At 47.4% G+C, this 70,577-nt stretch overlaps 3 protein-coding genes across 3 annotated transcripts in view; all 3 read right to left on the bottom strand.

The window, feature by feature from the left end:
- The window catches only part of LOC128403971 (solute carrier family 22 member 6-A-like), a 15,519-nt gene extending 5,788 nt beyond the window's left edge, over nt 1-9,731 (bottom strand). Inside the window, exons 1-5 of the mRNA XM_053369187.1 lie at nt 8,371-9,731; nt 4,902-5,005; nt 2,219-2,373; nt 996-1,164; nt 164-287 (exon numbers count right to left, since the gene is read on the bottom strand). Of these exons, the coding sequence (XP_053225162.1) occupies nt 164-287; nt 996-1,164; nt 2,219-2,373; nt 4,902-5,005; nt 8,371-8,754 (936 nt within the window). The 5' untranslated portion in view covers nt 8,755-9,731. The remainder of the gene's footprint in view (nt 1-163; nt 288-995; nt 1,165-2,218; nt 2,374-4,901; nt 5,006-8,370) is intronic.
- A 4,994-nt stretch (nt 9,732-14,725) lies between these two features.
- LOC128403950 (solute carrier family 22 member 6-A-like) lies at nt 14,726-35,944 on the bottom strand. Its single transcript, XM_053369148.1, has 10 exons — nt 35,068-35,944; nt 31,876-31,979; nt 29,720-29,874; nt 27,356-27,524; nt 26,041-26,164; nt 24,708-24,823; nt 21,957-22,171; nt 20,807-20,915; nt 19,409-19,612; nt 14,726-15,536 (listed from the first exon to the last, which is right to left on the bottom strand). Exons 1-10 carry the CDS (start codon nt 35,467-35,469, stop codon nt 15,449-15,451), a joined length of 1,686 nt encoding a protein of 561 aa, XP_053225123.1. The 5' UTR covers nt 35,470-35,944; the 3' UTR covers nt 14,726-15,448.
- An 8,751-nt stretch (nt 35,945-44,695) lies between these two features.
- Nucleotides 44,696-58,477, bottom strand: OVOL1 (ovo like transcriptional repressor 1). The gene is made up of 4 exons (XM_053369201.1): nt 57,749-58,477; nt 46,898-47,088; nt 46,362-46,548; nt 44,696-45,473 (listed from the first exon to the last, which is right to left on the bottom strand). Exons 1-4 carry the CDS (start codon nt 57,846-57,848, stop codon nt 45,175-45,177), a joined length of 777 nt encoding a protein of 258 aa, XP_053225176.1. The 5' UTR covers nt 57,849-58,477; the 3' UTR covers nt 44,696-45,174.
- Between the last annotated feature and the right edge of the window lie 12,100 nt (nt 58,478-70,577).

Below are 70,577 nucleotides of genomic sequence, written 5' to 3'. Positions count from 1 at the left end.
GGTTATTGTGGGGACAGAATTTTGGAGAGAATTGTGTACACAGCCTTGGTTTCCTTAGAGGAAAGGTTGGCCACAAATGTAATACATGAACAAGTTAGTTGGTGTGTGTGTGTGTGTGTGTGTGTGTGTGTGTGTGTGTGTGTGTCCGTCCTCCCAATTTCACCTCGACATTTAGCTTGTCACTGGCTTCAGGCTTCCCGTTCATCCTGGCTGCCCTCTTCAGCTCCTTCACAGCCTGCTCTGGCTTCCCGGCCAACACCAGCCAGCGGGCTGATTCAGAAAACCACCTGTTGGGTTGGGTGCAAGACAGTGAAGTGAGGGAAATAAAGATGAGGTACACATTCCAGAGTCAACAAGGGCCCCTCCAGACTGAGGGACATTTAGGCGAGGCGTCATGGCTATGGGAAAATGTGCCTTTTAGGTATCAGAGAAATCAGTTAGATTGGAGATATGGACTCTGTCCTAGTTCGAAAATGAGAAGGAGGGTGAAGCTGACAGCTAGCTATAAAAAAAGTGTGAAATTCCTGCTTTCACCTGTGACCACAAACTGCCAGAACAGGAAAGTGCTGCCATATAGACGGTTTATTTTTGAGAACTTGTACCTGCTGCTTCATTTTGAGGAAGTGAACATTATATTTCATATGATGGGACTATGCATTAAAAATCTTTTGAATTCTGCGTGTCGGCAGAGGACTCTCTGGCTCTCATAAGGTCAGAGACCTCTCTCTCTCAGGTACCCGAATAAAGAGCTAAGAAGAATCTGTGCATAGTTGTTTGTTTTTTTAATCAAGATAGGCGTATTTGTATATAATTTTGCCTATGTCAGGAGAAATTCACACTAACATGCTGCGGAATCTTTATTGTAGAGATTGCAGACAGATGTGAACCAAAGACTGGGAGGGGGGGAGGACAATGAGAAACTGAGAGGAACCCAACTTGACAGGTTTGCTCCTTCCCTTCTCCACCCTAAAACCACAGCTACACAAAGACATTACCAGGAGTAGATGAAGAAGAGGAAATAGGGCAAGGAGACAGTCAGCTGCAGCCAGCGCCACTCTGGGATGAGGTAGGCCAACCCTGCCAGGATCATCTGTCCAATCGTGTAGGCCAAGCCGTTGTAGGTTGACAGCAAGGGCCGGGTCCTCGTGGGCGTCCATTCCACACCTGGCGGGGGGAGCAGGGAGAGAAACGGAAGTTGTGGGGGGCAGTCCGCCCCCTCCAGGTAACACCTTACTGGATTGTGGTGTTGCTATTCACTTCATGTACCTCAAGGGAAGAGAATCTCAGTCCCCGGGGGCCAAATGTGGCCCTCCAGGCCTCTCTACCTAGCCCTCGGGACTCACCTCAGACTATTACCTCTGCAGCTGCACTCATTTATCCTGAGTCAGTCCCCCACCCCACTTTTTGGCATGAGGATCACGTTTCCATACCCTCAAATACGACATGGCCAAAATCTGGACACCATCTGGGTCATGTGATGAAAAAATATATGCTTTTTTCAGAGTGAGATCTTGGCTCACAATCACAAGAGAGCAAGGTGCTGCTGCTGCTGCTGCTGCTTCTTCTTCTTCTTCTTCTTCTTCTTCTTCTTCTTCTTCTTCTTCTTCTTATTATTATTATTATTATTAGAATTTATATACCACCCTATACCTGGAGATCTCAGGGTGGCTCACATAATAAAATGGCTGCCATGCTCTCACAGGAAAAAACCCCAGGATGTCCCGGTTTTTCCAGGGCAGTTGACAGGTACGCATTTCCTTCTGGGCAACCTTTCCTATTCTGTGACCCGCCCTGAGATCTTTTGACAAAGGGCGGTATATAAATTTAATAAATAGAAAATGATAAATAATAACCTCCTGGGGCCCACATGCCAGTGGTGAGTGGGGCCAGAAGCAAAAGCAGACACAGCCGGAAAAAGGCAAATCTTACCTTTCTACAGCAGCCTAGCTTCTACCCACATGATTTGCTTCTTTTATACTCGCTCACACCCCTCTCTGTCCTCTATCCAGGCAAGCAAGAAGCCTTTGATAAGGCTTGAGTTCGAGGACATGTTCCAGACAGGCCGAAACACTTACAGAGGGTGGGGGGCGGGCAGGATCAGTGAGGAGCATAGCCTGGGGAGAGTCCTGAGGGCCAGGCAGAGAGAACTGAAGGGCCACATTTCTGGCTTAAAGTGAGGAGTGAGTGTAAACGGGAAGGGGAGGGGAATCCAACTCACACAGAGAGAAGATATTGAGGACAGTGCCAGAGTAGGCCATCCCTGTCAGGAAGCGAAGGGTGCAGTAAGCACTGAAGGTGGGGGAGAAGGCGGAGGCCGTCCCCGTGACAGCCAGTTGCAGGCAGGACCAGATGAGAATCAGCCGCCGTCCAAACCTGCGAGGTAGCAGAAGAAGGGAGAAGAGAGAAAGAAAGAGAGAGACTTTTGAGAAGCAACTCCTGACAGGGACATTGGAAGGTCCCTTAAAGGTAAAGGGGCCCCTGACCGTTCCGTCCAGTCGCGGATGACTCTGGGGTTGCGACGCTCATCTCGCTTTCTTGTCCGAGGGAGCCGGCGTACAGCTTCCGGGTCATGTGGCCAGCATGACTAAGCCGATTCTGGTGAATCAGAGCAGCGCACGGAAACGCCGTTTACCTCTCCGCCAGAGTGGTACCTATTTATCTACTTGCACTGTGTGCTTTTGAACTGCTAGGTTGGCAGGAGCTGGGACTGAACAACAGGAGCTCACCCCATTGCGGGGATTCGAACCGCCGACCTTCTGATCAGCAAGCCCTAGGCTCTGTGGTTTAACCCACAGCACCACCTGTGTCCCTGGAAGGCCCTTAGACAGCCTCAAAGGCTATGTCTGTCTAGCCCTTTTTCAGCTGGAGGGCCACATTTTCCCCAAGGCAACCATCCAGGGGCAACATGTCATTGGGTGTGTGTGTGACCAGAGGCAAAACCGGGAGCAGTAACAGATGCACAGTTGACCTTGGTACTTGTAGGCTCACATGCACACACATATTTCTCTAGACTCTGTCTAGGCAAGCAAAGAGTCGTTATCAGAGTTCAGGCACACATGCCAGCCATCTCATACCACAAACACTCCATTTTATTTTATTTATTTATTTGTCCTGCTTTTTTGTGCTATAGCGTAAAAGTTCGCCTCCAGACAGCAACAGTGTGGCAACTATTGGGGAAAGTGGTAAAGGGACAGCCGAAGGACGAGGAATTTGCAAAAAAAGAGAAATTGATATTAATTAGAGACAAAACTGTGCAGCATGTAAAAATGGATGAATTGGAATATATCTGAGAGAGTGGGAAACTAGTTTTCTTTTGGCGGGATGTATTAAATTAATATTAAATTGGCTTTGATGTGTTATAAATTAATCAGCAAAATTTTTTAAAGCTGATGTGTGGACAGTCACCGCTAATGTGTTGCTATTGTGTCAATTACATCTCACAGAGCACACCCTCCCCCAAAAACCCCAACAGTCTTCTGTATCTGCGGCTGGAGGACATTGTGCCTGGTGCTGTCCAAGGTGCTGCCTTTGCCTTGATTTTGCCTGTGGGCCTCAAGCTCCCCCAGAACTGGGCACACGCAGAGCAAATGCTCCACCTCTGAGCAACCTCACAGCAGGACAGGTTGCTTCTCTGTCTGACCTGGTGTTGTCTGCTCTGGTTGGCAGTAGCTATCCTGGTTCTCTGGGAACTCAGGCAGGAAAGGGTCTTTCCCACTGCCTACTGTTTGAGGACAGTTGCTGCCTGTCAGTGTATACGGTACAGAGCTAGATGGACCAACGGCTTTCTATATTTTCCTTGAACTGTGGGTGCCCAGCATCGAACCTGGAACCTCAGCATGGAATGCATGTGCCCTTCCACAGAGCTATGGCCCTTAAAAAGTGTGTGTGTGTGTGTGTGTGTGTGTGTGTGTGTAAAATGGGGTTTGTATGCATTAAATAAAATATACATTAACATTATCAATAAAATTCGGAGTTTAAAACAAGTTAACTTAAAAAAAGTTTAAAAACACATTATCAAATAAAATTTGATACATGTTAAAATACATGTCAACTTTATGCTATCTGGGTAGGCTTGTCTAAGCAAAAACAATTTCTAGCAGGCATCAAAAGCAGTATGGAATCCTGCAATTTAAGCATCCTTCACAGGTGAGTTTCTAAAACAATCACCAACAGTGGCTGAAATTCTAAAAGTTGGCTTTGAAAATGCTGTCACATTTCAGATGTGTGCAAAATTTAATTATGTGATGATAATGATGATGATTTTACAAAATGTTGAGACCACTAAACATCAATGGCTGTACCTACTCAGAGTAGGCCCATTCAAAGCAACAGCCCTACATTAATCATGCCCTTTAATTTCTGTGAGTCTACTCTGAGCAGCACTAACATTGTATACAACCTTATGATACCCTAGAAGTGCAAAAAGAGAGAGAAATGCATAATATAAAGCCAATAAAACACCATAAAAACAAAATAAAACAAATAGCAGGCATATCTTCAATGCAATACTAGTGTAGCTCTGTGAAGGCATTTATTTATAGTCATTTAAACAATTTATATACTCTCTCTGCATACTACTGCAGTTGCCTCTAAAGTATGTTGTTAACAAGCAAGCTAAGGCTGCTCTGTCAGTTGTAGAACAGCACTTTGTACATGCTCCATAGACATTTCTCAGCATCTCAGAGTCTCTAGACTATTCCAGTAGGCCCAGAATATGGCCTAAGGGCACATCAGGTCATCACTCTGCTGAAGCTGAGCTGGTCTGGATCTGGTGTGTTTGCTTGGGCGAACACCTGGGAAACTTAAACACATCACCTTGGCTTCCATATTGGAAGGAAGGTGGGATAACCATTGAAATAACATAAATGAATGAAAGCAAACAATTTGCTGGCTCTCCTCACCTGTCTGAGAGGCCTCCATAGACTATTCCTCCCACCAGCACGCCAGCCATGTAGAGGGACTGAGCCATCTGCTTCAAAGCTCGCGCAGAGCACACTAGGTCCCACTGCAACAGGGCGGGAGGGGGTGGCATAGAAGAGAAAACAAAATGATTCAGAAAAGGCTGGGTGGTGTTGAAGCTCTTCCCTCCTTAGTTAGACCACAAAGGCTAGTGACTTCAAGCCCTGCTTCTGGGTTTCCTCCAGGAGTCTGGCCACCGTGAGAAGAAAGATGCCAGACTAGACGTGTCTTTCAACTGATCTAGTGCGCTCCTTTGACGCTCTGATGTTGTGGCGTCTATCAGCAACATTGAACTAGGGAAGATGGAGCAAGCTTGTTTTCTCCTGCTCTGGAGGGTAAGGATCTGAACCAATGGATTCAAGTTATAAGAAAGGAGGTTCCGACTCAACATCAGGAGGAGCTTTCTGACAATAAGAGCAGTTTGACAGCGGAACAGACACCCTCAGGAGGTGGTGGGCTCTCCTTCCTTGCAAGGTTTTTAAGCAGAGGTTGGGTGGCCATCTCTCAGAGATTCTTTAGCTGCAATTCCTGCATTGCAGGGGGTTGGACTAGATGGCTCTCAGGGTCCTTTCCAACTCTATGGTTCTATGATTATAGAAATATGATTATAGAAATGGAGTCCCCATGAACAAGAGGTGTCTACCATTAATTACCAAATGTGCAGGGAGGGATCAGGTATTTACCCCAGCAAATTATTTGTCAAAATTACAAATACCTAAATGCAGACGGTCATTTACCCTCGCTAGATTCAACGTGCTGCCATCTGCCTTATTGCAGGGCAGATTTGAGGGTAAATCATACGTGGAACGAGTTTGCCCCTGTGCCTTGATAGAGGTAAAAACTGTCTCTCATGCCTTGCTACGCTGCCATTTCTATGGGGATATACACTCAGTATTTATTACCCCTGCTATGCAAAAATACCCAAATGAATCTGAACTTCAATGTCTAAAATCCCTGGTAGAGGACAAGGATGTCACATAGAGGAGGGAGAAAGGTTGTTTCTGCTGCTCCAGAGAAGCGGACACGGAGCAATGGATCCAAACTACAAGAAAGAAGATTCCACCTAAACATTAGGAAGAACTTCCTGGCAGTAAGAGCTGTTCGACAGTGGAATTTGCTGCCAAGGAGTGTGGTGGAGTCTCCTTCTTTGGAGGTCTTTAAGCAGAGGCTTGACAACCATATGTCAGGAGTGCTCTGATGGTGTTTCCTGCTTGGCAGGGGGTTGGACTTGATGGCCCTTGTGGTCTCTTCCAACTCTATGATTCTATGATTCTATGATCCTGAGATTACATTAAGGGTAGCCAAATTCTGTGTGATTGCCATAAAACTTAGGGAACAAGCTGTACTATCATAATGATTAAGGTTTTAAATGATAATTTTAGGTTATATGCTATTGACCAAGTTTTAATTTATATATATTTTTAACTGTTGCTATATCTGTATTGTCCCTGTTATACCTAATTGCAAATTCAAATGTATCCCTATCGTTTTTTATGACTTCCTTGATATTGTATGTGGACTGGAACTGGTCTGTGACCGAAATAATAAATTCATTCATTCAAAAAGGGAAGGGCTTTTGTCCTCATGCTGTGCTGGAAGCCTCCCAGAGTGGCTGGGGAAACCCAGCCAGATGGTGGGGTATTATAATATTATTATTATTATTATTATTATTATTATTATTATTATTATTATTATTATTATTTCCTTCTGAAGCCTGCTCCGATCCAGTAGGGTTCTCCTTAGACTTGTGACTACACAACATGAGGTGCTTCTAGCTTGCCTGCCATAGGCATAGCGGGTAGACATATGCCTGCCAATTGAGATCTCAAGAAAGCTAAATTCTGCACCTACCCGGGACCCTGCTTTGTGCTGGTGTGTGATGCAAGCTTCAGCAGTCCATGATACACGCAAGCCCTGACCTCAAAATGCCTCTTGGTGTGCTTAGTAAAGGAACAGGCAACCTGCCTAAATTCCTGCAGCCCTTGATCTAAGAACGTAAGAGCACAATAGGAGCTTGAGCTGCTGGATCAGGCCAAAGGGGTCCCATCTAATCCAGTTCTCACAGTGGCTAACTAGCTGCCTCTGGGAAGCCCTGAGAGCAACAGCAACACCCTCTGCTCTTGCAATTTCCGGCAACTGGTAGAATAATAGAATTGTAGAGTTGGAAGGAACCACGCGTGTCATCTAGTCCAACCCCCTGCCGTGCAGGAGTCTTTTGCCCAACGTGGGGCTCAAACCCATGACCCTGAGATTATGAGTCCAACGCTCTATCAGCTGAGCTATCCAGGAGAAGCATACCACCTCTGAGTATGGAGGCAAAGCATAACCATCATAGTTGCTAGCCCCTGACAGCCGTTACCTCCATGAATTTGTCTAAACCTCTTTTCAATCCATCCAAGTTGGTGGCCATCACCAATTCTTGTGGGGGGCGGGGCGGATTCCATAGTTCCAACTATGCACTGTGCGAAGAAGGACTTTCTTTTGTCAGTCCTGAATCTTAAGTGCCAAAAGCCCTCTCTGTGGCTGATTGGAAAGATGGCAAGCACAATCTGTCCCTCTCAGGGCATCCTGCTGGATGGGAGGAAGATACAAAGAGAAGAGGACTTCAGAAAGGGAAAGACGGAAGAGGGGGCCACAGAAAGAGCAGGATGGTAGGAAAAGAGAAGAGGGGATAGAATCCTAGAACTGTAGAGCTGGAAGGGACCACAAGCAAGGCTGGGCGAGATCTGGTTTTCAACATTGTGACATATCACCAGCTAAACATCGTGATATACCGATAGATCACGATGTCTGAAGTAAGCATGGAGCTGTGGAGAGGCATTGGCTGGCTTCATGGTTTTTCCTGAATTGTGCTTTTTGCTGACACCTGCCCTTGTGACTCTCTGCCCCCTGTAGGAGGCAGGTGAGAGCTGAGCCGGCAGAGATAACAGGGGCTGCAGAAATCGAGAAAAGCATTGGCTGACTTCACAGTTTCCCCCACATTGTGATTTTTGCACAGCACACACACATATCATGATATGCGATAAACTGCCAGGTCAAAAATTATGAAGCCGATATCACTTCAAATTGGTTTTGGATGATATAGCAATATATCTCCCAGCCCTTACCACAAGAGTTATCTAGTCCAATCTCCTGCATTGCAGGAATCTTTTGCCCAAGGTGGGAATCGAACCCACAACCTTGAGATTAAGAATCTCATACTCTACCAAATGAGCTGCAGTCTGGTAGCCCCTCCCACTCCTGAATCTGGCCCCACCTCTTTCGGTGGCCTTGCCCATTACCACCATGTGGCCCCAAAGGGATCGCCTCAAAGGAAGCGTGGCCCTTGGATGGAGAAAAGGCTGCTCACCCCTGACTTAGAACAACACCCACCCACGCAGCAGGCTGGCCCTGAGCAACGTTGGTCCTCACCTCGGTGATGATGGTGCTTGGGAAGACCGTCTTGTCGTACACCCACCCATCCTTGCATGTCTCCGTGTCCATCTCGGTCCAGTTCGCTATGGTGGCATTCAGGAGCTGCCCCTGGTGGTGGATGAAGCGGCGACATTGCTCGGGCTGCCCTTTCTCATCCATGGGGATGGAGACCTTGAGGAGATCCTCTGCTTCCAGGCTTTGGTTCCTGGAAGTGCCATTGGGGTGGTGGACCAAGCAGTGGTGGCCTGGGGTACCTGCAGTGAAGTTCTGCAGGATCATGTGACTGGCCATCATGAAAATGGGGAGGGACAACAAGACCACATGGATGATCTGGAAGCGTCCCATGCTGCCAACGTGTTCCAGGAGCTCGGCAAAACCCATTGCGCCTGGCTGGAGAGCACGATGCTGTGGTTTAAGATGCAGTTATCAGTTTATGACAAGTCTACCAATCACCGGCAACCAAAACCGGATGCCTGGCAATCAACACAGCAATGGGACTAGACACCCATTGGCCACTAAGATGGCTCTTGGAGGTTGCCATAAAAGCTTGCCAAGACCGGAGGTTCCTGGCCTCCTTCGGAGGTGCGTTGGAATTTATCTCCTTGGATCACGAGATAAACATCTTTCCGACTCAGGGCAGTGTGGTACATCCCATAGGAGAAGCCTTCTTGATGGTGGCAACCTTTGCTGAGAGCCTCTCAAAGGGGCTGGGCTTTATTTCTGCCCCGTGAGTCTCAACCTCCAACAAACCGGCTGGGGAGGAAGCATCACTTGGGGGCGATATTTAAAGTCCATCATCAATGCCCTGGTTAAAGGATGACAGCGGTTTGGTGGTGGTGGAGGGGGTCAGAGAGTGCTAAAAGGGGGAGAGTTGAGAGGAAACATCTGGGTTGTATTCTAGCACAAAGTGCGCCTGGGGCTCTTTCTGACCCTGATTTCACGAGGCTGAGTGTATGATTCACACGTCAATGTTAGGGATTAACTTTAACTGGGACCGATCCAGGCTGTCCTGAGAGCCACCCCTCAACTTGCCATTCCGGGGTATGGGCTGAAGTGACCCACAGACTTTGCAGCCCTGTAGCGATTAGGCGGCTGCTCTGGAAGTCATACCGTATCTTCAATACCCTCCCCACCAAGGCTCCCTCATTACATGACTCATTACACAACTCTCTCGTTTTGACAGACATTCCAGGCTTTTAATGAGTCATAGAATCACAGAATTGTAGAGTTGGAAATGTTCCCGAGGGTCATCTAGTCCAACCCCCTGCAATGCAGGAATCTCAGCTAAAGCATCCATGACAGATGGCCATCCAACCTCTGCTTAAAAACCTCCAACGAAGGAGAGTCCAGACCTTCCAAGGGAGTCCATTCCACTGCCACTTACCACCAGAAAGTTCTTCCTAACATTTAGTCGGACTCTCCTTTCTTGTAACTTGAATCCTTTTTTTTTTTTTTAATGCTTTTTATTAAGTTTTCTATAACTTGAATCCAATGGTTTGAGTCCTACCCTCCGGAGCAGCAAAAAACAAGCTTTCTTCATCTTCCATGTATTACAAGCATAGGTATTGTGCCACTAGGCTGCATCTTTTCAACTCCTACTCAGAGTAGACCCACTGGCATCAGCAGACATGGCGGATTTAAGTCCATTAATTTTCAGTTCAGTTCAGATTTAAATATGAATCTGCCTAAGAAACCTGCTAAACTGCATATAAATAGGTCCAGGGACTTTTGTTCTAGGCACCTTTCAAGTTGATTCAGGTGTGTGCGAAACTAAAAGGGAATACACTTGCCAGGTATGTTTTCTTCCAGTTACAAGCTTCACCTATCAGTTGCAGCAGAGCTCCCTCTCCTGATCCTGGTGGTTTCCTTAGGCTAAAGACATAAATTTCTATTTTGGAAAGCTGTTCCCTCTCCCCCCACCCCACCCCGCCATCCCTCTTTTTTTTCTTACAAGCTAAGCTAAGAGACTTAATTTCACTTTTAGCAGATGCTTGTCTGCATCATTTTTTTATTACTGGCTCACTGAGATGCCACAAAGGGGCTTCAGAAGCTCCCTCTTTCAACTTGTGCCGCTTCGTACATATCTATTTTCTCTTTATACACACTACAAATCCCTCTGATTTCCCCCTGGCATGGGGATTAAGTGGAGCACTTCACCTGTTGGGTTTCTGCCTGTCAAGCATCTGTGAAGCCCTGCCAGGGAGATGAAGGGCCCCTGCAGCTTCATGACTCCACTTTCCCCATCTACTCTCCCCCTCATCTTGCTTCCTCAGCTTTCCTGAGGGGCTATTGTTTTATTGCTCTTGTCCCTCTCTCCTTTTCCAGAGAGGCAAATTGCTAGACCTCAATCAGAAAAAACTGACCGAGTTGGGGCTGGAGGGAAAAGATGTGGGGAAATGCAGGTGGGGCAAGCTGACCTCCGCCTTGTGATTCTTGACAAATGACCACTGGCTCCCTTCTCATATGCTCCCCTCTCCCTCTTCTCTTTCCTTGCACTTCATAGACAATATGAGAGGAAACTAAGGCAGGCCCAGGCCCTCCCCTTCCCTCCCCTGACAGACATAAAATGGCCGCCTTATCCATTGCTATGGAGATGGGAGATGTAATTACCCGCAGGGAAAGGAGGTTGCAGTTGGGAAGGGGACTTGAGAACTGGTTCCAAATTCTGGAAAAGAGCAACAAGCATTTACTCTGTGTGGGTTTATTATTATTATTACTGTTGCAATCCAACCCAGCAGTCCTGTTATCCTTCCATCCTTCCTTTAGCCACACAGGTGGCGTTGGACACAGGCCTTCAGAGCCGGCCTTTGCAGTGCTTTATGTCAGAATGGAGAAACCAGCTGGACGGTGTGTGTTTTTAAAAAAACAACAGCGCTTCCTTTAAGGAAAAAGACTCCTGCTTTCTGCCAGTATTAACAGAAGCAAACATCTTGGCCAGGCAGCATTTTTTACCCATCAACATTTCACAGATTAAAACAGGGATGTGCTTGTAAGAAAACAAAACAAAAACCCTTATCTTAACCCAAGATTTATTTCTATGGTGCTGCAAGGCCACAGAAGGGGCCTGATTATTGCCACCTACTGGCCAGAATGCTATTTCTCCTGAGTTATAATTGTTTCTAAAGCCTGGTCTCTCGCAAAAACTTCCAAAAGATCTCCAGCACTGGATAAAGGTTTTGGTCCTGAAGGACAAATTTATCATGCCCAATTCACCGCTTTTGAATTCTGAACATTAAGTGGTAAGTAAATACTCAGAATAAAATAACCGATCACTGTGTTTGCAAAGAAGAGGTTCCCTTTCATCTCTGGGGGTGTTTTTTAGACTGTCACTATTTTGCAGGGAAGATTCAAGAGCATATGGGAAATTTATCTTTGCGCAGTCAACGTGGATTAAAGTTGCTCTGTCACCCTATTGCAACAAACTGGCTTTTTAAAAATGAAAAAAATAGACTTTTTGCAGTTATGGAAAGTGACTGGGAAGCACATTGAAAAGTAGGGGATGAACGAATGGTTAACAGGAAGACATGTAAACACCCTGCAAGCAAGTTAGGGTGAACACAGGACAAATGCTTATTGTTGTATTAGTGCCCTGCAAACAAGTCAGAACAAATGCTCACTAAAGACCAGTCTAAGGGCCCCTTCAGACATCCTTTTTATTTTGCATTCATTATCATTTGTGTTCATGATGGTATATCAGGGCAGTTAGACACGTCCAGTAGTTTTGAGGTAGACAAACAGCTTCATCTCCAATCAGTGCATGTCCTGTACCTTCCAGCTGAAATCCTGTAATTTTGTATAACATAAATGCCTAGGCCACTGGTGGGATGTTCCCCACTTTTGTTGAGCTATCATGCAGAAGCGCCTCTCCAGATAGCAGTAACACATTTTCTTGGAAAGAAGGTGAGCAGAGACTGTGGTGTCTTTAGGCTATATGGTTTCATTTACACATAACCTGAGCATTCAATGGAGGGGCTCGCAGCATCCCCGCAAATATTCCTTCTCCCTTAGTCTCAGCTTTGGATTCCATCACAGATCAAGCATCTTTCTTTCTATCAGGCAGTGCTTTGTCCTGGATCTTTTAAAAAAAGCTCAACAATTTTGGGGTGTCCTGCTTTTTACTTATTGAAATATGGCAACCCTAGCTCAACAGATGGCATTAAACTTCTGGCAGTCAAACAATGTATTTTGTGGTGTTATGTCCACCTGCTCTTCTGATGGCAGGGTGTGATCCTGCATAGGGCTGAGTTTGGATTTTCACCCAAACTCAACAGGATCCCTCTTTGTGTCAGCTTGTGTGAAGGGGGATCGATCCTGCTTAGCGCTAGGTCCTCGCTTTGTGCGGTGCTGTTGGTCAGGCTCTTTGGGAGCTACACAAAGCAGCATTGGGCTAGCCCCACCCTTTCGGTCAAGCTCTGCCGTTACTTATGGCTTGCCCCAAATTTCCTCATGGGCCAAATGGGGAAGCCTGGTGGGCCAAGGCTGGCCAATGGGTTGGAGGTTCCCCACTCCTGATCTAGGGATACAAAAATTCACCTCAGGAGCTGAAGGCCTCTTGCCTTGCCTCAGGCAACAATACTACCTCGGTAAAGGTTGAAGGCTGGCCTGAACACAAAGTGTGAATGAATTTTAACATAATGTTTAAAACAAACACCACTAAGACAGAGAATAATGTCCTGATAAGAAATGTAATTGTGCTGAAATAAAATGCAGAATCAGGAACAGTTGCAGAAGTACTTGTGTCAGCTGGTAGCTTTGTTATTGTTGAATTTGAGACTAGGAAATTGAAAAGAAAGCAGTTAGCCAATATGATATTCATTAGTAAGAAATCTTCTTTTTAAAGATGGGGACTTCTGTGACATTCGTCTTCCCTGCAAATGATAAAAATTGGGTGGAAAACAGACAAATCATATGGGTATTGCCATAGCTAAGTGTAAATTGCCACAGGCATTGAAACTTCCCACATGATCTTGATGTTGACCTGCAACTTGTTGAATGCATAGTAAAATGTCACACGCACAAGGTCTTTCTTGGGAGGCATTTATTTGTGGGTGTCTGTCAATGAATTTTCACATTGGTTACATTGGTCACAAGTTATTTGCCAGAAAAGTCCCCCCCCCCCACACACATTTCCCAATTTCCAATATTACCATAAGTTTGACACTTGCCCATGAAACATTAGCTCATTATGTATATTTCCACAGGTGATTTATACCAGAGCTTTCTAAACTATATGTTGCGACACATTAGCGTGTCGGCTGCAGTGTGCAGTTGTGTCACGCGAAGGCTCCCCGTGTTCCTCCCGGAAATGGAAAGGGGTTAGTTTAACCTCCAGTTTGCTAGTAGAACTGAAATACTGTGTTGGGAAACAATGCATGTCTAAAAAGTGTGCCACCAGCATGAAAAGTATGGAAAGCTCTGATTATACTTTTAGAGAAAACACTTATCCAAGTTACAGATAAGATTCTCAAGGTTGCAAAAGTTTTGCATGGGTCACATATTTCAAAACGTAATAAAAAGAAAGCATTGAAACTACCTGTGGCATGTTTCTTGAGTATTACTGTAGGGAAGGTGACGATAGTTAAGAGTTTAATCTTAATTGGAGTTAAATAATATAAGCTAAAACACAAAATACGATATAAAGAAGCTTACAAATGTTACATAGGTCACCACAGAATTCTCTAACTCCTCGAAAGATTCCATCAGTGGTGTCTCCGAAAATTTTTACACATCACTTGGGAAGGCAGGCGAACTAATATCAGTGTACTGGAAGAAGCAAAGATTACCAGTGCTGAAGCAATGATTCTTCAACATCAACTTCGTTGGACTGGTCATGTTGTGTGGATGGCTGATTATCGTCTTCCAAAGCAACTACTCTATTCCGAACTTAAAAATGGAAATGCTGGTGGTCAACAAAAGAGGTTTAAAGACTGTCTCAAGGCAAATCTGAAAAAATGTAGTATAAACACTGACAACTGGGAAACACTGGCCTGCGAGTGCTCTAACTGGAGAACAGCCTTTACCAAAGGTGTCATGGGTTTTGAAGACACTCAAACTCAGGATGCAAGGGAGAAAGGTGCTAAGAGGAAGGCATGCTTGGCAAATCCACACCGTGATCAACTCCCGCCCGGAAACCAATGTCCCCATTGTGGAAGGATGTGTGGTTCCGGAATTGGCCTCCACAGTCATTTATGGACTCATTGTTAAAACAGTGTTTATGGAAAACAATCTTACTCAGCTACAAGTGATCGCCAAAGAAGAAGAAGAAAGAAAAAAGAAAAAGACCTTCCTCCAGATAGCAATAATGTGGTAATATTGGGGAAGCATCACAGAATGGTATGTGGATAGCTCAGAATACCCCTAATGCGCTTTTATTGCATCAGCAACATGCTGCAGAAAACACCCTCAAAAACAACACTAATCTGGATGGAAGCTTAGAAGTGGCTAGTTCTGTGGACTCTCTTAAGTCATGGTGAGTCTACTGGAGTCCAGTCAACCCCTCTTCACAGGGAACTCTGGGAATTGTAGCTCTGTGAGGGGAAATAGGGATCTCCTACAACTTTCAACACCCTTAAAAATACTGGAATTCTTTGGGGAAAGCCATGGCATTGTAGTGCTTTTAATCTATGGTATGAATGTGGCCCTAGAAGGAGCAATGGTAGTTTGTTCCGTTTCTAGGTATGAGATAGGTGTAGGTTGGGACTGCTTTCTAAAATGATAAGTGGGCCCCTTAGAATGAGGAAATGCACTCTGCACGTGTTCAGAGGCACCCTCATCTTTATTGTTATTGCACTGAGTCCTCCCAGCAACTGAAAATGGGAGAGTCCTATTCCCTTTACCCCCCTGGGGTATAAAAGGAAAAAGTAAAGATCAAATTATAAGACGCTAGCGCTCTCTCGCTCTCTCTTTAAAAGTGCCTTAAAAAATGCCCAGAATCTTCCCACACCTTCACGGTTTCTCCATTCATAAAGCATTCCCCAGGATTAGCTCAGAACAAGCAGTCAGCAAAGTATCGTGAAGACTTCTTTTCCCAGAATCAAGCATCAGGGGAAAATGGAAGGTTGGAGGCCTTTGTGGATCAGCAAGCCTCTTTGAACAGGGCCTTGTCTGGGCTCTGGAGCAAAATCTTCTCCTGGGCTATTTCTTCCACTGTCTTCTTTCTGGACCTTTCAGGGGGGAAAGAAAGAAAGATCAGCAATGGGGCTCAGTATCTGGGACACCCAATCATGTTTAGAGCACAGAAATAAATTTGGAAGGTTCCCCTCTATGTTCAGATACAGTATACGTAAACATTGCTATAAGACAGGTCTGGAGAACCCCCAGATATTGGTGGCCTCTGGGTCCTCCAGACCTCTGTTCATTCAGAATTAATCTTGATTTGCTTGAGCAGTCACTTGATTTGCTTCCAGGCAGTCACTGTTATCGGTGTTGTTACGGAAATTACCAGGGGTGGGACATCTTTAAAGTTCTTAAATGTTACAAATATTATGCATAAATGTATGCTTTCGACTTGACAGCTCAGGGAAGCTTTAACAATCATATAAAATCAACTCCTTTGACAGTTTCCTCCATTTCGGCACTATTTCGCCTTTGGAAAAACGACTCCTTTGCCTGCCATAATCCCTCAAGCGTGAGGACACGATACATATACCCCACCCAGGGAAGTGCCCAGGGGTAACAGTTGCTGAGCAGATAGTTTCCAAAAGCCTATCACCGGACTTGCCCCAGGTTATGGATGTACAAAGAGAGCTATATTGTCCTTTAATGATGGGTACTTGAGAGGTGCCTGGACATGTTTTGCCTATGCTAACCTTGTACCAAGGACTTGTCTGGACAAGTTTGCCAAGGTTAAACTAGTGTAACCCCTGTCTACCCCTCCCCTTTTGTGACATGTCAGTGATGTATCAATGATGTATCAATGATGCTGTACAAACTGTATTCTGGGATATGGTGGGAAACATTTAAAAGACATTGTCACCCCATCCTCGGGGTTCAAAATTCCTCTTTGAACCTGTTGCGCAATAAACTTTGCTCTACAGCTGTTTGCTCCGGTTGGTGGCTGGACTCCTTCCTTTATTCTGCAGGGACCCGCGGGCTCTGCCCGACGAGCTGGGTGACTAAGCAGCCTCGCACCTAGATTTTTCCATAATAGTGTGAAATTCAGTCACATAATCTGCAAATTCAGGTTGTACAATTATAGTCGATTTGGAGCTCTTCTGAAGGAAGCCCTGCTGCCCCTTAGATCGACTTTTTGCAAGAAGGGAAATGACAGGGCCATAAAGCAGAAAGTGTGGGATGAGAATTTCACTTTCTCTCCATTTATCATTTTTCTAATCTTACTTTCAGCCCTCCACATTTCCACACCAGTGGGTGGGTGGTTTTTGTTGCCCTCGTGACAATTCATCAGCATCTCAGTGCAAATTTCTCCTAATATTCTCACTTTTGTATGCAATTATACACCTTTCTGCAAAGCAATTTTTTAATGCATTAGTGCATTTTGCACTGATATATGCATTCTTATGCACACTTTACCCTAACATGGGGGTTGGACTAGATGACCCTTGGGATCCCTTCCAATTCTAAAATTCTATGATGCTATTTGCATTTTTGCTCACATTGCTTGGCTGGAGACCTGCATAGCAAGAGCCAAAAAAGTGTGAATTCTACAGGACGGCTGTGCTTCAATTCTTATGGTCTTCTGGAATGTGTAAATTAGGTAAGTTCACCTTTAAATATGAACCAAATCTGAGTTCTCCCTAACTTCAAACCCTCTGCTCCTATGATTTCAAGCCCAAGCATGAAAACTGAGCTCTGGAGTTCAGCTCCACCTTCTCTCCTCCCAGAAGGGCCAGTGTTTTGAAATCAAAAGTTGATGATTCAACACTTCCCCCTAAACCACAAAATGTCGTGCTTTTTCTTCCCTCTGTTCCACAGGCTCAGCAAAAATCAATTTTGCAAGGAATGCAGCAGGACTGATGGGCATTTGATTAACATGCATTTAATCTGGCGCCCTTCATTGTGAAAATTCCAAGGATGGGATACACAAATAATTTGTTCTGAATTATCCTATTCAAAAGTATACAAGCTGTTAGCAGCAGCTAAGGGTTCCTTATGTGGAAAAGTGGAGGTAATCTACTATATAGTCTGTCCAAGACTGGAATGATGAACAGTGGGAATTGGCCACAAAAATGCTAAGTTAACGCGCTGTTTGAGAAGTAGATAGATGGGTAAATGTTATTTCTTATTATAACAGGAAGAGATAGTTGCCTGATACAGGCTATGGACTGACAGTGCTTTGACACATTCAGATGACTTGTGGAACCATTATGGTAAAGTTATAAAAGAACATGAAACAATGTGATCCATCAGGATGCATGAGGTAGAACACTTCGTTGTATTGAGGCGTATATGATATAAAATGCTCTTGTCCTGTTCTGTTGAGCTGTTTGAGGTTTATGGATTACTTCGAAACCACTGAGTGGGGTCATCCAGAGTTTTGGAATATGTTATCAGCAATCCTAGAGCTGAAGGGATCCTGAGGGTGATTTAATCCAACCCTCTGCAATGCAGGAATGTGTAAGTGGTTCATACGGGGATCAAACCCACAACCTTGGCATTATCAGCACCATGCTCTAACCAACTGAGGCAACTGGTATGTTTAATGGCACACAGCTCTACTTCTCTTTTACATCTGCAGGTGAGGCAGTGGATGTGCTGGACTGATGTATTGCCTTATAATGGATGAGAGCCAACAAACTGAAGCTCAATCCAGATAAGACTGAGGGACTATTAGCGGGCAGTTCTCTAGACTGGATGGATGGGATGCTGCCTGCTCTTGATGGGGCTACACCCCCTCCAAAGGAGCAGGTGAGCAGCTTGGGGGTTCTCCTGAATCCATTGCTGTTGCTTGAGGCTCAAGTGGCGTGGAGGCATTCCACCATCTTGGGCTGGTGGTCCAGCTGTGCCCATATCTGGACAGGGACAGATTAATTTCTGTTGTCTATGCTATGATATGGGACGCGGGTGGCACTGTGGGTTAAGCCACAGAGCCAAGGGCTTGCTGATCAGAAAGTCACTGGTTCGAATCCCCGCTACAGGGTGAGCTCCCGTTGCTTGGTCCCTGCTCCTGCCAACCTAGCAGTTCGAAAGCACATCAAAGTGCAAGTAGATAAATAGGTACCACTCCGACGGGAAGGCAAACGGCATTTCCGTGCGCTGCTCTGGTTTGCCAGAAGCTGCTTCGTCATGCTGGCCACATGACCCGGAAGCTGTACGCCGGCTCCCTCTACCAATAAAGCGAGATGAGCGCCGCAACCCCAGAGTCGGCCACGACTGGACGTAATGGTCACGGGTCCCTTTACCTTTACTCTCTGATAACCTCTAGGTTACAGTATTACAATATGTTATACGTGGAGCTGCCTCTGAAGATCATGTAGAAAATTCAGCTGGGGCAGAATTCAGTGGCTAGGTTGCTCACCGGGGCAAGACAGTTTGAACATATTACACTGATCCTGGCCCAACTGCACTGGCTGCCAATTGGTTTCCAGACTCAATTCAGAGTGCTAGTTTTGACCTTTAAAGCCTTAAACACTTCAAGGACCATGTTTCTCCTATTAACCAACCTGGACCCTGCAATCACTATCCGAGGCCTTTCTTCATGTGCCCCCTTCACAAGAAATTGGGAGGGTGGCAACACGCAAACGGGCATTTTCTGTGGTGGCTCCCCATTTATGGAATACTCTCCCCAGGGAAGATATTGCATATCTTTAGGCACCAGGCCAAAATGTTTCTTTATAACCAGGCATTTGGCTGATTAAAGAATACACAGCCTTTTAAAAGTGTGTGGGAGGGGAGGTTATGGCTCTTGGGGGTTTTTTGTATATATTTTGTATTTTTATGTTGTAAACCACCCACAACATTCAGACAAAGGGCAGTATATAAATGTAATTAAATACTTTGCAACAAATAATATCTGTATGAATATTAGTACAATGAAATAAATAAAAGTGTATTTGCCACAAATAACAGAGTCACTTACCTGTTCTCTACTTCTTCAATGGTATCTGGAAGGGGGACATTAAGGGTTTCGGGCAGAAAGCAAGCGATGATGCCAGAAAGGATGGGAGCTGCTCCGTACATGATTGGCGGCAGGGCGGCAGAGTAGTCCTCCATCATCTTGGCCAATGGGGCGATGATGCCTCCCACCCGGGCCATGGTGCTGCCAAAACCGAGCCCCGTCTGCCTAGGATGGGGGGGGCAGGGTAGGAAGAGCAGGCAAGAGATACGGCTGGGTCAAGGGATCTCTGGCAAACCTCAAGAAAAGGGCACCTGCCGTGCGATAGCCGCCAATGGCTGTACAGCAGCTGTGGCACACCTCTAAGCCATCTAGAGTCTGCCATCCTGTGGCTACCACCTATCCATGCCCCATGGACAGGCCAGCTCTGCTGAGGGGGCATGTTCCTTCTAGGAAGAGCAAACCCAGCCTCTTGTGCATTCAGGCTTTTTGTCAGTTTGCATTTCTTAGTGCAGAAAGCATTGAGCTGATGTGTAGAGATCTTTCCTATTCTACTTAATTCAAGAGGGTTCTGGAAGCTTCTCTGTGTGAAAGAAAAAAGCAGGAGGATCCTGATGTTTGGGTTATTCCTTCTGAGAAGCTGAGTACAGCCGGCTTAAACTGGTTTTGTTATCTCTTCAGTCAAGGTCATGCTGACTATAATAGGAGGATCCTGGGTTTCATTCTCTCTCTCTCTCTCTCTCTCTCTCTCTCTCTCTCTCTCTCTCTCTTTCTTATTATAAGTTATTGTAAATTTAAGTTAAGTCTGCTGCAACTGGATTTCTTATGGACAGGGCCAATCCTGAATGTATTGGATTTGTGACCATTATGCTCGTTTGCCTTCAGTAGCAGTAAAGCTCTGCTGGATGAAATGCCTCTGGTCTATTTTTTTTTAATCCTGCAATATGTTTAAGTTTTTACTCTGTTAACTATACATTGCAGTCTGCTCTGGATCAATATTTTTTTTTTAAAAAAAACTTTTTATTAAAATTTCAAAAATTATATAGAGACATAACAAAACAAAAGTACAAAAATACAAAAATAGAAACAGACAAGAATAATAATAAAAAAAACAGGTATACTTTCTATCCCTTATTTTCTTGTAACTTACTTCCCCGACTTCCTCATACCTCCCCTTTCTGTATTCCAATTTCTAATTTATTGATTCAGCAAATCCTTTCCCTTGGATCAATATTGAGTATAATTTCAATGACAGGTATTTATTGAGATCGTTCAAGGGCACCCTAGGAGGTAGCGAGGGGCTCACCTTAGTGCCCACAGGTCCCAGGTTGGAGACCCCTGCTTTAAAGCCACCTCCATTTCCACAGGAGCCCCAGAAGCGGGTAAACAAGGGGGAAATGGTGTTGAAAAGCAGCTCCTCACCTGACAGGTGTGGGGTAGAGTTCCGTCGTGAAAAGGAAGGTGCAGTTGAAGGCCGCTGCCAAGCACCCCTTGCCAATGACGGCCAGCGTTGTCCGGATTGTCTGCAAATCTTTGGGGGAAAGGGTCAGAGAGTGTGTGGCATGAACAAAGTGCGCAGCTGAGGAACTCCCTCCCCCTCCCCGCTTTCTATAGGGTTGATGTGCAGATTTGTCAAGAATAATTAACAGACTAACACATTGGTTTCTCATTTTTTTTCCAGTCTTAAACTCGGCTCTCCACATTTCTGCAGCAATTTGCGATTTTAATGTTTATCCTCACAGAAATTCTCCTACATTTTAGTGCTGATTTCTCCTAATGAATTGGCCCACCCACCCGTGTCCTCCACCCATGCAAGTAAGAAGCATTATCAGAGCTCAAGGACACATTTCCAGCCAAAACACTCAAGGAAGATGTGGCTGGGGAGGAACTGTAGCCCAGAAAGAGTTCCAGAGGGCCAGATAGGGAGGTCTTGAGGGCCGCATTCAGCCCCTTGGTCTGAGGTTCCTTATACCTGTTCGAAAAGATTGTGCTTCGGTTACACAGACAACGCTTGTTGGTTTTGAAGAGACTCTGTGAAATAGTAAGAAATACTGCAAAAAAGAGAGTAAGAGGAAAAGGAGTGGGGAAAGGCAATATCATGTTTAGAAATGTGTCAATAAATAGAAATTTTTCGAAAGATTGACAGAGAAACTGAGGGAAGTCAAAAATTGAAGCATGAGTGTAAAATAATTTGTTGACTGTATAAAACTTGTTTGGAAAATTAATAAAAATTATTTAAAAAAAAGAAAAGAAAAGATTGTGCTTTGGGTCTATAAACTTGCTGTGACTGTAATATTGATGCAGAGGCACCGCCACTCAATGGCTGCAGTGCTGATAATAAATCGGAATCACAGAATTGTAGAGTTGGAAGGGACCCCGTGCTTTGTGAGAGTGACAACAACATTTAGCTTTGTGGAGATCTCGGAAATGAAGGAGATCAGAGGCGCAGCATATCTGTGGGAGATGGTACTCTTTGGGCTTTCAGCCTGTGCCAAAATGTCTCCAGCTGGACACCTTGCAGTGTATCTGAAGGTGAAAGGTGAGGCCTGGCGGAAAGTGAGCCAACACTCACCTGTGGGCACAAAGATGTTGATGATGATGATGATGCCGGCCAGGATGAGGAAGGATGCGAGGCTGATCCTCCTCCCAATGTAGCTCATGGTAATGGTCACAATCACCTTGGCTGGGAAGTCAACGGCCCCAAAGATGACCTGGATGAGGTAGATGCTGACACCAAAATTCTGGAGGTCCATGGCCAGCCCGTAGTAGGAGAAGCTGACTGAGAACCTGACGTGAAGATAGAGACAAGGCAAGACTCAAGAAGGTGTGAGAAGAGGCTCCTCCTGCTCTCAACTGTCACCTGACAGCAGCCATTTCCTCAGGCTGCAGCGAAGCAGGGCTACTTCATCAATTCTTGAGTGACCAACTCCATTGAGTTCCTCTCCCTGGACTGTTTCATTCCAGTGGGTCATTACGTTATGCAACTTTAGGAACTGGAGCCCGAACTTGCTTGCCTTCCCTTTCCCTCCTCATCACTTTTTTGCTTTTGTCATGTTTCTTAGACTATAAGTGTTAAGTTGTGGGTGAACATATCAGACGACACAGCGATTCTTCAAACAGCTCTTGTTTATTCACAGGCCAGAACAGAACTGAACTGAAGGGTTCAGTCAGCCTGCTTATATATAGAGCTCCAGTACAATGTAACTGTAACAATTTTCTAAAACTATCCAATCACTGAACGTCACTTTCAATCCCTTATTTGCATAACTATCTACAGTATCCCCCTGCTGGCCCAGGGTGAGAACTTCAATACATAACAGTAAGCCTACAGGCAGCAAAGGCCTTATTTTTACAGAGCGTACGTAAGCTACTCTTGGGACCTCCTTGGCTGAATAAATAAATAAATGAATTGATACTTTATGGGATGCTTTTGGAAAAGTCTTCCTAACAGAAAACATTAACTATTTTAACGAGTCTTTAACAAATCAATCTCTACACTGTAGCTTCCCATTTATGGCGCCTGCCCTGTGGAACACCCTGCCATTAGATGTCAAACAAATAATTACACAACTTTCCGAAGACATCTGAAAGCAGCCCTGTATCGGGAAGTTTTTAACGTTTTATGTCTCATGGTGTTTTTATATTCTGCTGGAAGCCACCCAAAGTGGCCAGGGCAACCCAGTTGGGTGGGTGGGCTTTAAGTAATAAATTAATAATACTAATACTAATAAATTAAATGAAAGGGGAGCATTTATTCCAGAAAATCTTGGTTTTCTGTCTCTTAAATAATCAAACAAATTCTGTAACCTTTGACATTTCCATGAACCTTCACGTTTTCCTTCCACGGAGGAGAAAGGGGTCTGTGCTCCTTTCCCCAACCAGTGGGGACTTCCGGTAGCTTCAGTGAACCAGTGAACCAACTAGCTTCAGTGACTATATTCCAAAGCAGCTCCTTGTTTTGCAAATCTTAGACCTTCAGCTGGCCTTTCAAGACCTGAGCTGCTAGTTCAAAGGAGAAATCTTTATAAGGCTCGTCCTGAGCAATTTTAACGCACATAAAGATTGCTCAGTCAGAGCTATTACACAGCTCAGATCTAAGGTACAGCAAGTGGATTTTGCTGGAGATGTAATAGTTCAGAGAGAGCCAGTATGGTGTAGTGGTTAAGAGCGGTAGTCTAGTAATCTGGGGAACCGGGTTCGTGTCTCCGCTCCTCCACATGCAGCTGCTGGGTGACCTTGGGCCAGTCACACTTCTCTCAGCCCCACTCACCCCACAGAGTGTTTGTTGTGGGGGAGGAAGGGAAAGGAGAATGTTAGCCGCTTTGAGACTCCTTAAAGGGAGTGAAAGGCGGGATATCAAATCCAAACTCTTCTTCTTCTATGAACAAGAGTTGAACCAAACAATATAGTTTTCTGTTATGATGTCCAGCCCTAAGACCTGTGGTATACATAGGGAAGTATATAAAGGCCAGTATACAAATTTTAATAATAATAATAATAATAATAATAATAATAATAATAATAATAATAGCAGCTTTCCACACAACTTTCTGGGGTCCATGTACCAGTGATGCACAGGGTCATAGGCAAGGGTGGGCAGAGAAATGAAGGAAAATGTTGCCTTTGTTTAGTAGACTAGTTTCTGCATGTTATGTACTAAGCATGGATCCTAGAATAGGCAAGTAGGATCCTAGAATGCAACAACTGATTGGCTTGCAGCAGCAGCCCAATCAAACCCCAGGAGGAAGCTAATCAGCCTATTAGGCTGGTAGGATCATAGAATGCAACAACTGATTGGCCCTGAGTAGCGGTCCAATCAGGCTCCAGGAGAGAAGCAGAATCAGCCAATCAGATGGGACTCGTTGTGTAAAGAATGTATATAAAAGCCTGAGGTTTGGGGGGTGGGATTCATCACTGTTTTACAAGCTGCAATAAAGAGCATGAAATCACTGCAGGACTCTGAGTATATTTCATTGCACATGCTCAATCATCCTGCTGCATCCTCCATCCAGGCAAGCAAGAAGCAAGGACATGTTTCCAAGCCAGGCCAAAACACTCTAAGAGGGTGCAAAACCAGGCTGGTAAGAGGTGTGGTTCAGGAGGGAGACTCTTAAGGGCCAGATAGAAAGATTTGTAGGGTCACATCTGACCCCAGGGCTTGATGTCCCCCATCCCTATTTTACAGCAATAAGTATTGCTGTCTTTGCTTTGATAATGGGCCACATTGTCAGGCAGTGCCTAAACCTCCGTTTCCTCCAGTTCCCAAAGTTGGAATGGAACTCTCTCCTTCCTGAGTCTGCTCAGATGAAACAAGTTCTCTCACCACACTATGGAGAGGCAGCAGAAAATGCGCCGGATGGCTGGTGTGCGCACCAGGTCAGAGATGGTGTAAGAGGCCTTGGCTGTGGACAGTTCTTTCTCCATGTTGGAAAGCAGAACCTGTGGGGAGAGGAGAGGCAGGAGGTGGCTGTGTAAAAACAGGTGGCTGAGCTCCAGTGATGTCCCTAAGCATGGGCGTAGCCAGGATTTATTTTAGAGGGGGGGTAGGCATTATGTTGGGAAAGCAGAACAGACATAACTGGTGATGTAATTGGTCAGTTAGTTAAGTATTTTTATTTATTTGCTTTATTTAGGGAGGAGAGCAGCTGCCCCTCTGTCCCCCAGCTACGCCCATGTCCTTAAACACCCTTTCCGAGCCTGAGACCTTGAGACATCATTGGACTACAACTCCAATGAGCCTCTGCCAGTCAGGGATGATGGGAGTTGTAGTCCAACAACATGAGGAGGGCACAAGGCTGGGGAAGGCTGACAGCATCAGCTGCTGCTCTTCCTCCTAAAAAGCACAATCAATACACAGCACAAAACTAGATTTTGGTGAGAATGGATCGTGTGATTTACCCCAGGGAAATTTGGGTTAACATTAGGAGACAGGAAGTTCTAGGGCCTGTTTTACACAGGCAGCTTCCCTTCAGTGAAAGCGGGAATTTCCAGATAGTCTGTTTATTGAGCATTTATCCTAATTCTCCCCACCCACAAAGTTCGACTATTGAGAATTTACACTGATTTGCCTGCAGGGAACTTGGTTGCTATTGTGTCAAGCAAATGTGATCCCACACCTTCCATTCTGCATTTCCTCACTGTATTCCTCATATCTCAAATAAAGTCCAAATTTGTGAGGGAAGTGAGTGTGTTGGTAAAGAGCTTCCGTGACATTACTGTGTTATGGCTGTCTGGAGGGACACATGTGCAGAATAACACAACTAAAGCTGGGCAACTCTCCCCCCCCCATACACACCTGGAAGATTTGTTACAGGATTTCAGCAGCAACTTGCAGGTCAGTATGACTTGCCCCAAAAGTTTTGCAGGAGCAAATACAAGTTGAACCGCACATAATTGCCACGATTCTATCAACAGGACCAAATCATCATGAATGCACAATAAAAAGGATGTCTAGAGGAGCCCATAATCTAACTTCTGTGTAAGCTTTGTGCAAGCAAATCAGTGTAAATGCTGCATATCAAGTTCACCAGCAGGCACCCTGATTCTAGCAGGCTTTGCTCTCCAGAAGTTCCCAAGACTTCTGTTTTCTACAAAGAGTCAGCTGGATTTACAGCCACCCGGATATGGAGAGCCACCTCCCTCCACCGGCTTCATACCTCTGTGGTGATGCTGGCTCCAGCTTCCTCCTTGCCATTGACCCGGGCAACCCTCTGGAGGACCTTGACAGCTGTGCTTGCCTTCCCCGAAAGAAGCAGCCAGCGAGCTGACTCTGCAAACCACCTGTGCCAAAGAAGCCAAGACTCGTCATCTCGGCCAACAGTAAAATCCATCCACAAACCTTCAGGTGGTAAAACGGAACTGAATCCTTTTGTTGTTGTTTTCTCGAGGGAGAATTCGATTAAAGAAAATGAAGAAAAGAATCCTAACTTGAATTTGCTTGCAAACATTTGAATTGATCCTGTTTTCTCATTCTAATCCAGTTCTCTGTCTGTGGTCATTTTTTGTCTTTTTTAAAAATGTTTTTATTCATTTTTCATGGTACAGAAAACACCTTTTGCGGAAACAATTGTTACAAAAGTAAACAACAAATGACTTGTCCTGATAAAATTACAGACTTTTGTCATGCTGTGTAATAAAATTTCGTTTGATCACTCTAAAAGATCACGCCACATTTTCTCCATGAGCGTAGGGTGTATTCCTGCCACAGTCCGAACAATTTATGCATTCGGTAAACATTTGCCATATGTTATAAAAGGAATAGGGATCCTGCTTGCCCTTTGCTGCTCTGACTTGACACGTCGATTGCTCAGCCAGTTCTATTGACCATACACTGGTGTACCACAAATCGATATTAAGCCCAGTGCCAGTTTTTCAACATCTGGCTATCTCCATATGGGCAGCTGTCAATAGAAAGACCAAGAGGTCATCATTGGGGTAATCTTGAGCAGGTGAGAGCGTAAGGCCAAGGGCAGGATACATTTCAATTGTTTTGTTATATAAGGTAAAGGTAAAGGGACCCCTGACCATTAGGTCCAGTCGTGACCGACTCTGGGGTTGCGGCGCTCATCTCGCTTTACTGGCCGAGGGAGCCGGCGTACAGCTTCCGGGTCATGTGGCAAGCATGGCTAAGCCGCTTCTGGTGAACCAGAGCAGCGCATGGAAACGTCATTTACCTTCCCGCCGGAGTGGTACCTATTTATCTACTTGCACTTTGACGTGCTTTTGAACTGCTAGGTTGGCACGAGCAGGGACTGAGCAATGGGAGCTCACCCCATCATGGGGATTCGAACCACCGACCTTCTGATTGGCAAGTCCTAGGCTCTGTGATTTCACCCACAGCGCCACCTGCGTCCCGGTTTTGTTATATATATCAAGCTTATTTATTTGAAAAACAGCATTCCAGCATCTCTTCATATCACAACACAGCACCCCAAGGAGGACGAGGGGTCCCACCTGAGCAGCACAACATACCAAGAGTAGAGGAGAAAGACAAAGAAGGGCACCGAGAAAGTCAGCTGCAGCCATTGCCAGTCCGGGATGCCGTAGGCCAAGCCAGCCAGCAGGATCTGGCCCAGCGTGTACACGAAGCCAGTGACCGCAATGGTGATGGTGCGGTACTTGGTGGGAATCCACTCCACAACTGGAAGGGAAAGGAAAACACTTTCAGGTTTTTGCCTTGCTACTCACACCCGACAGATCATCCGTCTGGGCCTTCTGGTATGAAATTTAGACCCTGCATCGGGAGTTGCCGACCTTTCTCGGGCAAGTGGTAGATTTGGAATTCTGAGAAAGTGTCGTGGGTGCCTTTGACAAAATAGCTGCCATGAGGCCAGGCGTGGAGAAGAAACCAAGTCAGTGCAAACTGAGAAACAGCAGGAAGAGAAAACAGTCTCTGCAAACTGCAGGTTTTTAAAAGGATATTCATTGAGATATTTCATGGGCAAGATAGGAGGTACTGGTGGGCACACTGGTGCCCATGGTCACCAGGCTGGCAACCCCTGTAATACTTGCCTACCATTTTGTACTGAACTTTTCCCACTACTGCATCAGAAGATTGGCTCATCTAGGACAACATTGCCATAAGGACATAGGAAGAGAGGAGAGTCTATGAGCTTCCGAGGTAGTCTGTTCCAGTGTTGAACAGCTCTTGCCATCAGGAAGTTCTCCCTAATGTTTAATTTCAAACACAGTCGCTAACTGCATTATGATAGTCACAGGTTGGTTTTCAGTTCCTTCCATAATGATCCCTAGCATGGGATTTGCCTTTATCACAGTGGCCACACACTGGGTCAACAACTTCATTGAGCTATCCACTAGGACCTCTACGGTTCCAGTCCTGGTCAGTCACTGCCAGTTCAGACCCCATAAGAATGTATGTGAAATTAATAATTTTTTTACCTTGACATGCATCACTTTACACTTGTATACACTGAATTGCATTTGCCATTTTATTGCCCATTCACTCAACTTGGGGAGGTTCTTTTGGAACTCTTCACAATCTCTCTTTCTTTTAATGACCCTGAATAATATCGTCTCACCAGCAAGCCAGACCACCTCACTGTTCCCCCCTAACTATAGATCATTTATGGACAAGCAAAAAAAGCACAGGTTCCAATAATCAGCCTTGGGAGACCCCACTTTCTGCATCTCTCCATCCATTTGGAGAACTTTCCATTTATTCCTGATCCACAAAAGGGCCTCTCCTTTTATTCCATGCTGCTATGCTTTCTCAGGAGTTTTTGGTGCGGTACCTTGTCAAAAGCTTTTTGAAAGTCTAAGAACACTGTGTCAACTGGATCACATCTATCTATATGCTTGTTGACACACTCAAAGAGTGCCAGTGAGACAGGACTTGTCCTTGCAGAAGCCATGCTGACTCTGCTTCAGCAAGGCTTGTTCCTCTGTATGTTTGGCTATTTTATCTTTAACCAAAATTTCCACCAGTTATCCTAGGACCAACATTAAATGAACTGGCCCGTCATTTCCAGGTTCCCTCCTGAATCCCTTTATAAAAATTGATGTTGCCTTAGCTACTTCTCAAATCCTCTGGTGGATCTGAGGCACCAGTTACATATTTCTGTTTAAAATATCAGCAATCTCACATTTGAGTTCTTTGAGAACTGTTGGGTGGATGCCATCCAAACCTAGCAATTTGTCAGTTTTCATTTTGTGTATTAGGGCTAGAGCTTCAGCTATTGTCACCGCTATCTGCCTCAGTTCCACCAACTCCCTAGTCCAAGGTAGCCAACAAAATACCATCTAGGCCAGGCTTCCTCAAACTCGGCCCTCCAGATATTTTGAGACTACAATTCCCATCAACCCTAACCACTGGTCCTGCTAGCTAGGGATCATGGGAGTTGTAGGCCATAAACATCTGGAGGGCTGAGTTTGAGGAAGCCTGATTTAGGCCAAATGAAGAGTGTCCTGTGGCCAAACTCCTCTGTTTACTGTGGTACCTCAGGTTAAGTACTTAATTTGTTCCGGAGGTCCGTAATTAACCTGAAACTGTTCTTAACCTGAAGCACCACTTAGTTAATGGGGCCTCCTGCTGCCACCGCGCCGCCAGAGCACGATTTCTGTTCTCATCCTGAAGCAAAGTTCTTAAACTGAAGCACTATTTCTGGGTTAGCGGAGTCTGTAACCTGAAGCGTATGTAACCTGAGGTATCACTGTACTTTGAGAAGTGTCCACACAACTGGCTGGCCTTGGTCTAGGCTGCTTTGCTACTAATTATTGACAGACATATCCTCCATTAATGCATCGAATACAGAATGTTCATATAAATCCCTACATTGCACAAAAGTTCCCAGCCAGCACCACTAGCTCCGCTCTTACCCAAACAGGCAATGCTAAGGCCAAATCCAGAGAGCGCCATGCCACTCAGGAACCGGAAGATGCAGTAGGAGATAAAGTTGGGCGAAAAGGCCGCACAGGTCCCCATCACTGCCATTTGCATAAACGACCAAATGAGGAGAGGCTTGCGGCCGTACCTGCAGGCACAGAGAAGCAAAAACAGCTGGAATACCAAGGCATTGGTGGTGTTGGGGTGGGTGTGGCCACAGGTGGAAGTGGGTGGAGCAAAGAATGCTACCTTTGTAGAGTAGGCTGATTTCTACACACACTTGCAGACACCCCTCTCCATTCTCCCTCCAGGACAACTGAATTGAATTGAACCCCCATCTCTGCCTCCTATTCATGGGGGTGAGTTTTTATTGAGGTTGCCCAACAGATTCCTCTGATCGTGCCGGTTTTTAGACTGTTTCAAGTGGTACTTGCTGTGCTGGTTCAAAACTGTTGACATTGTATGGGGGAGAAGATGGCTGCTTTACATTTTATGCCATCTCACCGTGGCAAAACGGTTTGAGCATATTACACAAACCCTGATCCAATCGCACTGGCTACCCATTAATTTCTGGGCCCAATTCAAAGTGCTGGTTTTGACCTATAAATTCATAAATGACTCAGGACCATAGTACCTCAAAGACTGCCTCTCCCCATATAAACCGACCTGGACTCTGTGGTCATCACCTGAGGCCCTTCGTCTTGTGCCTCCTCTCCAAGAGGTCCTGAGGGTAGCAACACGAGAACAGGCCTTTTTGTGGTGGCTCCCCATTTATGGAATGCTCTCCCCATGGAGGCACGCCTGGCACCTTCATTATATATCTTCTCCCAGGCCTTTGGCATTTAACTATCTTTGGCCGTTTAGAAATGGGCAAGATGTTTTTAATGTATTTTTTTCCCTTCCCCCCTTGGTTTTAATGTATCCATATGGGGTGCGTGTGTGTGTGTGTGTGTGTGGCTGGTTGGTTGGTTGGTTGCAAGTCACTTTGGGTAGCCTGGGGCAAAATACACTACCAGATTTACTAAATAAATAAAATGAACATCTTTTAAAACTGTAAACTGCTTGAGGGCAGGGACTGCCTTATTACTAGTCATTTAAGCAGCTCCAGTTAAAGAGCGGGATAAAAATTGCTCCTCATAAGATATGCAAACATTTAGTTGATTAATTGACTAAGATTCCTTGGGACATCCTAAAGCTAATTAATAACGTGGATGATATTATTTGGATTCCCCGGAACTCCATCTTGTCTCCAGCTTTCTCTCCCAACAGTGCCAACCCACAAGCAGGCTGTACCACCCAACTTGTTAGTATTTGTATTGTATTGTATTTGCCTTATATTGTATTATAATATAAGAATAAGTGGTATCGGAGAAATGAGGTGGCAGTTGGCAGTTGGTTGGTTATTCTTTGACTGAGACTGTGGGAATGTGGTGACTTCAAGCTGACGCCTGGGTGTTGTGACCTGGGACCCAGGTGAATGTTGTGGCCCAGGAAGTATGCCAGAACCCAGAGCACACACAAACCTATGCTTATATCCTCTGTCTCTTTTCCCTCGTTTAACTGTCTGCTTGCTAATTAAAACCTTGAAACTAAAACCAGATGCAGGTGTGTTAGTTAGTTGGGAAACGTTTATATATCTGTTTTCCACACTTAATGCAACGAGTGTTCATTTTAAGAATTGAAAAATCCGTTTTCTTGTGTCCCTGCACCCCCAGTTAGTGAGCAGAAGATGCATTTCTGCTATGCAAAGCAGCGCCCTTTCACTCATTACCTGGCAGGAAGTTGTCGACCTTCCAAAGCAGAAACTTCCAAGTCAAGAGGACAATAAATTCTCCTGACCCAGACAAGTCTTCATGTGGCAGATAGCAGAAAAGCAACATTTTGTATGAGACAGAAGGGTAGTGAATTGATAAACTCTGTTCAGAACTATCGGTTGCCCTGGTGCAGCTAGTAGATAGGAGCATGCTTTTTGTAAACCAATTAGAAGTGAACATACGTTTTGAAAGAAAAAGGACTAAACCCTCTCTTGGGCTCAAGGGTAGTTCAACCGTTGCCAAGATTTACTTATCTCCAACTGTTGCCAAGATTTCTTTACCTTCAAGTCTTGTTTAAGGTGTCTGTTTTATCACAAAAAGCGAATTTGGCTTACCTATCGGATAACCCCCCAAGGACCACTGCTCCAACCAGCACGCCAGCCATGTAGATCGATTGGGCCATATCCCGAAGCTTCCGTCGCTCACAGACCAGATCCCACTGTTGTAGGAGAAGGAGATTGGGTCAGGGGACAGAAGCTTGAGGGGAGCATCCTGGGCCACAGAGCCGTGAGTTTGGGAGGGGCTAAGCTTGCAATTGCACCCAGGATTGTTGCAGTTGCACCCTCGACAGGCAATGGGACCCTTTGCTTCTTCTTCTTTTTCTCTTTTTTTATTAAAGATTTTCTCGATTTACGAAAGTGTTTGCAATGTCTCTCGTATTTTTTCCCCCATGTAACATTTTTACAAATCAGTTTCGTTTGTTGAGACATTAGGAAGAAAAGGGAGAAAGAGGTGGAGGGGGGAAGATGGGTGGGGGTGGGGTCGGGTGGCGATGTTTCTATTTTACTTACTATATGTAGGGTTTGGTGTCAGCATTGCTTGTGCAGGTTCTTTGCTTGTGTGCTTTTGATTTCTGTACAGAACAAACTTTGGTGTGCAAAGCTACCCAGATACAAGGCTGAATGAATGCTGAGTCTGGCTGGATTGCCTGCACATCTATCTGTTTTTATAAGAAGGCCTGGCAGAGCACAGAATCGCCTCCAGCACCCACCTTCCCACCCCTGTGGCTTGTTATAACACGACAAGGATGAAGGGGGAGCTGAAGGACTAGAATGTAGGACAAAATTTTTTGCTGTCTCCTGAAAAACCAGCTGCTCCCTTGGCTCAAGATCACTGCCAGCAGCAGTGCCTGCTGGTTTTGAATTATTCTCTTCCCAGCAGGGCTGTCAATTACCACCCTGTTTATCCACCGGACGCAAACACCCCATGCGGATCCTGTGGCTGAACCCCTTGTTTGCTGGAAAGTCCCAAAGGCTCACTTTCCCTCTCTCTCCCACCTTCTCCCTCTTCCTTGCGGGGCAGAAGTGGGGTATCAGTGGCCCTCCAGATGTTGCTAAGCTCCCATCGTCCCTGATCATTGGCCATGCCGGCTGGGGCTTATGGGATTTGTAGTCCAATTGGAGGGATACAGGTGCCCCCACCACCACACCTGGAGGGCTCTGAAACAATTGTTCTTCTACGCTCTGGGCTGAAGGAAGCTGAAGCCCACAAAACCCTGTAAGGCACACACACACAGAGATTTCTCATCCACTTACAGAAATGCATGGAGATGGCCAATTACTTATTATGATTATTCAAGATAGAACAGAGCCTCCATGTAGAGGAGCAATGTACCACTGAGTACTGCCTGCCCTGCTTGAGGGCTTTCCAAACGATCAAGAACACAGGTTGATGGACTGGATTTCATCAGATCCAGCAGTGGAGGCTCTCGGCTATCACCTGCTCCGTAGTGGTGCAGTAGTGAGAGATATGGGCTGGGGCTTGGGAGACCTCGCTCAGACATGAATGGCTTTGGGCCAGGCGCATGTCTTTCAGCCCAGCCTTCCTCACAGGGCTGATGTGCAGATAAAAATGGGGAGGGGGGGAACCAGGACCACCACCTTGAGCTCCTTGGAAGATGGGATATAAATGGAGTAATAAATAAAATAACATTTGGCTCTCTGGACAGATTATATTGGGCTTGGCTCCAGATTTAAATCCTACCATTCTCATTTCTGATGCACAAATCTATCTACCTATCTATTCCCACCTCACCCCATCTTTCTTCCCCGCCTCAGTTTCCTATTTGTAAAATGAGAACAACTTCTTTCTTAATTACATTTACATCCCATCATTCCTCCAAGGAGCTCAAGGCACCCCATTTTAACCTTGCAACAACCTTGTGAGGTAGGTCGGGCTGACAAACAGCGACTGGCCCAAGGCCACCCAGTGAACATTGGCGCTGACTGAGAGAAGGGTCGGAGCATGTGCAGACTGCCCCAAATTCAATCGCCAACATAGCTGGAAAAGACCACTCCTCCAGCCCCAATCCCACACTGGCTCCTGTTTAGCCCTTAAACAAGACGGGAAGGGACCACCCGAAAAGTTTACATCAAGAGGAGAGGAGGGGAATAGCAAAGTTATCACCTTAGGGGGAGTTGAACAATGGTTAAAGCAAAGCTACACAGCGACAAGTGAGGAAACAGCGAGGCTTTCAAAAGGCATTTAAAAATAATGTGATGTACTTTATGGACAGTCTCAAACCTAGAAGGCCTCTCCAAAGGAGCTCAGCAATTGACACAGAGGTGGCCTTCAGACTATTCCTCTAGACTACAACACCCATCATTCCTGACCATTGGCCATTCTGAAGAACCATGAAGACCTTACCCTTTTCTTTAAAAAAAGGGGGGGAGAAGCGCTGTAGCTCAGTGGTAAAGCATCTGCTTTGCATGCAAAAGGTCCTGGGTTCAAATAACGTCTCTGGGGAAAGCTTGGGAAGTTCCTTGCCTGAAACCCTGGAGAGCCACAGCCAATCAGTGTGGTCCAACTGTGCATAAGACACCTACATTGCTATGCTGTTATTATTGCTTTCCAAACTCCAACTAAGGATGTAAGGAGGCAGACATTTCCGTCCCATTCCATATTCCTCGCAATCAGCAGTGTTTCTGTCCTGCTGCAGCTCGGCTTCTGCTGAAACCAGTGCTATTTGTCTCACTATCTGCTGCGGCCGAAACCAACATAATTAATTGCGTAAATGGCTATATAACGAACTTCCATGCATTTCAGCGGAAGGGGGATGTCAGAAACAATGCAGAAAACAATGTAATTATTTATGTAACATTTGTGGACCGAATAAACCCAACAGTAGCAATTTGCTTACATGATTTCCCTTCCTGACCTCGAGCGCACATGCGAAGGGTGGTGATTTCTGCTCCCATTCCCATTTCTGGTGCAGTTATCTGAAACCCTCAGATGCAGCAGTGGAAACCACTCCAGAACTGCTCAGACTAAATCCCTGCATCAGTGTTTCTCAAACTTAGGTCTGTAGCTGTTGTTGGACTACAGCTCCCATCATTCCTGACCACTGGTTCTGCTAGCTAAGGGTGATGGGAGTTGTAGTCCAACAACAGCTGAGGAACCCAAGTTTGAGCAACATTGCCCTCCATCAATATGCATTCATTTGGCATATAATATGCTCCCTTACGTCCCTGCTCCCTTTCAGACTTTTCCATTCCTCCAAGCTAGCCTTTCCCCTCTTCCCCTCTCACCTTGCTGACAATGGTGGAAGTGTATGTGGTCGTATCATACACCCATCCATCAGCACACAGCTCAGTTTCCGCCTCAGTCAGGTTTGCCTTGGTGGAATTGGCGTCAAGGAGATGCCACTGGGGATGGACAAAACGCCAACACTTTTCCGGCTCCTCTTTGCTGTTCATGGGGATACTAACTCTGAGCAGGTCGCTGGCTTCCAGAGGCCAAGTGGTGTTGGGGTACCCACTGCTGTTGGTGGAGATGTGGATCTGGCAGCGATGTCCTGGGATGGCAGCGGTGAAGTTCTGGAGAAGGTTGTGACCTGCCATCAGCACAATGGGGATGGACAGAAGCATGGTGTGGATAAACTGGAAGCGGCCCATGCCTCCGACTTGGTCCAGGAACTCTGCAAAAGTCATGGCGTTCTGAGAGATTCCTTGCTTTGGGGAGTTGCAGGCGGCTTGTGTAGATCGATGGAGCGATGGACAGGCAGATAGACCTTGCGAGCCCAAAAAGCAAATTCTCTCGGCGTTAAGGCAAGATTCAAAACCCTGTCGTGGGAAAATTAAGGCAGATCAGCTTAGCAAATCCGCCGCAGCTGGAAAGATTTGGTTTAATATGAGCCTGGTTGTGACCGCAGGACCTTTGGAGGCGATGGCTCTCTCGCTTGTGGAGGAGACAAACAAAATCGTCTCGCTAAAGGGAGTGTCTTAATTTACCTAACAAACAGCTTTCAACAGGACGGCGGGATCGTTTTGGATCAAAAATGGCTCAAATTATCTCTCCGGGAAGCTGTGGGTCTTCTGCCAGTCTGGGAATGGAGCCACACACTTGCTAGAAGTCTGTGCGTCTTCTCTCTCACAGTCACCATGTACTACTCAGGCTTCTTTTGGTGTTTATTCTTCAATCCTGCAAGAGGAATCCACTCTTTGGTGAAGGAGGAAAACTTCAGAAGCAGCCACAGGTCAAATAATGTTCTCTTCTCACTTTTGCCAGGGAATCTTACTGGCTCTCCCCTTTACCAGGTCTTTGAGTGGATTATTTATGTAAAACAGTAAGCAGCTCACTCCGTTAAAGTTTTACTCTTGTTTTAAGGGATTAACTAAAAGTTTTAGAAAGCGAGTGGAGAGCCAGAGAGATGTGGAAGAAAGTGCAGCAGCAGCCGGCAGAGATTTGTAACTGTTCTCATTTAGGGTTGGGAATGTGTCAATCATGTGCCACGACCACCCCCCTCATTCTCTGCCCCGCCCCCCAAAAAGCTTGCTGGTCACTGGTCACCCAAACAGTGTAGATTGAAGATTTTCCTAACCAGGGTGTTCTTTAGCGGAACAGTTGATGCTCCGCAGTGCTGTGGATCTGGTGGTTGTGTGGCACAAAAGTTCAAAGTTGTAAGTGCCGTCCCATTGCTTATGTGGTATGACGGTGCATAGAAGAGGTCGGGGTACATGCAAGTTTCTGGAGGAGAAGTGAGTCAGCAGAAAAGAAAGAGCAAGAGAGGGCCCAGGTATGCATAACTTCCCCATATGTTCATAGATATGCATGGATTTAAATGAAGGGTGAGGAACCTCAGGCCAGGGGGAGGGTGCAGCGCCCCTCCCCAGGCCTCTTGATATGGCCCTCTATCAGACCCTCCAAGTATCCCTATTTTCCAGGGACAGTCCCAGATTTACAGATGCTGTCCCAGTTTCTGATTTGATCCCAGAATGTCCCACTTTTCCTTAGGACGTCCCTATTTTCATCGGAGAAATATTGGAGGGCATGGAGTTGCGCGAACCCTGAGATAAGTAACTATGCAACCTTTAGAAGACACCTGAAGGCAGCCCTGCATAGGGAAGTTTTTAAACATTTACAGTGGTACCTCTGGATGCGAATGGGATCCGTTCCGGAGCCCCGTTCGCATCCTGAAGCGAACGCAACCCGCTTCTGCCCGTGCGCGGGTCGCAATTCGCCTCTTCTGCACGTGTGTGACGTCATTTTAAGCGCCTGCGCATGCGCGAGTGGTGAAACCCAGAAGTAAAGTGTTCCGTTACTTCTGGGTCGCTGCAGAGCGCAACCCAAAAAGACTCAACCTGAAGCGTATTCAACCCGAGGTATTACTGTAATGCTTTACATATGTTGGAAGCTGCCCAGAGTGGCTGGGGCAACCCAGTCATATGGGCGGGATATAAAAAAATAACATTATTATTATTATTGCGGAATAGGATGTCCCTTTTCCCATGGGAGAAATGTTGGAGGCTGTGCTCTATGGCTTCTCCATATGCCTCTGTGTTCTTTCCAGGACATGTCTCCATCCTCAGACTAGGCCTCTCAAATGCCCTGCTTTTTCTTGCTTTTTTGTAAGGCTGGGGTGTGTCCTTGAACTCCGACACTGCCTCTTGCTTACCTGATTGGAGGATGGAGAAATGTACAAGGGATCCGTGCATGTAGAAGCCAGCCCTGTTGCTCCACCCACTTTGACTCCGCCCACTGCTGGATGGAAGGTAGAGAGAAGCGTTTGAGTACACTGGGATTTGTTGCTTCTCCTTGCACCCTTCCCCCCCCCCCCCAAGGGCATGTGGCACCTGGAAGTGGAATATGGCCTTTGAGCTGAGAAAGGTCCCCCTCCCCTCCCCTCCCCTCCCCTCCTCTCCCCAATTTCATCATAGTGGAAGCAAGATATTGACCAGGTAACCTCATACCCTTCAACCGTCCTGATTTGAATGGGACATCCTGGAATTACAGAAGCCATCTTGGCTTCTGATTGGATCCATCTTTTGGTCTGGTATTTTGGCACGAGTTAGCAGACTCCCACTAGAGCACCAGACCAAAGGACGCTCATTTTTGGGGTCTCTCTCATGAGTCAGCTGGTTCCCGCAAGAGCTCAGGACCAAAATCGAGCATCCTGATTTTGATTGGTGGGATGTTGGAGTCTGCCTGCTCAATACCTGCTCCCCATCCCTGTTATCCTTCCTGAAGGTTCTTTTGCTACTTAAAACAGATTTGGAGCAGGCATCCCAAACAAACAGAGGAACTGATGCCCTTTCAAATATAAGACCCTCCTCCATAAATTCGGCCAGGTGGCCCCTAGCAGAAGGCAAGAAAGGCACGAGCAGAGCCAACAGCTCCACCTGCTGTGAAAGGGCCGTAGTGCATGCAGAAGGCCCTGTGGCCAATCCATGAGGACTCCCGATTTGGCTGGGAAAAGCTCTTGTCTTAAACCTTGGAGAGCCATTGACCCAGGTGGGAAACCTTAAGCCCAGGGACCAAATGTGGCCTCCTAGGGCTCTCTATTTGACCCTCAGAATTATCCCTCAGGCCACACCCCCTCTCTGCAGGCCACGCCCCTCGCTGGCCTTGCTATGCATCCCAAACGTTCTTGCCTGGCTGAACTCTGATCATGCCTCTCACTTGTCTAGATCAGGGTTTCCCAAACTTGTTTTTGGACTACAATTCCCATGATGCCTGAACGCTGGTCCTGCTAGCTAAGGATGATAGGAGTTGTAGTACAACAGCAGCTGGAGAACCAAGTTTGGAGAACCCTGGTCTAGGTGGATGATAGGCAGGTGTGTGGCGGTTGTGTAGACATCATTGTGTAGAAATTTGTATCAGTAGTTCCACCCTCTTTTGCCTCTGGCCACGCCCCCACTGGAGTGTGGCCCCTGGGAAGTTGCGTAGAAGTGAATGTGGCCCTTGGGTTACAAGCTTTTCCCAACCCCTGCTTTAATGCTATGCCTGATGAAAGACAAGCATCTCCTTCTGAGCTGCTTTCAAGGGTTTCAATTAAGAACAACAACAACAACGACAATTTATTTATTATTATTCAACACTTTTGTGATTTAAAAGCAAGAGTCCGAGTGCTTGTGCTGACTTGTGTGCAACATCTCCAGAGTTCTGGTGTCTGCACAGCTCAAGCAAGAAATCCTCAGGTCAGCAACAGCACTCAGTGGTTCCACCGAAGGCATCTTGAGAGCCAAACATAAAATGTTCCAATTCCAATTAAGTGCCAAAATGTTGCAACTACATCCTCATTACTTGTGCATGCTCCCATTACAAGGGACATATGACTTAGTTGTCTGCATCGTTGACCAGTGTTTGGACTCTGCTCTTCGTCAGTGGAATAAGAATTTAAGTACCCAATGAAGGGACAGACATCAAGTTCGGGGAAACCACGCAGGCAGGGGGGAAACCTTCACCCAAATCCTGGAGTTTAAATCGGGTCACTAGTTCCTCGATGCCCATGGTCAAAGTTGAGAGGAAAGATGGGGAGCACTTTCAGCCCAAAGGAGCACTGGAAACTGTTGTATTGTCTACTGCTGTATTGTCTACACGGACTGGCAGCAACTCTCAAGGCTACACGAGTGTTCCGCTCACAACGAAGAGGCAACATTTATAGATTCCCTAAATGACTGTGCTTTTGAACAGCTGGTTCAGAAACCAACCATAGGGAAGGCAACCCTGGACTTCATATTAAGTGGCACCCAGGAGCTGGTGTGAGATATCAGTGGGATTTCTCCAAACCCTTCTTGGTGATGCCACTGGGGACTGAGCCCAGGGCTTCTGCCTGCTCTGACAATGAGCCACTGTCCTCCCACAAGGGCTGCGTTGCCTCTTTGCACCAACATCATGCCAGAGGTGGACAGGGGGCCAAAGACAAATAGTACATGAAGCAATGGTGTCTTCCAGCCACCCAACTGTCAAAGCTTTCTACACGCATGCCTCCATCCACTTTGAGGACACATTCCAGTCTGGCAAAAACACTTGGGGAGCAGAGCTGCTGAGGGGTGTGGCCTGCTGAGGGGCGTGGCATTGGGAGAGTTCCAGGGGCCAGGCAGAGAGGTCTGGAGGGCCACATTCAGCCCTGAAGCTGAGGTTCCCCATCCCTGACATTCCCCATGCCTGATCTATGGGTTGAATTTGCACAGGAGTAGGGACGCAGGTGGTGCTGTGGGTTAAACCACAGAGCCTAGAACTTGCCAATCAGAAGGTCGGTGGTTCAAATCCCCACGACAGGGTGAGCTCTCGTTGCTCAGACTCCTGCCAACCTAGCAGTTCGAAAGCACATCAAAGTGCAAGTAGATAAATAGGTACCACTCTGACGGGAAGGCAAACGGCATTTCCGTGCGCTGCTCTGGTTTGCCAGAAGCTGCTTCGTCATGCTGGCCACATGACCCGGAAGCTGTACGCCGGCTCCCTCAGCCAATAAAGCAAGATGAGCGCCGCAACCCCAGAGTCGGTCACAACTGGACCTAATGGTCAGGGGTCCCTTTACCTAAAAGCAATATTTCTGAAGCCTGAAATGCTATTTTCTTTGTTTTCAGATGCTCCAGATATCTGCTGCCGCCAGTGTCATCTTAGAACATACCATTTCAATTGGCGTGTGAGAGAAAATTTGCAGTTGGTGTGTGGCATTTGTAGTTGTTCTAAGTGCTTGTCTTATAAAGTAATCTTCAAAATCCACTGCATGTGTGTAATATCTGTGCACCCTCTGCTGGCCACAGCAAGTATTCCATGTGCAGGTTTTAATGCCAAAATAGTAGTTGAGGAATGCAAAGCTACCTACTAAAAAAAAAAAAAATCACCAGTTTGTTTCTTGGCAAATAGAATTGGTCTTGGGAAGGGTTAAAAGCAACATGCCAACCAAAACTCAAATGGTCTTCAAAAATTCACACTTCTCCAAATTTTGTGGTGAAACTCTCCAACAAAATCATGTTCTCCAAGCCGCTTTTAAAAAGCAAGGATTAGAAGAGGTTTCCGCCTGTCAATATCATTCATTTCAGATCCTCAGACAAAATAGATTATATATATATATATATAATCTCTACACTTGTCCTTCTCTCCTCTGCTCCATAAACTGTTTAACCAGAAGGGGATGTTTAGCTAAGTGTAAGGAACAGTTTCTGACTGGCTGTGTGTGTATTTACAACTTGGATTGTTCTTTGCAGGTCCAGACAGAAGAGGATGCAAACCCAGTTTACAGTATAATGTGCCCTCATTTTAAAGAAGAAAAGAGCACGTGCCTCTTGGGCAAGCTGTCTTCTCCACCTCCATTTTCCTGGCAAAGCCGATTTCATTCTCGCCGCCGATAACCCCAAAATCTACTCTCCTTCACTGTTTCTCTGTCCTCAGATTTATTTTTATTCTCCCCCACTCCTCTCAAGGCTTCTGTCTCCCCAACACCCTAACCCTGTCAAAAGGAGGTTGCTTAGTTAACTTTGCATAACATAACTGGTCTTCCCTCTCACTGCTCCCCTAGTTAAAAAAAAACCAAAAAACACCTCAACAAGAATTTTTATTCATCCAAGAAACAAGAAGCACCAGGACTAGACTCCATGGGGTGGTTTTAGAGTAAATCTCCTTGGGCTCACACTGATTTGTAAGCTTCACTGTTGATAAACTTTCTTGTGAAGAAAGCTGCTATCCACCCAGGCCTTAAAGGTGATATGTCAATTCATTCAATAACTAAATAAGAGTAACAAAACAGGCAGAAATGTGTGAAGGAGGGCCAGGCTGGGCCACTCATGGGGCAAGGTGAGGCAACCACCTTAGGATCCACAGGGATGGCAGGATCCGGCCTCCAAGAAACACATCACCTGCTGCCGCTGCCGCTGCCGCTTCCCCCCACCCCTTGCTTCTGATGTAAATCTTCACTCCCAGCTTCTTCCCTGGTGGGAGGGCGCCATTTTGTGGTTTGCCTCAGGTGCCAAAATGTATTGGGGTGGCCTTGAGGAGGGCTTTCCTGCTCACCCTCTTTCAGTAACTGTAAATCAAAGGGGCAAGTCCAAACCCAACTCTCTCTCTCTCTCTCTCTCTCTCTCTCTCACACACACACACACACACACACACAGTCACACCCGCACATGAAAGCCTTTTCTGCCTCTGAATATGATCCCATGTGAGCCCCCTTCCAGTAACCCCAAGGGACTACTCAGGCCTTCCATCCAAGCTTCCCAGACTGGGCATCTGATCGGCCACTGTGGAAGAGGAAGTTGGACTAGGTGAGCCACTGGCCTTTGGTCCAGCAGGGTCCCTCTTCTTACGTAGACGGCTGAGGTTTTCATGAGATGCCTTGGGTGCCTATAGCTGAAAGGGATTGCAGAAACCTTCCTGCATTAGCAACATTTTTTTCCTCTTCCCTACAAACCAAACTGGGCAGAAACCTTCTTATTCTTTGGAGGCCAAATTCAGCTTGTGGGCCTCAGTTTGGATCCAGAGCGAGACCCTTTGGGCCCAGCAAATGTAGTTGCAGCATTCAGCCCTAGAGTTTTGCAGCCTGCACCAACCTGATGCCCTCCAGATGTTGGGGGTCTACAACTCCCATCTATTGGAGGTACCAGGATGCTGAAGGCTGCTTTGTTGGAATCCAAAAACACAATGCACCCTACAGACTCGCAAAATATTCAGTTCCTTTATTTTCATTCATGAGAGGAAGAATCCTTGATTATGAATAATAATAATAATAATAATAATATAATAACATTAAAAATTCACAGGCCTGGCTCCGTTCCCAGCAGATCCGAGAAAGAAGACCAATATGTAAACAAAACTCACACCCTCGTATAATTTACTTTATGCCCCGGTCCCATTAAGATGCTGACATTCCCACTGTTCCATCACACCTGCGTGGCAACAACGCACCAGGCTAGTCCAGTTACTTTTGGCACCTAAGGCAGAATATCCCACAAGTGCCTCTCCCCCCCCCCGCAATAAAAAAAAAATACAATTTACATTATTAACTTAAATAACTTTCACAATTTGCTGCCGTTTCATGACGCCCCAAATCAGCCAACCTCCCCAACGATAGGGCCGGCCCTATAGTAGCTTAGCACAGAGATGTGACAGGACAGTTAACTCCACCGCTGCTTTCCAAAGGAAAGCAGCTATGGGATGCAATCAAAGCCATGGCACAAAGGCAAAACAGGATTTGCAGCTCTGGGTAGAGGCTGGTTGGCAGGCCAGAATGGGGACTCATACAGAGGCAGCCTCATGTTTAACATTCATTTCTTACAGTACACAAAGAGGGAAATCCATGTCTTAGAGGCTGCATCTGGTTCACAGAATCAGGAAAATGTGCAGCCACCCAAACCTCTGGATTCAACAGCTACATGTCTGTGGAAGGGACAGAGGCTGGACTGCCTCCTGTCAGGAATGCTGTAGCAGCACTTTTTCTGCATGGGCGGGGGGCTGAGCTAGAAGACCTCTGAGGTCCCTTCCATGATTATATGACCATTGTGCAAAGAAAGAAGCCCTTTCCTGCACTATCTACTTCTCTACTAAGGGTATGTGTCAGGTGCTCAGGAGCAGAAGCACAGGGGAGAGAGCAAATAGAGAGCGAAGGAGAGGAATCCGAGGGGAGCGTAGGGGAGTATGACAGTGACCCGAGAGATTCCATGAGCTTCTCCAGCGAATCAGAAGATTCCCAGAAGGGGGCGCCGATGGTAAGGGCAAGGGGGGTCCCAGGGGGGACGCACCAGAAGCAAGGGGCCAGCGGGGACTCCCAAGGCAGCAGCGGAGGATCAGGACCAGCTCCCCCACCAGAGCGCAGTGGGGGGGAAGAGTCACATGTGTCAGGACCAGCCTCTCCTCCAGCGGGGAGAGAAGATGAGTCAGGGCTGACCACGCCCCCATCGGAAAGTGGGGAAACGGAGGGGAGGTCAGGTCCAGCTAGCCTCCCCGAAGGAGGGAGCAGTGACAGCAGTGTAACGGTCAGAAGGAAAGTGGGAGACTGGGCGCGCGCGCCAAGTTCAAATGTGCAGGCGCGCGGGACAGCAGAAAACCCGGATTGGGAGCCAGGTCCTAAAGCCCGAAGGAGGGAGGGGGAAGAGTCAGGGGACTCAGCGTCAGAAGAGTCTAGGAAGGGCGAGACCCCGACGGGCAGGCGGACCCAGAGGAGGAAGGAACAGAGGAAGAGGTGGAGCAAGGCTAGAGTCTTAAACTGGTGTCAGGGGGGAGGAGATTCAGACGGAGCTTCGGCGGTCTAAAGTTTGAGACGTAGTGCTGCACGCTGCGGCTGTGGAAGTGAACTGAACTTCAATAAAGACTTTTATACTAAACAACGAAGCAGCGTTGGTCTTATGTGAGCTGGGACCTCGGGCAGCGCTGACAGTATGCTTTTTCATTTTTACAAAACCCATGAGATCACAGGGATGAGGAATCTGCAGCACCCCAAAAGTTGCTGGACTCCCTGACTTCTGAACTCAGTGACCTGGGGCTGATGGGAGTTGGGGTCCACCAACATCTCAAGGACCCCCCCCCCAGCTTCCCCAACCCTGTCTTAAGAGGGGTTTTCTTAAGGCACTCTTAGTATCACTCTGAAGAACAATGCAAAGTCCTAGGGCTGAGGCGTACACATTGGCATAGAGTGTGTGTGTGTGTGTGTGTGTGTGTGTGTGTGTGTGTGTGTGTGTACACCACTGGGGCGGTTGCCCCGGGTGCAAAATTGTTAGGGGCACAAAATTTCAACACCCAGTGCTGCCTCAATACAGCTTTGCACTTCTGTTGTTGGGCTCCGTTGAAAACAGCTTCTCCATGCAAACCAGGAAGTGACCTCTCCAGACAACACTCTTAAAAAATCTCTGCAGCTGCGATTTCCTGGGTGACGTGGACACCATTAGGTAGTTGAATGCGCATGCGTACTCCATCTATTTCCCTCCCACCCACCCACTCCCTCCACGTGGTCCTGGGCGCTAGCAACCCACGCTACACCACTGCCCACACAGCCAACCTCCCCCTTCCATTCCCTCCAAATAGCTGGGTTTTTGGAGGGCAGATCCTTGGAGGAATTGAAGGCAGCAACTGGAAAAGTCTCGTTCCTGGGCCTGAAAACCACTTTGAGTTCATGCTCTGGGTTTCGCTTTCCGGCTCCTTCCTCCCAGAGGCAAAAAAGGACATTTGACTTCATACTTCCAACATAGTCTCTTCTCCTTTTCCCTCTCGCTCTGTGCCGTGATTCAAAATAAAAATGTCAGCCCTGTCTCCCACGTGGAGAGACACCAGCATAAGAAGTTTTGAGAATCCCTGAGCTAGGAAGAGGGTTGTACTTGCCAGAGGGGGTGGGGGCACAGAGGGCAGAAGAGGGGTGCCAGAGGGTCGCGGGACAGGGACAGGCACTTCCTCCCCACCCACATGAGAACACTCAGGCACACATTTCAGAGGCAAGGCCCCCCCTGCAGCAGAGTGGGTGCCGCACCGGCGTGGACAGCAGCAGCCGTCTTGCGTGTGGCCTTGCGCAGCAGCGGGCTGTCAGGGTGGCGTTCCTGGAGGTGGCGCAAGTGGCTTTCCTGGCTGTCGGCAGTGGAGCCGCACTCCTCGCAGACGTACAGCTTGGCACGGCGCTCTTTGTAGGCGTAGCTCTGCTGCACCCCGTGGATCTTCTTCAGGTGAGACTCCAGCGAGCAGCGCTGGGTGAAAGCCTTGTCGCAGAGGTCACATTTGTAAGGGCGGACGCCTGCAAGGAGTGGGAGACAAAACTCTTTTTTTTAGTGCACTGGTGGACACAAAACACAGAGGCATTTGGGCGGGAGAAAGAGTGCAGTCGGAAAGCTTGAATGTGTTGTTTGAAACAACTAGATTATCAAAAAAAGAGTTAAATGCTTTTTTAAAAAAAAAAAAGTTAATTAAAATCAATGACAAGCTAAAAACCAGATGGAAACACATGACAGCTCATACATGCCCGGACAGGCTTGCATATACAAAAACAATTTTAGCAGGCGCAGAAAAGGGCACAGGGAAGGCGCCTGCCTGATATCAATAGGCGGGGAGTTCCAAAGTACAGGTGCCGGAACACTGAAAGACCTGTTTCCTACAACAGCAGAATGTGCTCCATTTCAACTTTCCAAATGGTATTAAAGCACCTTCTTCTTGGGCTGGCACCCCCTCTCATTCATCTTTGGGCAGGCAGATCAGTAACTGCTGCAAGAAGCAGAGCACTTTTATGTGTACTCAGAAGGGTGTGGTACTTTTGCAGCTGCTACTGAACTAGGGCAGATCCATAAATGAATCACTGCTGCATAGTAGAGAAGAGTAAGGAACTCCATGGGGGCAAGACCTAGCGGAGCAGCTCTCTCCAGATAGGTCTTGCCCCTATGAGGCAGTTGCTGAGACTAAAGGTCCCTTCCTTCCTGCAGCTGCCTAAGTCTATGCCTCTCCAGAGTTTTCCCCGAGCAATCTGAGACTACGCCAGCATGCCTGACTTTGCTCCTCCCGTTTCACACCTCTCCTGGTCCTAGGAGACCAGTGGGGAGAGGAGCTTGTCGCAGCAGGAGGGGGAGACACCCGTGCTTCTTCACCAGCCTGCCTCAACTCTGCTCTCAAGTAAGAGAGGACCGCAGCTCACCTGTGTGCGTCCGGACATGGCGCTTGAGGTCAAAGGTGTCGTTGAAGCCCTTGTTGCAGTAGGGGCAGAGATGGCGCTTCACCTGACTGTGGCATTTCAAGTGGCGGTTCAGCATGCGCTGGTAGGAGAAGCCCTTCTTGCAGTAGGGGCAGGAGAACTGCTCCCCGGGGCCGTCGCCTTGTGTCACCTGCAGAGAAAAGATGGTGGAAGAGGCTTCATGAGACTCACTTGCACACATGGAGCCAGAGGGGGGCACGGGAAGCTGCCCTCAAATTGTGCAGATAAAACAGAATTCTACAGGATGGGGTATTAGTGTGTGAAAACAGTCAAGATCCAAGGATCCCCACACATACTCCTCCAGATGGTGATGTCAGGTGCCTTCCTGGAGCCCAGGAATCTTCACTTGGTCGCAAATGGCCAGAAGCCAGGTGCAAAATGCGCCTGGCGCCTGGCTAATTTCTAACAGGCCCTTCCCACTAGCAGCTACCTGAAATCCCTTCAGAAGTAGGAGATCTCCCCCTCTTATCAGGTCATACCTTGATCTTGGGGTGCAAGAACCCCGGCTCTTCATCCTGATGCACCCCACTTGGGACCTGGGCTGTGCAATGGGGCTGGGCGGCCGTGTAGGTGGAGCTCCGTATCGTCATGTCCAAGGGCATCGGGTACGACGGCGGCTCGGCCACCGAAGGCTCCAGATCCTTCCACAGGGCATAGCCGCCCAAGGAGACTGTGGGGTGGGAAAGGGAGTGGTCACTTCCACTGGTACAAGAACATAGAAACAGTCACGCTGCATCCAGCCCAGCATTCACAGCAGATGCCCCAATAGGAAGCTTGCAGGCAGGTCCTGGGTGCAACAGCCCCTCTCTCTGCTTGCCCTTTCCAGCTGCTGGCCTTCAGAGGGACAACCCTGCCTCCGACAAAGGAACGTCTCACATTCAGCCGAAATCTCCTGTCCTGTAATTCAGTTAGACCTGCCCTCTGGGACAGCAACAGGGAGCAAGTCTTTGACTCCACAGATGTGACACACCAGCAGTGGGGAACTTGTGGCACTCCAAATGTTCCTGGACCACAACTCGCCCCAGCAAGTAGGGCTAAGGAGTAGGGATGATGGAAGTTGTTGTGGTCCAAGAATCTCTGGAAGGGAAGACGTTCCTCACTGCTGCAATAGGCCTTCAAGGATCTGAGAAGTGCCATCTTGTCCCCCCTGCTCAAGGTTTCCCAAACTTGGGTCTCCATGGATTAAGGCAAAGGTTTTTAAACTGTGGTCACCAACCTGGTGCCCATAAATCTCCAGCAATTGGACCCACACCAGTAGCAAAATGCACCTGGCGCCTGGCTAATTTCTAACACGGCCCAAGGGTCATCAAGTCCAACCTCCTGCAATGCAGGGATCTCAACTAGAGCATCCATGGCATGTTGCTGGACCATTGGCCAGGCTGGCTGGGACTGAAAAGGCTGCAGGTTCCCCACTCCTTAGTTCCATTGAATTCCGTGGGGATTATTCCCAGGTAAGGGGGTACAGGATTACAATATGTGTTCACTTAATCCTTAAACCAGAGATGGGGAACCTGTGGCCCATGCCACCACAACGACAACTCCCATTATCCCCAATTAATATTCTAAAGTATTTTAAATGTGTTTGTGGGAAGGAGGGTTACTGTTTTGTTGCTTCTGTTTTGACTATTTATTTATTTGTGTGTTTTCTTGTGTTTTTATTTTGTGAACCGTCCTGAGATCTTTCGATTAAGGGTGGTATATATAAATCTAATAAAAATAAATAAAAATAATAAAAAATGGACATTGGCCATGCTGGCTGGGGCCAATGCGAGCTGGACTCTGAGAACATGCGAAAGGCTTCCTCAACCCTGCCCTAAAACTAAGGCCATGTACACACTATATCTTTAAAACACACTTGAAGTACATCCTTTCCCTCAAAGAATTCTGGGTACTGTAGTTCCCCCTGCCACACACACAGTTACAATTCCCAGCCTCCCTTAACAAACTACAGTGGCCAGTGTTCTCTGAGGGGAATTAATCTGCTCTGAATGTGCTTTAAAGGTGTACATAGCCTAACTTTTAATTAAGTGGCTAATTAAGGAGTGGAGTAAGTGGATACAACACTGAAAACACACGGAGACAGGAAGCGTAGAATAACACGTAACACCCATCTCCCCCCCTAAGGCGCTAGTCCTCATTACAGGAACACAACTGAAAATGTATGTCACGGGGTTCCCTTCTCCATCCCACCACCACAACTGACCCCCTTCCCTTCCACGATCATCCTCACTACCCAGGGTCAGCTGTAACAGCAAGTAAACAGCTCAGAACCGGTTAACCGGGATGTTATTGGAAAGTCCAACCCAGCCCAGGTAGTTAATTAAGCGTTTCCGGGCCGGCGCCACAATTCCATCTCCTGTCACCTGCCTGGGGGGGAAGCGGGGTGGGAGGGCACATGTCGCAATCGCCCTCCAACCAACTGGAAGCACATCTTCCCGGCCTTCCCGTTCTTCTCGGCTCCGTTGGAAAGAGAAAGAACACCTCAGCACTAGGCAGCGGCCAAGTGGGAGTCACAAAATGCTCAGGACACAACAAGCCAGGCTCAAAAGGCAACGTGGAGACAAAGGATGTCCCAAGCCCAAGCTCTCCTCTCCGGGTCTGCAGGAAAGGGCTGATCAATGGCCAGCCAAAGGCTGATCAGCAGCCAAAATGGGGCTGATCAATGATAATTATATTAAAAGGGGGGGGGGATTAAGTAAAAGCAAAGTTTCAGATACACCTTGCAGACTGGAGAATCCATTTGTACCAAACTTTTTAAAAAAGAAAAATCTCCGCACATTTTCTTTGAGCCACTTTCTTCGCACGTAAACAGTATTAAGTTTCATTTTGATTTATCCATCAAGGAGCCCGGAGTGAACTGGCAAGCTATTTGAAGCCTGTCAAATTTGTCAGGGTGTTCCTCCTCCCCCCCTCCTTCTTTAATTAAAAAGAGTTTGATGAAACTGTTTTGTTCCAAAGCAGTTGCAATTTGAAAGGAGGGTCTGGAACTTAAATCTCTCTGGAAAGTCACCTCTCTTCCTTCCCACCCACCCCCCTATATTAATTGCAGATATATGTGTCAGGGCTGGCTGCAGTTACTCAGCACCTCTGCACGTGCTCAGAGGCATTGTACCACCTGGCACAGAGCTGAACCAGGGTTCCAACTGAGCCACAATCAAAGCTGCTATTTTTCAAAGTTCCAAAAAAAGGAGAGAAGTGTGGTCATCAATGGAGGGGGGGGGGATGAAGCAAGGCAGAGAGGCCAGAGGGTTAGACTGGGACCTGAGACCAGGGTTCAAATCCCTGCTCAGTCGTGAAACTCACTGGGAGACCTTGAGCCACTCACTGTCTCTCAGCCTAAGCTCCCTCATAGGGTTGTTGTGAGGATAAAACAGAGAGGGGGAGAACTGTGAATGTCATCCAGGGGTGCCAACTTGAATAAAATATTGGGGGGGGGGCAGGTAAGCCCTACGCTGCAGCGATCAGAAGATGCAGCACACACACACCATTTGAACGACAATGCCCATCAACTTGGGGAGGGGCAGCCTCCTCAAATATTTTTCTGGGGGGGGGGCAAAGGGACCTCAGCTCAACGCCACATTGAGCTCTTTGGAGAAAAGGTGGGATATAAGAAGAATAGTAAAATAAAATAACCATCCTCTCCAGATCCTCCGCTTTCTTTCCTTTTTTTTAAAAAAAAGTACCCAATTTCTTAGTGTCTCTGAGCAGGTACAGAGTGCTTTTTTTGCAGAACCCCCAATATGCACAACTAGAACAATTAGTTATAGCATCTCGCTGCTGTGACTAGCAAAGTACCCAGTGTTATGAAAAGGGGACTGTGTGACTGGGACACGTTGGTCTCCCCTGTGGGAACACCAGCAGGAAGGGCCAAGGCACCCAATGCCAGCGGCGGAAGGTAGTTTTTAACCTCATCGTCACAGCGTCCTCCCTGACAGCTCATTAGTTTAGCACCCTTTCCCCAACTTGATGCCCCTCCAGGTGTTTTGGGCTCCTGACACTCATCACGCTTTCCCCCAGGCAGCATGCCTGCTCTATTCAGTGGCCCACCAGATCTTGCCAGGACTACAGCTCCCATCATTCCTGGCCACTGGCTATGCTGGCTGGGGCTGATGGGCATTGGAGTCCAGCCACATCTGGCAGGCCAGAGGGTCTCCAGCCTGGCACTGTAGGGGGGGAAATGGAACAGGGCCTTCTTGGTAGTGGCACCGACCCCGTGGAATGCCCTCCCAGCAGATGTCAGGGAGATAACTATATAACCTTAAGAAGACATCTGAAGGCAGCCCTGTATAGGAAAGCTTTTTAACGTGTAATGTTTTACAGACCCACCAAGTGCCCCTATTTTCCAGGGACGTCCCTGATTTAGAGAACACATCCCGGTTTCTTATTTGATCCCGGAATGTTCCACTTTTCCTCAGGATGCCCCTATTTTCATTAGAGAAATGTTGGAGGGTATGGAGTTATCCGACCACTGAGCCATCTGAAGGCAATCATATATAGGGAATTTAAAAAAATGTTTAATGTTTTATTATGTTTTTATACAGTGCTTTTTTCTGGGGGGACGCAGGGGTACGCATACCCCTAAACATTTTGTGAATCTAAGTTTGGCCTCACTGGGGAACAATATTTCAATATGAGTGGGAAATTGAGAGTACCCTTAAATATGTTGTTGGTTGTTTTTTTAGGAAAAAAGCACTGTTTTTATTTATGTTGGAAGCTGCCCAGAGTGGCTGGGCCAGCCCAGTAAGATGTGTGGGTTTATAAATGGTAAAATTATAATTATAGAATAGGACGTCCCTATTTTCATCAGAGAAATGTTGGAGGGTATGGTTTGATTATGTTTTTATATATATTGGAAGCCGCCCAGAGTGGTTGGGGTAACCCAGTCCGATCGGCGGGGTATAAATACTAAATTAATAATAATAATAATAATAATAATAATAATAATTATTATTATTATTATTATTATTATCATTAGCTGTAATTGGGGAGGGGGCTAGATCAAATATCCTCATCACTGGTGGCCCAGTAACTTTCCCCAGCCCTAGACCTTAATCTGCATAGTTCCGCCCCAGGTTCACTTTCTTGGACACACTAGTATGTGACACAATTACAGGAGAGTGGGATGGAGCGTCAGAATGTGGGACTTAGAGAAGGCACAGTGTGGCTGTTTGTAGAGTAGCAGAGGCACAAACACAGGCCTCTGCCCCAGAGAGCTTGCAATCGAGATCAGGAAGGAGGAAACTGAACAACCTGCGGCTGTGGTGAGATTCGAACTCCGCTACGGCTGATAGTGGTTGTTCTCCAACAACCTCTGAAGGAAGGCTACAGACCACCCTCAAGAGAGGGAGTGACCCCACCCAAGCTACCTCAAAAGAGGTAGTGGGAGGAGAGGCAGCATGGCCTAGTGGTTAGAGTGTCAGACTAGGACCCTAAAGATTGGGTTCCAGTGCCTACTTAGCCATGAAGCACACAACTTCCTCTCAGCCTCACAGGGAGAGGTGGATATGGTATTTTATTTTCATGGTGGAGTGCATGGTTGTCCCCCAGTTTATTCACACAACAACCCTGTGAGGTAGGTTAGGCTGAAAGACAGCAACTGGCCCAAGGTCACCTCAGCAAGTGTCGTGGCTGAGTCCTGGCCCCAGCTCTATTCAACATCTACATCAACGATATGGTTAACTGTTTGTCATCTCCGGACTTCCACGCCCCCAAACTGGCTGACAAAGCAATATCAGTGCTTTTGTACGCTGACGATGCGATACTCCTATCCCAAACAAGAATAGGCTTAAATAGGCTCATAGGTGAATTCTCAGCATACTGTAGGAGAGAGCAACTTGCAATAAACTATCAGAAAACCAAAACTATGGTTTTTGCAAGGAAACACAGACAGTATAGCTGGAGGATGGATAACCAGACAATTGAACAAGTCAAAGCCTTCAAATATCTGGGTATCGTTTTCCAGTCGACTGGGTCCTGGGATGTCCATCAAAAATGTGCCAAAGAAAAAGCAGCTCAAAGTATCAAGATGCTGTCCCGCTTCTTCTACACGAAGGGGGGCAGATACATCCCAGCAGCCCTTGAAGTTTATCAAGCAAAACCTCTGGCGCAGTTACTGTATGGGGCCCAAATCTGGACGGGGAACCACTGCTCCAGTCTTGAGTCTGTCCAGTCTAAATTTCTAAGGCAGATTCTCGGTGTCCCCCCCTGTGTTCCCAACGCAGCATTAAGACTCGAGGCCTGCCTTCCATCTGTGGAAACTCGGACTTGGCAGAGAACATTCAACTATTGGCTTCGTCTTAATCTGAATCCACCTGGTCTACTGCCTTTAGTAATGCAAGACTCTCACAAAAGTAAGTGGTTCAAAACCGTGCATCAAAAACTCCTTACATGCGGTCTGCACTCACAGTCCCTATTATCAATGGGCCTCATCAAAGCAAAGAGTCTAATAGGCCAGCGCCTGAAAGACATCGAACGACAAAACAACCTGACCATCTTAAAGAAACTGTGCCCATGGTATACCTACTTTCCCCCTTCTCATTTTGACTCTCCAGCTTCATACTTGTCTAAACTAACCATCCCGAAATACAGACGTGCCTTTACATTGGCTAGATGGGATGTTCTTCCCTCTGCTGTACTCGAAGGTCGTTACCAAAAGACTCCATTTGAAAAACGACTCTGCCCATGTGGAGATGGTAACACGGAAACAGTGTCTCACGTCCTTCTTTCTTGCCCCCTCTACAAAGACCTAAGGAATGAGATTATTACTCCACTCATTCTCTCCAACCCCGGCCGTTCATCAGACATTACACTGTATTTTCTATTATCTGATACGGAAAGTCAGATAACAGAGAAGGTCGCGAGGTACATCGAGAGAGCTGCGAAATTGAGGGCCACCATCTGAGTGACAGACTTGTTCATCCGACGGACCATCTTTTGCCTGTTCTTTTCCTCCTTTTATCTCTATTTTTACTTTTAACTCTTGTACAGCTGTGGCCTGTTGGCTTTGCTAATAAAGTTTTGTTGTTGTTGTCGTGGCTGAGTGGGGATTTGAACCCTGGTCTCTCAGGTCCTAGGGCAACACTCTAATCACACACCCCCATACTACATCATGTGCACTACTTTGAGCTCCTTGTAGAGTAGACAGGATATTCAGGATATAGCAAAGTAATTGTGTGTCTCACACACACAGCCTCAATTTCCCTCCTGTTATCTTTAACCCAGACTCCCCGCAGAAACACTTTGCTAGTGAACTAATACAGCTTACAGACAGATGAAAGGCAGGCTGTTTTCCTTTTGGTCCTCAGCAGAGGGCCAGCAGGAACCAGTGGAATTCTTTTCCCCATGTCAGCACATTGGAATCTATTGAGGAAACCAGGAGCAGGCTTCCAGCGTGATTAATTAAAAGCTAATTACAGACTCTCAAGTCAGGCCCTGTGATGCTTGCCAAGACAGACAGGGAGGTTTACGAGCAGAGCGCCAGGCGTCCGCCTAATTCCTTTGGGCTCCCCCTCCATCACCAAGCCAGGTGCCACCACCACCACCCCGCTCTCTTCATGACCACCCTGCTGCTCTCTGTGGCCTCGTAGCCCCGATAGCCAAATGGAACCTCCAAAGTCAGGGGCAGTCTATCACTGAATACCAGTCACCGGGGGCTGGCCACTGGAGGCTGGGCTGGATGGGCTTTTGGCTTGATCCAGCAGCAGTCAGGCTCTTCTTATGTTCCGTTGGTAGAGCACGAGACTCTTAATCTCAAGGTTGTGGGTTCGAGCCCCACACTGGACGAAAGATTCCTGCATTGCAGGGGTTGGACAAGATGACCCTCGCCATCCCTGCCAATGCTATGATTCTGTCTCTTACACACCTCAAGATTCTCCCACTACCCCATACAGTGTACAGTGGTACCTTGGGTTACATACGTTTCAGGTTACATACGCTTCAGGTTACACATTCCGCTAGCCCAGAAATAGTACCTCGGGTTAAGAACTTTGCTTCAGGATGAGAACAGAAATCATGCTCCAGCGGCGCGGCGGCAGCAGGAGGCCCCATTAGCTAAAGTGGCGCTTCAGGTTAAGAACAGTTTCAGGTTAAGAACAGACCTCCGGAATGAATTAAGTACTTAACCCGAGGTACCACTGTATATGCACCTGCCAATAGAGGATTATGCAGCATGCATCTCATCAAAGCAAAGTGTGAGTTGCAAAACCTACGCCATAAGTAGTGCCATTAGGGGGAGAAGCCCAGGTCCCCACTCGGTGGAATGACCAGGAATGCCCCCCCAAAAAACGCCACACAGAAGGGCTGGCTTGCCACATTCCAAAGTCAGTCAAGGAACACACATTACTGTCTTAAGATGGGGCACCCTCCCCATGTAACCAGACTGTAAAATTACTTAACCACACCACTGTATTGCTGTAATAAATGTGCTTGTTTTTGAAGATGTCACAAGACTGCTGCTACCACAGACTAAAGCTGTGCACACTCCATATGCTTAAAGCACACGTACTGCAAAGACTCATGGGAACTGTAGTTCCCCCCCCACAAAACTACAGTTCCCAGTAGCCTTAACAAGCTAGCGTTCCCAGGATATGCTTTATAAATATATGGTGTGTACCCAGTCTGGCAGAGCTACCCTTACAGAAATGATCTCATACAGTAATGTGGTTGCGTCAAGTTCAGGGTTCTTCTATTAACTTACAAACTTGTCCAGGATAACCTCAGGACCGCCTGATCCCTTAGCCTCCTGCCCAATCAATGAGATATTCTTGTGGTGTTTCTGTTTGTGGTCTCAGATGAGAAGCTCATCGTATCCACCAGGAACGGAGCATTCAGTTCTGTGGACCCAGTTCTGTGGAATTCCCTCCCTCCTGAGATGTGCTTGACTAAGACCTTTCCACTTCAAAGACCATTTCAAGCAAGTTGTACTACGCCTGTTTATGATTCCCCCGCCCCCACAATCTTGTCTGTAGTTTTCGTTTTCAACACAGCATTACCTGATCAATTGTTTTATTGGTGGTGACACACTATGATGAAAAGTGGCCTATACTTATTGGAAGTAAAATGAAGTGACAAACATGTAGCAGCGTTCTTTAACCTTGGGTGCAACCTGGATGTTGCCGGACTACAACTCCCACCATCCCTAACCGTTGGCTAAGCTGGCTGTGGTTGATGGGAGTTGTAGTCCAACAGAAACTGGGGGACCAAGGCCGAAAAACACTGGTCTAGGGCACAAGTGCAGAGTAATTAGAGGGGAAAGTCAAGATGCAGTTTCTTCCTCTCTGTTGCTTGCTCCCTGAAGGGAAGTGACACCCAGTAGTTACTGCACTAACTATTGTTCTGGACCCTGTATTAAGGAAAGGAGTAGGGCCTAGCAGTTAGGGCAAGAGGCTGTAATCCAGAACTCACTCGCAGGGTTTTATTCTGTTGCAGAATGGTGAGCGGTGGAGATGCTATGAAACAGGAGTTAGGCAAAGGTTTCTGGTGTGTGTTAGTGGGAGGACTATCATGGGCATAGCCAGGGGTGAACGGGGGTGTGGGGGGGGTTTCAGCTTCCCTCACCCCAAATCCAGTAAATAAAAATGTATTTACCGTAACTAACAGCCCTCCCCCAACATAAAGTCATAAATCCCAGCTACACCCATGAGAGTTACTGATTTATTAAAATATGTTATACTTTTGCATACCACTTCAAACTCCTGCAGTCTCTCTCTCTCTCTCTTTAAAGCAAGGGCTGTATTCAAATAAGTCCTATTCGGAATAGGCCCATAGAAATCAATGGCCATGACCACAGTACCTTAAAATCCATTGGTTTCAGTGGGTTTACTCCAAGCAGGACCCAGTTCAGGGCCGGATTTAGGTTTGATGAGGCCCTAAGCTACTGAAGGTAATGGGACCCTTTATATGTCCAGCTGTCCTTTGTCAACAACAAATTGTCACTGTTTTATTGTGTTGAATATATGCTATATGGTAATTTATGGACCTAACAGGTATCTAAAGCCATTTGCACATAACAAAATATGTATTTTATCAAAGTAATTGTTGCACTGAAATACAATTAAGAAGAAGTATATTAATAGTGAAATAATTATGAAGCTCTAACATTAAATGATTGGGGGCCCATTACTTACAACATAGGAGCCTACACAACACAAAACACTGTTGCTGTATGTAGGTTTTATTTTATTTGTCTTTTTTATCTTATATTTTGGATTTTTTTCTTTTTGGAAAGGGTTTTTTTCTTTAATTTTTTTTGTGGGCCCCCAAGTGAGTGGGTCCCTAATCTATAGCTTGTTTACGGTAGTTTATACGTAAATCCGGCACTTGACTCAGCTGGATACAGCCCTAGGCTGCCAAATTAGTCGTCTATGTTTTTTTAAAAAAAATTAATATATTATTATTATTATTATTATTATTATTATTATTATTATTATTATTATTATTAAAATATTGCAGAAACTCAAATGTTTATGCCTTTTAAAAAATTCAGATCGTTTAACCCCAAATCAGCACAAACTCCTCCGGACGGTGCTGGCAGAAACACTGACACCTCAATCCGTAGCACGTAGCAAGGCTTTAACTAACTTCTAAATTTGCTTGTTTGCATTTGTTTAATTAGCGTGGGAGCAGCAAGAGCGGCGTCCGGAGCGCCCAATCCCATCCTAGAAAAGGCGCCGCCGCCGCCGCCCTTTGCGCCTCGATCTTCCCGACCAACCAACCAGCCCCTTCGCCGGCGTGTTTAAACGCCGCACGCTCTGATCGAGCGGAGCCTTGTCGCGCATAACTGCCCTTTCCCAGCATTCTCAGGCGAGCGGCCGGTCTGGATGGCCCGGCGCGCCGCGCAGGTGCGATCCGCTCCGAGAAAAGGTCTGTGTGGGAGTTGCCATGAGTAAGGCAGCGATTCCCTTGTTTTGCCTGGAGGTGATTCATGGGGAACGGAGTTATGATCTCCTCCTGCTCCTCCTCCTCCCCCTCACCCACCGCGCTCCCCCTTCCTCCCAGTTTCCCCTCAGACACCCCCCCTCCTTCCTCCAGGAAACGAAGTGGGTGGGGATCCGAGCCTCTCCGGAATGCACCGGAGCCCCGAAGGAGCCCGTAAGTTTGCCCTCCAACGATGGTGGCCGTTATGCGCCACCTGGTTCCGTCCTCTCTCTTTCCTCCCCCCCCACCCCGGAGGCATTTTCATCTCTAAACCAATTTTCTTTTTTTAAAAAAATATCAAATAGTAAATAAATAAATAAAATTTAAAACTCGCTCGAAAGCAAAGGTTTTTTAATTCTAAAGCCGCGGCGGCCGTTGTTTCGCCGCACTCCAAATCCCTCTCCTCCAAGACTCACCTGGGACGTAAATCTCGCCTCTTTCTTCATCGGGAAGTTCGCTCCAATTCCTCTTGCCGGTAGAAACGCAAGTTTTCTTCACGAGGAAAGCTCTGGGCATCTTTAAATTGTTTTGGTGAGCGCTTAAATTTTTTTAAAAAATAAATAAACCCCCGCTACTCCCAAAAAAATGGCCTCTTTTCCTTACTCCTGGCCCACTTCCTCTTCCCCCGCTACTTCAAGACAAAACAAAGCAAAAAAAAAAAAAACCCTATTATTTTTCGTTATTAACGGGCGCCCATGGAACGTTCAGACAAAAAAGTTTCCCGACGTTCTGCGGATGGAACGTTCAGAAAGACAAAAAAAGTTTCCCGGCGTTCTACGGATGGAACGCCTGCGCGCCGAACGTTCCAAAGCCGCTCGGTTTCGCCCGTCCCCGCGAGCCGGTTCGTCTTTGGCGCGCCGGGCTGAACTCGGAGGGTCAAGGTACAGCGAGCAAGGTGGGAGGGAGCCGGCGAGGCGGGCAGGTTAAGTCCCTCGCACTTCGCCGTCTCTTTTCCACCTCCACCTCGTCTGGGCAGCGGCTAGTTGCGCGCTCGCGGTGGAATTCGCTGTTGTGGGGGGGGAGGAGAGATGCTTTTTCCTCCACCCCAGCGAGACGCGAGTTCGGCTGTTTGCGCCAGGAGAATGAGAGACTCCAGCAAAACTCGTCCCTCTCCTTGCCTCTAATTAGATCAGATGTTTGGGGGTGTGGTGGGGATGGCGCATGCGTTTGGAAATAACGGTGTCCTTACCTTTTGTTACCTGGCTGCCAAACCGGTTTGAGAGGGGGAAGGAGGGGGCGGGTGCTTAAAGCACCCACGATTTTCCAGGATGGCGCCTGGGTTTGGCTGTTGTTCCCCCACGCACACATTTCTTTTCCTTTTTTTGGAGAGTGGGCAATTCGGTTTTTTATGCTCCCCTCGGACTTCTCTTCCTAAATTGGGGGGAGCAATTGCCCCCCTTGCCCCTCCCATGAACCCATATCCTATAATCTAGATATTTTGTATTGTACATTAGTCTAAATGTTATTGTTTTAATTGTTTTTATCTGTTGCACTAAGTCACTTTCAGACTTTTTTTGGTAGCAACCCACTAACTAAACAAACAAACCAACCCAGATTCTCAGTTTTCACCTAAAAAGAAAAAAGGAGTAAGGCCACCATACATTTAAAGCTCTCTGCAGAGAATCCTGAGAGCTGTAGTTTCTTAAGGGCGCTGGGAACTGTAGCTCTGTGAGAGGGTATACTACAGTTCCCATGGTTCTTTGGGGGAAGCCATGTGCCTGCTTTTGGGGGGGGGGCATTTGTGGAACCTGAGATGTAAGATAAAGTGTGCAAGCACTAGTCCCCTAATTTGCTGGAAAACCAGGCTACACCACCACCAGGAAAAAATCTCTGTTCATTTAGGAATAAACGAAAACAAAAGGTGAGGTTTGCTTGTGCGGAGGGGGAAAATCATGCATATGACCAGGCTGTGCTGTCTTATCAATATTCTCCCCTCCAGCCCCACCCAAAGAAAAGAGGAACCAACCAAGGGATTTGGATAAGGGGCCTTGATGGAGAAAAAGGCTGCGAGTGGGGCAGGGCTGCATTCTCCCCAGCCCCCTTTCCTCCCTACCTGGAATGGGAAACTTCAGTAAACACGGAGAACAAAGCTCAGTCAAACAATTGAAGGGGGGTGGGTGGGAGGGAGGGAGGGAGGGAGAGAGTTCAGATGCACTGATCCCAAGCAAAGGCCAGGGGAGGGGTGGAATTTGGGGGGGAATCAAATGAGACTTTTGAAATAATCAAGGACTGAGTCAGTGCTTTCCCATTATGTTATGCCCCCCCATGGATTAAGTGGCACTGTAAGTGTCTGGATCACCCCCCTCCCCATCCTCTTTGTGCCCCCACCTCCTTGGCTGGGCACCAAATAGTTAGGCCACTGGTTTTCAACCAGTGTGCCAGGGCCCCCTGGGGTTCCTTTCTGGGGTGCCTTGGGCAACACTGGCCTCTGCCCCTCTTTCCTTCCCTCCCTCCTCTGATGCCCTCTCACGTCTCTGCCTCCCGAAGGCTTGCACAGCTGTTTGTTGCAGCAGCCCTGGCTACGAGTTCCCCAGGTGAATGGTGCCTCTGGGGCTGGGCAGGGGGTGGGGAGCCCTGGACTCAAAAAGGCTGAAAACCTCTGAGTTAGGCAATCTAGTGCCCTCCAGGCATTCAGGACCAAATCCAATCAGCCCAGCCCAGCTGTGGGAGACGTAATTCAGAGAATCCGGAGGGTGTGAGACTGGGAGAAGGCTGAACAATAGCATCAATGGCAATAACAGGGCCTGAAAAATCATTGCACTCCAGTACATTTGATGGGTTTCTTGTTCTTGGGGTTTTTTGTTTTGGCTACTGCTTTCTCTGAGACTAAACTTTCCCAAGTCCAGTTTGGCAATCTCAAAAAGAAAATCTCCCATCACAGTCCTGTTTGTGCCACGTTAGGAAGTAATTGTGCAAGCCTAACACCATGTCTACTTGGGTGTTGGTCCTATTTAGTCACATTGACACCATACATTCAAAGCGTTCCTATACAGTGGTACCTCGGGTTACATACGCTTCAGGTTACATACGCTTCAGGTTACAGACTCCGCTAACCCAGAAATCGTACCTCGAGTTAAGAACTTTGCTTCAGGATGAGAACAGAAATCGTGCTCTGGTGGCGCGGCAGCAGCAGGAGGCCCCATTAGCTAAAGTGGTGCTTCAGGTTAAGAACAGTTTCAGGTTGAGAACGGACCTCTAGAACGAATTAAGTCCTTAACCCAAGGTACCACTGTACCTTGTTAACAGTCACAATCTCCCCCCAAATAATCCTGGGAACTGTTAACAGTGCTAATAGTTGACCCCCTCACAGAGCTACAATTCCCAGCACCCTTAACAAGCTACAGTTCCCAGAATATATATATATTTGGGGGGAATCTGGCTATTAAAGTGGTGTAAGATTGCTCTAAATATGCAGGTTGGAGGTGACCAAAATGCCTAGGAATCTTCCTTCTAAGCATGCATCGAATCAGGATGCAAGGCTTTCAATGGGTGCATTGCCCCAGGGTGTTGGTTTTTTTGTGTTTTTTCACAGCAAACTGATTACATTGTATGCAATTGTAGGAGGTAACTCTGTATTCCTTGAGACTGGCGTACCTTGGCCATCCTCATTTTGAATAACGTTTCCCCACCTTTTGTCGTTGCTGTTGTTAATTGTTGGACCCCAAATATGCTGCAGCCTTACTGGCAAGTAATAAAAGTCCTGTGACATTGAAACAAGGCTTCTCTTGGAATACTGTGCCGTGTACAGTTCTGGGCGCCTCACCTCCAAAAGGCCCTGGAAAAGCTTTGGAAAAGGGCAACATCAAGGAGGTGGTGGAGAGCAACTCCCCCTGCGAGGAAAAGTTATGATGTTTTGGGCGAAGCAAGTGGGGTGCAGAATGTATCATGGTTTGGGAAAAAGTGGCTAGAGTGCCGTTTTGCCGCCTTACGTAAAACTAGAACTCGGGGCATCCAATGGAGTGGACTGTTGGGAGATTTGGGACAGAGAAAAATGACTTTTTCACACAGGGGACAGGTGAATTGCAGACAGATCCCCCCCCCATATATTCATTCAAAGCACATGACTTCTCCCAAAGAATCCTGGGAACTCATTAAGGGTGCTGGGAATTGTAGTACGGTGGGTGGGAACTACAGTTCCCACAATTCTTTGGGGGGAGTCATGTGCATGGATGTGCTTTAAATGTGTGGTGTGGGTCTACTGGTGGCATTTGCTCACACAGTGATGGCCACTGACTTGGGTGGCATTAAAAGAAGATTGGACAAACTGGTGGGCGATAAAACTGTCGGTGGCTACCAGCCACAGCGGCTAAGTTTGCCCTCCACTGTTGGAGGCTGTTTGCCTCTGTATTCCGAGCCTGAAGATCAGGGGTCAGCAAACTTTTTCAGCAGGGGGCCAGTCCACTGTCCCTCTGACCTTGTGGGGGGCCAGACTATATTGGGGGGGGGATGAACGAATTCCTATGCCCCACAAATAACCCAGAGATGGATTTTAAATAAAAGGGCACATTCTACTCATGTCAAAACACCAGGCAGGCCCCACAAATAACCCAGAGATGGATTTTAAATAAAAGGGCACATTCTACTCATGTAAAAACACGCTGATTTCCAGACTGTCCGCAGGCCGGATTTAGAAGGCGATTGGGCCGGATCCGGCCCCCAGGCCTTAGTTTGCCTACCCGTGCTGAAGATTGTAATCTTTCCTCATAGGGGAGTTGCTTGATAGCAGTTGAGGCAGCCCTAAGTGGGGTACTTCCTGCAGTTGCAACACCTTGACAGATCCCCCACGCAGTCTCCCCTTGATCCTGCTGCATGCAGGCACCTACAGATGTGGTTCTCTGTTGATCTCCCAGCCCCTTACTGTCAGCCTCAGAGGTGGGGTTTGCTTGCCAGGTAAGGCTAGGTTGGGAGTCCTTTGGGCAGTGCCAGCTGTCTGTCACCCTTGGAGCCAAAATTTAATTTCTCAAGGATTCAACACTTTAGAAAGTCTTTCTCTGTGTCCCAGAACCGGTGGTTAGCGCATGATCCTCATAACAACAAGGTCACAGATTCGATTCCCCACAAGGGGCAGCTGCCTATTCCTGCATTGCAAGGGGTTGGACTAGATGATCCTCAGGGTCCCTTCTAAGTCTATGATTCTATGAATCTTAGTGATGGTGACAGAAAAGCACTCTGCCCATGATCTGGGGCATGTTATTCTTTATTAGCATTCTGCATGCTTCAGCACATAAGCCCAGAAGACAGGGTTTGGGAGGTTGTGCTAGTGATTAAAACCCAGCTCTGAGCTGGGAAGTCCTGAGTTCAAATCTTGCCACAGCCGCAACTTTCATGAGATGACCTTATTTATAGATTGCATCTATGTCCTCCAACTTTCCTGCAAGGCAGCTTTATTTATATTTTTCAAGAAATTTATACACTGCCAGATTGTAAGGGGGGGGGACCTCAAAGCTTTTTGCAAAAAGATAAAACAATAAAATCAAGGGAAATTGACAGCCTTAGCTTTATAAGACATAAAGGTAAAGGTACCCCTGCCCATACGGGCCAGTCGTGACCGACTCTAGGGTTGCGCGCTCATCTCGCTCAAGAGGCCGGGAGCCAGTGCCGTCCGAAGACACTTCCGGGTCACGTGGCCAGTGTGACGAAGCTGCAACTGGCGAGCCAGCACCAGTGCCGCACATGGAAACGCCGTTTACCTTCCCGCTATAAAGTGGTACCTATTTATCTACTTGCACTTAGGGGTGCTTTCGAACTGCTAGGTGGGCAGGAGCTGGGACTGAGGAACGGGAGCTCGCCCCGCCGCGGGGATTCGAACCACCGACCATACGATCAGTATGTCCTAGGCACTGAGGTTTTACCCACAGCGCCACCCACGTCCCATTATAAGACATATGAAAGTTAAAATGCTAAAACAGATTAAAATGCAGGATGCATTGTCTAATCTCTTCCACCAGCCATGGTGGGTGGAATTAAAACATCCCTTGAGACAGCTCCATGGATGTTCCATGCTCTTGTCCCAGTGCCTCATGCAGCTGTTTTTGGACTACAATTCCCATCATCCCTGACCATTTAGTCCTGCTGGCTAGGGATGATGGGAGTTGTAGTCCAAAAAAACAGCTGGAGACCCAAGTTTGGGAAACACTGCTTTAGATGGTCATACTTCAAATGATGTCTCCCCACCCCGCTGCAACTTTTAGACATTTGTGTGCATTTATTCATAGAATCACAGAGCTGGAAGGGAGCCCAAGGGTCATCTAGTCCAACCCCTGCAACACACTTCACATCAGTGTGTGGGAAGCTGTCCTTCTCCAGGTTGCCCCCCCCCCTGCATGTCTACCCCAAAGTCCTCTCTGCGGCAGCACCTCTGCTTACTAAGTGCATTATTCCCTCCTTAGGACAGCAACATGCAAGGGGTGGGGAGCGCAGTGGCTGCTTCGCCCTGTCTTTCAGGTAGGGGTGGTTTTTTGGTGCGATTTTGGATGGTGTTCAGCTCACACGTGAGCTTCCCAGAAGCTTCTGGCAGAGCCCCACCAGGGACGATAAACATTGGACTACACGTCCGTTTTGGTCTCGTCCAGCCACTCTTGATGTTCCTTCCAGCTGTTGCGATTTCGCAAGAGAAGGTGACTGGCTGTTCCTGCAGCCTGCTCTGAGCGCTGCTGCTTGTGTTGCTGTTTGCTGAAGTCTTTTGTTATCCATCCCGCTGAAAGAGAGAGAGAGGAGGCCACTGATCTTGCTGGAAGGGGGGGGGACCCAGGGTCAAAACTAGGCTTTATTCCACCCGGGTCAAAGGCCCACACACACAGAGAGACACCCAGTGCACACTTTCCTACACACATACACAGGCTGGGAGCCTCAATGGGAAAAAACCCCATGGCAAAAAAACTCAGCTAGCCCCTTTCCTCCCCCCCCCCAGCTGATGCACTTGGCAAGCTGTGTGTGTGCTTTTTCTTCTCTCTCCCTCTCCCCCACTTCACTCCCAGCCTCCCCACCCATGGGTGTAGCCAGGATTTTAGTGGGGGTAGGACTTTTGTTAGGGGGGTTAGAACCGACGTGACTGGTCAGTTACTTAAGTATTTCTATTGTTTTACTTGATGGGGGGGAGGCAGCTGCCCCCCTTGGCTACGCCCATGTCCCCACCTGCTCCCGAGGTGCGTGCCTGGATTCTTTGAGGTGAGCGTTTGGGCAAGGTCAGGTCCAGGTGTGCCTCGCTGGCCTCCGAAGAAATGACAGGGCGCTTTTGCAAACAACTGCCTCGCAGCGCCCCGGGGAATGGGGCGGGGTGCGGCGGCGGCGGTGGAGGAGAAGCTGCGCTGTTGTTCCTCTCCAGGTTGCGGCACGGAGGATCCTGCTGGAGGCGGGCGGCGGAGCATATTCCAGCGGTAAGTCAGCTGGGCGGGTGGCGTGAGGTGGAAAATCAGGCCCTTCCTGCGTGGGTTTGCAAGTCCTGGTGCCTTTTCAAATCGTGTTTGCTGTCTCCTGAAGAGCCCTGGGTGTGGACTGTGGGGCCCCAGAGGAGGAGAATCTCCCCAAGGGTTATGGAGATCGTTGTGGCTTTTAAGGAGAGAGAGCTGGTTTTAATTCCCCACCTCTGCTACAGACCTTGGTGTGCAACCTTGGTCACGTCACTGTCACTTTCCTCTACAGTTGTTGTTGAATTTATATACCGCGCTATACCCAGGGGTCTCAGGGCAGTTCACAGAATAAAATCGAGATATAAAACCACAATATACTTAATAAAAATAAAACAACAGCCCAATAGCCCCCCCCCCAAAACCCCACATTTTAAAAGGGTATAGGATGTACATCGGATTAGCCAAAGGCCTGGTTGAAAGAGAAATGTTTTAGCCTGGCGCCTAAAGGTGTATAATGAGTTCTGTGTGTTTTGTGAATCAGAGTGGGGGGTATGGATGTGTTTTGTTTCCAAGGATTGCATGCCCTCCAACATTTCTCCTAAGAAAATAGGGACGTCCTGTTCCATAATGATGATCATAATAATTTTATTATTTATACACTGTCCATTAAAAAAAAAAATCCCTATACAGGCCTGCCTTCAGGTGTCTTCTAAAGGTGGTAGATTTACTTATCTCGTTGGCTGGGGGGAGGGGTCGCATAATTCCATACCCTCCAACATTTCTCCAGTGAAAATAGGAACGTCCTAAGGAAAAGCAGGACATTCCGGGATCAGAAACTGGGACGGCTTTTCTAAATCTGGGAAAATAGGGACACTTGCCGGGTCTGGGATTGTTGAAGTGGCAAACACAACGAAGGCTGTGAACCGTTTTGCAAATGGAAAAAAGAACGGAAGGGTTCGATTAGTATCGTATGGATGAAGGGAGGGGGTGGAACTGGGCGTTTCTGGGGCCTGAGTTTCAGATAATTTGGTTTTCGTTTGTGAAAAGGGTGAAGGCTTAATAATGAGATGGGTGAAGTGTTGTTTCCATGCTCGGCTGAACAGCAGTGGTGTGAGGGGCAGTTAATGCAAATTTGGGCATGGATAGTATGAGCAGTGAAGAAGTGAACATTGCAGACCTGGAGTGGATAAAAATAAGTTGTTGGCATCCATCTGTCTCGAGAGACAATGGAGTGCGCCTCTGGGGGTGAAGTCGAACCACTGCATTAACAGCGCCAAAGTGCCCTCCCAGGGGAAAAACCAGGAGGTCCTGGGCTGCCCAGACAACAAGATTTCCCCCTTCCACCTGCCTCACTGCTATGGTCCAAAAGAAAGCAGGGCAATACATTTGGCGCCGGCTTGACTGCAGGAGTTGCCAAAAGGAGGCGCACAACGCACTCCCCAACTGTCTTAGGGACTCCACTCTGGATTTGTGTAGGGTTTACTCCTTAGCCCTCATCGTTCTACCCGGACACTGAGGTCCAGCACTGAGGGCCTTCTGGCGGTTCTCTCACTGCAAGAAGCCAAGGTACAGAGAACCAGGCAGAGGGCCTTCTCGGTAGTGGCGCCCGCCCTGTGGAACGCCCTCCCACCAGATGTCAAAGAGAACAACAACTACCAGACTTTTAGAAGACATCTGAAGGCAGCCCTGTTTAGGGAAGCTTTTAATGTTTGATGTATTATTGTATTTTAATATTTGGTTGGAAGCCGCCCAGAGTGGCTGGGAAAGCCCAGCCAGATGGGCGGGGTATAAATAATAAATTATTATTATTATTATTATTATTATTATTATTATTATTATTATTATTATCCTTCTCTTCTGCTGAATATATCCCTCAAGGCAGCAGAAGTTTAGGAGCAGAGTTTTCCTTCTCCTAGATGGGCTACCTTCCTAGGTGGGTGAGCCCCCATCTGCCCCTCACTTCCCTCTGCAGCATGTTCAGAAACCACCTTCTTGACCATTAGACCCACTGCCGTCGGTCTCGTCTGCTCAATCCACCAGAGCCCATCCTCACTTGCTGGCAGAATTTCTAACTCACCAAGTGTTTTGAGACCAATGGGCTACCTGGTTTAGCCAGCCAGTCAAAGCAATTTCCTGGGGTGTGGCTGCTGTTGCATGCTGACAGCTTCTAGGAGCCACAGGGGAGAGCTGAGTGCAGGGTGAGGACCAACGGTGGACAAACGACCCCATACACTCCACAAAAAGAACGCAACTGTACATATTTCTGGTAGCAGCAGGTGGCTCGAGGGCCACATCTGTCTTCAAATGTACCATCAGCCCCCAGTTGCCAGCTCAGAAGCAAAAGGTAACCTGTTTAAAGAAGCAGTGAGTGATCAGGGGACAAGCTGTGACCCTCTTCCAGAGGAGCCCCTTCTGAAAGCAAACCCTTTCATTTCACTCAAAAGGATGGTAGCCAGGCACCAGGACTCCTGGGTCCTCTTTGTAGTTCTGGCAGAGCAGGTTGGAGGGCTTGCGGTTGTGGTGCTCAGTGGTGGTTGAATGAGGGGAGCGCGTCTTCCAGGGTTCAAGTTCCCAGTTCTTTGAGGGGAGGGGGGGACAGCAAAGCTGGGGGAGGGTCTCCAATCATTCATTTGTAATGCTATCTGTACGCCACTTTTCCACACAAAAAAACACCAGTCACGCTCAAAGCATGTTACAACAAAGATCACAGGAACGCATCGGAAAATTTAGACGTGCAAAAAACAGTTTCATAATAAAAACAACACAATAGCATAATACAACGAGGCACCCAAAAAAACATTTCAGCACTGTAAATAGAACATGATTACATTAGCAACATCCAAACCCGAAGAGCAAAAATAACAAGGGAGCTTTCACCTTGGTCCTAGAAGCACCTCTCCCATGAGGTGTGGGGGAGGGCAACCTGGTGCTCTAGTACCACGAGGCCCTGGATGTCAAAAGGGTGTGAGGCCTAATGGCTAGAGCCAAGTGCAACTCTTTGTGGCACAAGGACAGGAGTGGGGGAACATGAGAGGAGCTTTGCTGGAACAGGCCAGTGGCCCATCTAGTCCAGCGTCCTAGTGCCAATCTACAGGTGCCTGCAGGTAACATGCTTTCCCCACCTGTCATTATTTTGGGGTCAGATTCAATCACACCCCAGAAAATTCAGGTTGCAGATTTATAGTCCATTACGAGGTCTTGGGCAAGAAACCCACTTCCCCAAAAGAGCCAACCTTTTTTGTTGTTGTTTGCAATAAAGAAAGGGATGGAAAAATGCACAGTAAAGGCATAAGACTTGCTTTGACGCAGCATCTTCTGACTTCCCCACAAATGGATCCAGGTGAATGCTCAGTGAACGGGTCATCTGGACATGCTCATTGCCTCCATCAGCAAGGGCAAATGGGAGCCACTGCGGCTCGTGGCTGTTGATGGAGGAGGGGGGAGACTCTGCATCCCCCCTGAGCGGTTTTAGGCTTGAGCTGGGATCTTGGCAAACAATCAGACACTGTGGTCCCAGCTCCGAGGGCCTCCTGTTTGGTTCTCTCACTGCGAGAAGTGAAGCTACAAGCCTCTGCCTTCTCGGTAGTGGCACCCACCCTGTGGAACGCCCTCCCATCAGATGTCAAGAAGATAAATAAATGCACAACTTTTAGAAGACATCTGAAGGCAGCCTTGTATAGGGAGGTTTTTAATGTCTGATGTTTTATAATATTTTTATATCTGTTGGAAGCTGCCCAGAGGCAGATGGGGATGGTAAAAACAACAAAACAACAACAGTAGTAGTAGTAGTAATCAGGTACGAAGCTTGGGGTTGTATCCCTGAAAAGCTGGCTTTGTCCTGTCACTTCCGGAAGAATAGCTTAGTCGGCAGAACATAAGACTCTTAATCTCAGGGTTGTGGGTTTGAGCCCCACGTTGGGCAAAAAGATTACTGCATTTCAGGGGGTTGGGCTCTATGGTTCTGTGAAGGCCCTTCCTCAGCAAATGCGTTATCCTTCCAGGTGCCAGGAGAAAGCTCTTTGTAGTGGCTGCCTGCGACAGGTGTGGATGCGGCAACACTCCTGGAATCCGCTCTGGAATCCAATCTTGCGTTTTCCCCCTCAGGGAAGGGAGCGGGTGCTCAGAAGCAGCTCGCGACTTCATTGCGGTGCCGGCTGGGAGCCTCCCCAGTGGCGTCGGCGTCGTGCGGTTCCTCAGGTTCCTCTGCTTGGGCGAGGACCGGACCGTACGTGATTCACCTGCCACGCGGGGTGGCTGCTGCTGCTGCTGCGTCGTCGAGTCCCTTGGCAGGCTCTCCTGCTTGGGGCCCTGCTGATGCCCCACGGGCAAAGCCACAGGAGCTCCCGAGCCAGGTCCCGGGTGCTTAATTGGGGCTGGCTCAGCAGGCACCTGCTCGCTGCGTTCCACCCTCTGGCACTCCAAACGGCACTTGGAGTGCCAAGGCTCTCGCAAACAAGAAAGGGTGTTTTGGAGTGACGGGAAGCGGCCAGAGACTGGGGGGGGGCACACCCAGGGAGCAGCCATCTTTGGACAGTGGCTGTTTACATCCCCTATGGTAAAGCACATTTACCTCTCTCCCTGCCCCCCCCCCAATTCATGGCACCTAGCTTACCACCCGCCAACAGAGCTATAATTCCCAGCAGCCATATGAACCTGCAAAAGGGCATCTTCACATTGAGGATGGAGCCAGCTTGTTTTTCCCCTGCTCCAGACGCTAGGTTAAAAAAAGGGGGGAAGGACCCCTGGACGGTTAAGTCCAGACTAGGGGGTTGCAGCGCTCATCCCACTTTACAGGCGGAGGAAGCTGATGTTTGTCCACAGACAGCTTTCTGGGTCATGTGGCCAGCATGACTGAACCGCTTCTAGCACGACGGGACACTGTGATGGAAACCAGAGCGCATGGAAACGCCGTTTACCTTCCCGCCGCAGCGTACCTATTTATCTACTTGTGCTGGTGTGCTTTTGAACTGCTAGGTTGGCAGGAGCTGGGACAGATCAACGGGGGCTCACCCCGTCACGAGGATTCGAACCGCCGACCTTCTGATCGGCAAGCCCAAGAGGCTCAGTGGTTTAGACCACAGCGCCACCCGTGTGTAGGCAGGGGGGGGCTGCTGTCCCCCCCATCAAGTAAACAAATAAAAATACTTAACTAAAGGAGACAAGAGGATAACATAAATCCTGGCTACACCCATTCTAGGACCCAATGGATTGTTGTTGTTTTATTTTTACTCTGCCCATCTGGCTGGTTGCCAAGAACCACTGTGGTGACTGTTCCATCTCCACAATCAATGCATGCAGTTCTCTAGAGAGGAGATAAGATAGCCATCTTCAAATATCTGAAGGGCTATCGCAAGGAGGATGGAGCAAGCTTGTTTTCTCCTGCTCTGGAGGGTAGGACTCAAACCAATGGCTTCAAGTTACAAGAACAGAGATTCCGACTCAACATCAGGAAGAACTTTCTGACGGTTACTGCTCCCAGGTTTTTTTGTGGGGGAGGAGTGCTGTGTGGTGTGTACGCAGTCCCTAGCCTGGGGATGGGGGACCTGTGGCCCTCCAGAAGTTGTTGGGACTCCAGATTCCAGGAAGTATGGCCAGTGGTCAAAGAAGAAGAAACAAGAGCCACAAGTTCTCCATTCATGTTTTTAATGCAGGGTGGTCCAACACGCAGCCCAAGGGCCGCATGTGGCCCTCAAGACCTTTTTTAGTGGCCCCCACTCATATTTGATGCTTGGTGGGGAGAGTGATAATTCCCAGAACAGAGCACAGGGGAGGGGGGTGTCATTCCATCTAGAAAGCTTCTGCCCTTGTGGAGATGGAACGGTCATCACATTTGTTGTTGACTGGAGTGCCCCACTGGGGGTGAAATCAGATTGCTGCATTAGCAGCACTGAAGGGC

This window comes from Podarcis raffonei, chromosome 16, assembly GCF_027172205.1.
Source record: "Podarcis raffonei isolate rPodRaf1 chromosome 16, rPodRaf1.pri, whole genome shotgun sequence".
NCBI lineage: Eukaryota > Metazoa > Chordata > Lepidosauria > Squamata > Lacertidae > Podarcis > Podarcis raffonei.
Note: the sequence above shows the minus strand (reverse complement) of the source record. Positions and strands in the feature narration are given on the sequence as shown.

Bases quoted from the DNA above. Each gene is read 5' to 3' on its own strand.
- LOC128403950 (XM_053369148.1), bottom strand. From the start codon at position 35,469: ATGACTTTTGCAGAGTTCCTGGACCAAGTCGGAGGCATGGGCCGCTTC. The intron at 31,980-35,067 runs GTGAGAGGGGAA...CTCCTACAACAG, and splicing joins CTTCCACCATTGTCAGCAAG to TGGGATCTGGTCTGTGAGCG. The intron at 22,172-24,707 runs GTGAGAGAACTT...TCTTCACGTCAG, and splicing joins TGCTGCCTCTCCATAGTGTG to GTTCTCAGTCAGCTTCTCCT.
- OVOL1 (XM_053369201.1), bottom strand. From the start codon at position 57,848: ATGCCCAGAGCTTTCCTCGTGAAGAAAACTTGCGTTTCTACCGGCAAG. The intron at 47,089-57,748 runs GTGAGTCTTGGA...CCCACCCCACAG, and splicing joins AGGCGAGATTTACGTCCCAG to TCTCCTTGGGCGGCTATGCC. The intron at 46,549-46,897 runs GTATGACCTGAT...TTTTCTCTGCAG, and splicing joins TCTTGCACCCCAAGATCAAG to GTGACACAAGGCGACGGCCC.